Source organism: Lampris incognitus, chromosome 1 (assembly GCF_029633865.1).
Source record: "Lampris incognitus isolate fLamInc1 chromosome 1, fLamInc1.hap2, whole genome shotgun sequence".
NCBI classification, from domain to species: Eukaryota; Metazoa; Chordata; class Actinopteri; order Lampriformes; family Lampridae; genus Lampris; species Lampris incognitus.
This window is the reverse complement of record NC_079211.1, coordinates 22,729,965-22,790,912: the sequence shown is the minus strand read 5'-3', so window position 1 is coordinate 22,790,912 and position 60,948 is coordinate 22,729,965. Positions and strand designations below refer to the sequence as shown.

The 60,948-nt window shown below is 43.5% G+C and overlaps 2 protein-coding genes across 3 annotated transcripts in view; one reads left to right on the top strand and one right to left on the bottom strand.

The window, feature by feature from the left end:
* Positions 1-1,475: 1,475 nt before the first annotated feature.
* On the bottom strand, positions 1,476-38,206 carry nr3c1 (nuclear receptor subfamily 3, group C, member 1 (glucocorticoid receptor)). Of its 2 annotated transcripts, XM_056293849.1 has the most exons (10): positions 38,099-38,165; positions 37,927-37,995; positions 36,002-37,248; positions 18,653-18,819; positions 18,347-18,463; positions 11,145-11,426; positions 10,469-10,613; positions 8,267-8,397; positions 6,994-7,151; positions 1,476-5,518 (listed from the first exon to the last, which is right to left on the bottom strand). In XM_056293849.1, the coding sequence occupies exons 3-10, from the start codon at positions 37,237-37,239 to the stop codon at positions 5,366-5,368; spliced, it is 2,391 nt and encodes a 796-aa protein (XP_056149824.1). In that variant the 5' UTR covers positions 37,240-37,248; positions 37,927-37,995; positions 38,099-38,165; the 3' UTR covers positions 1,476-5,365. The 2 variants fall into 2 exon arrangements, with proteins under 2 accessions (XP_056149824.1, XP_056149818.1); XM_056293843.1 differs by having other exon boundaries at positions 37,927-38,206.
* A 13,685-nt stretch (positions 38,207-51,891) lies between these two features.
* Positions 51,892-60,948, top strand: part of LOC130122709 (BTB/POZ domain-containing protein KCTD16-like) — a 12,940-nt gene continuing 3,883 nt past the window's right edge. Inside the window, exon 1 of the mRNA XM_056291690.1 lies at positions 51,892-52,711. Within this exon, the coding sequence (XP_056147665.1) occupies positions 51,892-52,711 (820 nt within the window). The remainder of the gene's footprint in view (positions 52,712-60,948) is intronic.

Below are 60,948 nucleotides of genomic sequence, written 5' to 3'. Positions count from 1 at the left end.
CCTTTAAAAGTGATCATTGAAATCCTAAAACAAATCCTAAAAGTGTCTCTAAATGTGATTATACCACACTTATGGTCTTAGCATTGTGGTTATTGACTTCTGATTATAGCCTACTGTTCTAAACCAAATATCCATTAAATAAGTGGCTAGAAATCAGAAGATAACTTGAAAAATTACATCGTTTTAAGTCATTTCTATTTTGATTTTCTAATTTGATCAGTTTTGTGTGCTTAACAAGATTTCTAACCGAGCAATGACCCCTATCATTCATCAATGTGAATAACAGCAAATCCAATCAGAGGAGACGATCAAGCTAAGATTGAAAGAAAGTGGTTTGCTAACATCATTACCATATTCAAACACCTTTGGTAGATACCAATTTAAGATATAAAGTTCTCTATGAACTGCTGATGTCTTAAAGGGGTCCAAGTCTTAAAGGGGCCGAGCCCTTCTAGCAGCAATTAAGGGCTCATCGGGCCTCTCGAGTATTTTTGGCCTCCATTTTGAGTTCTGTTGTTGCTGGCATGCTTTTCCCGCCAGCTTCTCATTGAGGACAACAAACCAATCCTACAAACACTTTCTTTCCCCATTTAAATGTCACCACCACCAAAATTAGTGGTTACAACTTACAAGGCCCTCAGACTTTTCATACCGGAGGAGGATCCGATTTGATTTTTCCACGTCAAATAACCCTAGGCACAGTGCCTATTATTAAGAGTACTTCAAATTAATTTCAGACGATAATCTGACAAGCACAGCTATCACGTTTCATTATGTGGTATGGAGGCTATTTGTTTGACCCCGTCAAGATGCTTGGACAATAAAGGAAGATACATGTTACCTCCGGCTTGGTCGGGCATCCCTACACACACAATTGGCTGTGTCTGCAGGTGGGAAGCCGGATGTGGGTATGTGTCCTGGTCGCTGCACTAGTGCCTCCTCTGGTTGGTCAGGGGGAGGGGGAACTGGGGGAAATAATGTGATCCTCCCAAGCACTACGTCCCCCTGGTGAAACTCCTCACTGTCAGGTGAAAAGAACAGGCGACTCCACATGTAGCAGAGGAGACATGTGGTAGTCTGCAGCCCTCCCTGGACTGGCAGAGGGGGTGGAGCAGCGACCGGGACAGCTCGGAAAATAAGGTAATTGGCCAAGTAAAATTGGGGAGAAAAAGGGGGTTAAAATAAAATAACAAAAGATATAAGTGCACTTCTATTAAACATTACAAATGCACGGATTGAGAATGGGGGGGGGGGGAATCCCTGTCAGTCGACTTTGTCAGAGCCTTTGGCAAGGTAATAAGACAAACGCCAAAATGGAAAAGCGCATTTATTGGATGAACAAGTGCTTGCTGTGATCATTAGAAGTGGCTTACAATGAGCTTACTGTTTTTCATTGTTCAGACGAGAGTTAATGATAATATGGCATACATCAGTATACAGATCCATGTTTTGAGAAGTACCACACAACAAAGACAGACAGTTCAACATTTAATCGATGGAGGAAAAGATCAACAACAGTCACACTACAGAGGAGAAATAATACAGAGGATATAGAAAAAAAACAACTATTATTTTGAGACAAATGCACCACATTTTCTTTACAATGGATTATATGTACATAACTGAAATTATAAGCAAAACGCTTCAAAGAAAGCATATACCAGTGGAACACAATCCGCCCTTGATAATTCTCAAAAGTTGATGTCTGCATATGTTTTATACAAAATAGATTTTCAAACAATATTTGGGTAGTGCAATTTTTTTAAGATTCAAGCTGGTTGATTACTTTCACAAACAGTTTGTGTGTGAAAAGACTGATACCTATCCTATTCACAGTATTACACAATTTGACCAAAGCCATCGAGATAGAATACAAAATGTGTTATAAAACAAACTGTACACATTTGTCTTCCTAGGAGCTACGAGGTCTTCGCTGATCTAAGCTGAATTTGTCTGTACTTGCTTTGGTCACATTGTAGTTAAACATAACAGGCTTTTTTTTTATGTACAGTCTGTATGAATTGTTTACTGACTCGTGTATTTCCTGAAAATCTGGCCTGCAGAGATAGTTAAATGTGAATCTCCTCTATGTGAATAGCTTATATCTGCAAAGAAAATAATAATAATAATTAAAAAAAAAAACAAGGAAGCAAATATATGTCATGTCTATGTTATGCAATGAAATATTATGTATCTGTAACTCCTATTGCATATTCAGTTGTCCTCCTCAAAACATAAAAGGAGAAAGTGGCTGGATATATTTTTGAGCAAGGAGAGAGGCAAGTGTGCAGTTTCTTATACCTGTTAGAAATGAGCGACAGCAGCAGCAAAGGTTTGTAGACACACTGAATGTGAAAGTAACCCATGAGTAACCCTTTATGCAGTTTTTGAAGAACGGTCTCCAGAACTATTTTGTATTACCACCGAAAATAAAGGAGTGGATACGGCGAGTGAAAAAACACCTCAGACGACGTAGGCATGGCGGCGCATACCTGAAACTTGCCTGATTAAAAGTCAGGCGAGACTTTTTCCTGACTTAAAATACCATAAAACCACACAAGCACACAACGCTGGGAATCGAAACTTAAATGTTTTTGGTTTAGACGGGCCACCAGAGGAACATGGATAACTGCATACACATCAGTCACTTCGTTTAATCCCAACCAATGACAACCTGAGATAGGGGGGGGGGGTTCAAAATCACTAACGAGTAGCTTCATACTTGTTGGCTTAGTGTATAGACAGGTGTTTTCCCATCATTTAGAAGGTAGACCATGTGGTATTGCATGTTTAATGCACTAGGTAAGTACTACATACAGACAGTGTGGCTTTCCAAATTGCTTAGTTGATATATTCACCCAATTATTTAAATACAGATGGTGCTTCATACGTATTTCACATGTATTTCTGACAGCGTTTTCTTCAGAATAAACTATCTTCCCTTGAAAACTCACATTCATTTTGATACCTGGATTATTTTGTGCTTGAACACAAAAATGACAGGAGTACTAAAAAAATCAGTGACAGTCTAAGCAGAGAAACCCAACTAGTGCTAAAATTATTAAAATTAACACATCTTAAACTCCCATTTACTTTCATTACAACAAAGAGAAAGGGTTACTAATAGACCTATCATATTCTATATTTCTTAACAATGTGTGAATGTCTTGCATTAAAAATAAAACTCAATTATTAATCATTTTCTATCATAATTAAACCAATCAGGTGACTTACTGTCACATCAGGGATTTCATTTCTTGCATCAGACAAATTCAAAATATTTACTGCTGGGACACTTTTGATTTAAACACCACAATATTTTTGAAGTTATTGAAATAAGACAGAGAACACGAATTTGGCACTGAAGTAGTCCCCAAAGAACGGAGGATCCATTTTGCCTACCTCCCAAATCAGCAAAGCCAGACTTTCATTGTGAGACGTCTGAGGCGGGTCAGCTGCTAAGTGCTTTAAAACATTGGGGTCGAACTACCTGCTATACATACATACATACATACATACATACATACATACATACATACATACATACATACATGTGCAAACATACAAGAAACACACACTATAAGAGGAGCAGATGTTAAGACAAGATGCCTAACAAGGTGGCTAAGAGAAGTAGAGGGGACTATGGGGTTGAGGTTATCAGCAGCTGTGTGAAGTTTAAACCAGAGAAGTGTCTGCCAATGGCGACCCCAAAAGCCTCTGTATCGGTACGGTTCTCATCCATTTCATAAGGGTACATTTCAATCATGTCAAAAGGTAACAACACATAGGCTTTAAATAAGAGATCATCCAACCCACGTGCTTATGGAGAACATGTCTAGAGTCTAGCAGGGACCCCTACTGGCAGAACCATGACTGCATATTACGTTCCTTATTTTCTAAACAGACTTAATGGCTCCCTAAAAAAGAACTCAAAATTGAGTTTCCCATCGGGTTGAGCCAAGCGAGGACCACAAAAACCATTTCTACTGTTGTAAAAATGTAATCATCTTGAACAAAAAAATAGAATATGCCCTCTTCTGATTGGCTAACGCAGGTCTCTACCACATTCCAGTCCTTACACTACTGAGGGGGGAACTAAAAAAAGGCTAAAGTAAAGGGAGTGGCTTGTTTACTATTAAAAAATGATCTAACTTCCTTTTATACTCATACTTTTGAGACTTGTACAACCAACCCCCCACTGAACCTTTTATCAAGGCCTTTTTTCTTCTTCTTCCAAATCCTTCAGTAGGGATAGAGGGGCTACAACAGCATTTCAGAAATTAAATGTGCACAGGAGACCACGAGAAAGGAAGCAGATTTGAGAGTTTTCTTACCTTTTCATAAGGACCACTTTTTAGTGCACACTAAGGATGACTGAGCTGCCACTTCAAAAGATAAACACGGCCATTAAAAAAAGGAAACCTGCAACTGCATATAATAGAAAAGTACAATCACATATGACAAAGGTAGACCATGATGGGTTAAGAGAAACCAGCCTTGGACAGTTTAGGGTTGAATGGCTAAAAATCAGAGTTTGAGCTAAAAAAAGGCACGTATTTTTTTTCCCTTTTATAATAGACATGTGTAAACCTGGAAGAGGTTAGCTTGTGGGAGAAATCATCCTTTGAACGGTGCACATCTTCATTACAATCCAACAGAAATTACACATCACACCCAGAACTGTTGTAGCAATGGCAATTATGCTTTTGAAATGGCTGTTTGGAAAACAAGGATATTGTTTTGTGTGACTTAACTTTTAGTTAGGACCTCCTTGCTACTACAGAGGAGCACATGGTCTAGAAGCCTGTTTAATAGTATGTTATTTTACTTTGTTACCTTCCCAGGTAACAGCAACCTGGAAAACTGTATAAACTGTGACATAATTTGAAAATGTAGAAAATACTTTCATAGCCTGTACATAGATATTTGTTTTATCTACTATAGATATCACTCTGTATTTGAAGGTAAGAAACCTGAGACAACATGGATGGTTAAGCCTATTTCACTCAGTGATTATCTTTTCTCTTACAAAACAATTCCTACTTTGTTATATGCTAAATCTTAGACTGCTGAATAAAACAAAAACCTCTGTGCTCAGTCTCAGTCTCAATGCAAATGTCTTCTTGCTCGCTGCCCTTTCCCTCCAGACCCGTAAACCTCTTTAAAATTGCATACTCGCTCCCCAAAATAACACACTTCCCTCCTCTTCTCGGATTCTCTTCCTCTCTTTCTTCCGCTTTACCGTCTTTCCATCTCTGTCCATTTCTTCATTCTCACTCAGGGGGGAGGGGGAAAGAGGGAGTGGGAGTGGGAGGTGAAGTGACGTGGTGGGACTTTAAGGCATGGTGTCTTGACGGGGGCACAGTCATCTCTGGTGGAAGAGGAGTGGCTTGACGCTCCCGGCTTTGAATTTTGGTAACTGGTTGCTGATGATCTCTGCTAGCATCTCTGGGAACTCCACACTCAGAGACTTATTCACAAAGGTGTAGAAGCAGAAGTTGAGCAGTCCACCGACCATCTGAATGGGCAGACAGACAGACACAGATATACACAGAGGGTGACCTATGAGTGGACACAACTTCATATAATATAATCTGAACCTTGATGTGATAAAATAAATGTCCAAGACATGCCCTCCACTGTTAGAGCAAGATCATAGTTGATGCAACCTAATTAATGCACCTAAATGTCCCTCTAAGCTTTTGATGCTGTGTCTGTGTTTGTTTAGACAAACGCCTGTACATCACACCTTACATGGTGCATAAGTAAATTACAGTGTCTTAAGGTCAACACAGTGAATACTAATGCTTGTCAGTGCATCGATGCCGCCTACAACAAAAATCCATAACAGGATATGATAGAACATTCTGACTACTTTGGTACATTGATCTCATTGCACAGTGTAAACTGACAACCAAATAAAACCATGTCAACTGGGGGATATTTTTCTTTGACCCATTAGAATAAATGTTCAAACTATCTCCTAAAACTGATTATTCACAGTAACTACAGCAGTGGCTCCCAAATCTGGTCCTCAGTACACCCCCCCCCACCCCCAAGTACTGCTGTTTCTTTTAATTCTTTTTTTTGGGGGGGGGGATTCCCCCCCCTTTTCCTCCCAAATTGTACCCAGCCAATTACCCCACTCTTCCGAGCTGTCCCGGTTGTCGCCAGCTGCTTCTTTTCACCTGACAGTGAGGAGTTTCGCTAGGGGGACATAGCGTATGGGAGGATCACTCTATTCCCCCCAGTTCCCTTTCCTCCCCGAACAGGCACCCCAACCGACCAGAGGAGGCGCTAGTGCAGCGACAAGGACACACACCCACATCCAGCTTCCCACCCGTAGACACGGCCAATTGTGTCTGTAGGGATGCCCGATGAAACCAGATGTAACGTGGGGATTCGAACCGGCGATCCCCATGTTGATAGGCAATGGAACAGACCGCTACACTACCTGGATGCGCCGTTTCTTTTAATTTTGCCATGTGGTTAAATACTTTCACCTTCTGTGCCAGATCTAACCACTCTGATTGAACGGCTGGGGTAACTGGGTAGACACCAGTCAGATTCTACAAGCAAAACACTGCATGTGGATTTTGTATCTATGGTATGATGTCAATGTTTAGAATAGCAGCCACATATACTAATGTATTGTCTCTCTCCATTAGGGCTGCAATATCAGCTGTGTCACATCTTACCTAGGCTGTAATGAGTTCACTAACAAAAAAATGACATTTGACAACTTAATGAAAAGTTCAGCCATTTTCAACAAGAAGCACCCGAAACCAGCCACACAAAAAAGATAGTATGCTCTGCAAAAAAAAAAGAAAAAAAAAGAAAAGAAAAAAGCCTGGTACGGTGCCTTTTTAGTGCTTGTTTATAATTAAAACAATTAAAAAATGACACTGGAGATAAGAAAAAGGTGCCAAGTAGACATCCAATTATCTCATCGTGTTGGGATGCCTGTTCTGCTGCCTTGTTATATCTCTGTACCTCATGCATGGAGTCTAGGAGCTTAGTGAGTTGGTAGAAGCGCTGCCAGTTCTGGCTGGAGTTCTCCTCCCGCTTCACGATGGCCTTTCCTAGCTCCTTGATGTAGGACATCCTGATCTCATCAAACACTGCCTGGCTCTTCAAGCCATCCTTTGGCACTGCAGGAGGGAGAAATTCTGTATTATCATCTGGGATGGCGATGAGAATGACGTGTTGTGCTACTGAGGCATTGCGGACATGAAAAGGTCATTAGTATTCGACTAAGTTTTGAAAACCAATAATATCTAAACAAGTTACAGTAAGCCAGATACATAGTTATTTGCTTTGGTAACACTGTTGGAAAAACATCAAGATAAATTGGGTGGTGACAAATCAGGTAAATGTTACAGGGACAATAAGACCTTATATTTCATGTTAAAGAACACATCAGGATGAACAACAGGCAGGGCACTGTATATATTAATTTCTATTTATATGTTACTACCACTAAGTCAATTAAATCTATGTGGCATAGGTGAGGGTCCAGCAGTGCATTAGTGTGACGTACAGTGTACCATGTAATAGGAGGACTGATTAGGAAGGAAAGTAAGAGTATTGTAGAACATTGCCATAGTTTCTAAGGCCAAAGGACCATGGGCATACAACTTCCCTTGTTATGACCAAAAGAAGTTGTGCAGTCATCACTATGTCACAACAAATCAGTTAGTGTATGTGGACATTAATGAGTAGAGGATGGGCTGTGATCAGAGCTGGTGCAGGCCCCAGTTGCACACACAGCCTTGGAAAAGAAAAAGAGAGAAAGGAAAATCCAACGTTGATGCAGTGCTGGTGCCTAATCAAGAACCACGTCCATGCATTTACTCCGAAAAAAGACTGGTACCGGTGCCAAAAAGCTGGCATTGGCATGGCTCCCCAAAATTACTGGTTCAAAAGTTGGAACCACTGACGTCAGTGGCTATGAAAGGGGCTACCGCAAGAAATTTGCCACGATTTTGATAAAACATGAGCGAAAGCGGCAGCAGTGAGAGGCTTCTCGAAAGCAGTGAAATAAAAATAAATGTTTAAAAATCAAGCTAAGCAGATACATTCTGTCTGCCATGATTTTTTTCCTACGGAAATTATCTCAACTTCCGCTACGTAATGTTTGGTTCTCAAACCTGTCAAAATGCAGGCCAGTTCTTAAAAGGTACTAAGGCAGAATTCACTCCGAATCGGCACCGTCCTGGAGGAAAAGAGATATCATTTGGGTTCTCTGTGAGGGTGAGACACTGACCTGTGCTGAGAAGCAGCAGAACTTTCATACACAGGTACTCGTCGTGCGACACCTGCAGCCTGACGAACTCATTGGAGATCTTCAGCATTTGCTCACACTGGTCAGCCATGTAGGGAAGCTTCATCCGGGCCCTGGGGAAAACAAAGGGCATTCTCTTTATCACCAAAGACGCAGGGTTCCTTCACAGTTTTATTTCTTTTACATTTTAAGATCAAACCAGGGTAGATCAGGGGTCTGGAGCATCTGAAGTTCATTTGTAAACAAATTAGCTGACATGGCAACTAGTCCCAACTGGTTGATAGAACGACCGGGATTTCACTCCTACCTAAAACGACCATGGGCGGTCAAATTGACAGCCGGTTTTTAAACTCTATATTCTGTCAAGATAAATACCCAATTGAGATATTAATGCATTGCATATGTTAGTATGTCTGTTATGAAATGACTGACACCAAAATTAACATTTTAACAACTACAATACTATTGTTAAACAATTGAAACTTGAGCAGACAGACATGGTCAAACTTGAATAGCAAAATTGAAAAAGTGAAAATATTACCTGGAAAAACAAAACGGAAAACACATATTGTTAATCTAATACACCTTTCCCACAGGCCAAAAAACCCACTAACATCCGGCTTTTTTGGCCAGTGGGAAAGGTTATAATCGGCATTCAGTCCCGGGTCAAATGACTCTGCAATAGACACGAGTTTTTATCGGCTCCGATCGGCATTGATGGGAACAGGACCCGAGTAGACCCGCTAATTTTCGCTCTTTTTCCGGCACGATGCTATGACGCGCGTTGAAGTTCTGGACGTGGGTGCGTAAATAAACAGGTAACATGCAACGGCGATTTTGTTCTTCATATCGTGCAAGACGCAACACTGGCAAGACAGCAAGGTCAGAGAGCTTCTCCTGATTCGAGGGGAAGAGGAAATAAGAAGATAGGTTTCTGGCACCGTGAGAGACGCTGCGATACACAGCAATATATCGAAAATTCTGAGTGAAAGAGGCATTGTACGCAACCCAAGGCAAGTTATAAACAAATTAAAGGCGCTGAAGAAAAAATTATTTCTGCCTTTACTTTTGTCTCTCCTGTTTACTTCCCAATCACACTGAAAATCTTTTCCAGCGCACGTTCATCACGTCGAACGTGACACACCAGAAAAACAAAAAACAGAAAGGCGTACTCGGCTACTGGCAGTGGGAAAGGTGTCAATCGGCAATTTTTAGCGGGTTCACCCGCGTTTAAAAAACCCGGGTATATCCGCTAATTTACGTGGAACAGGGGCTTAATAAACGTAACAAGGCCTATAAAATGTGAAATGTAAAAAAAGAACAGAAAATAAATAATAAAACAGTCCCAAACAACGACTAGAACTTAAAAACTGCTAGAATGACCATGGGCGATCATTTTGACGGCCCACGGTTTTTAAACTCTTATTTTCTGTCAAGAAAAATACCCAACTGAGATATTAATGCATTGCATATGTTAGTAGTCTGTTAAGAAACGACTGACCAAAATTAACATTTTAACAACTTTAATGCTAATTTTAAACAATTAAAATGGCCAATGTCCAACGCCTGTAAATACCGCAACGCCTCGGTGGTAGTCATGGTGCGTCTGTAACCAGACATGTTGGAAATAATCAAAAATCAAGTCTAGACTATTACTCTGCATTTGAGAATGCAAGTGTGTTTCTAGGACAGAGCAATGAACTTCGCGAAGGAAATGACGTGACCAAAACACGTCATAGATAGTGACATGATGCGCACGATCACGCGCAAATTATGTGCGGTCATTTTGACTGCTCATGGTCGTTTTAGGTAGATCTTATAACTTTTTTTACGCAATTGATCTAAAACTAATTTTAATGTAAATATATGCAATTTTAGGAGCATCCAGGAAGTGGCAGGTCTAAACCCCCCCCCCCCCCCCCGACAAAGTTATTAAACTGTGAAAAACCCAAAACGGTCAAAATGATCGGCTTGGTCATTCTAGTTTAAGTGCAGCATTCCAGCATATCCCATTTAGAACAGCAGGTATGGTTGTCATCTTTACAAATGTTTAATAAAAACCTCATATATATCGATAAAACCTGGCAAACTCATTTAGAGTTTCAATTTAACCACATATGTGCAGCTTGACTTCTGCAAAATGTGGGGCAAATATATGGTCCTAGAGAGAGATAGGGGACATACTCATTGATGACTAGGTCCGGTGCAAAGCAGAGCATGTTGCCACTGCACTGCTGGTACGACCTCCAGCCTAGGCCAAACGACATGAGGAAGAGCCAGGAACACTGCAGCAGGGTCATTTGGTCATCCAGATGCAGGTTCCTAAAGCCTGTGGGGAGGACATGACAATACTGCATACTCTGGCCTCTGTTGTACGAGGAACTTAAGACACCAACGAAAAATATCTCATATAGAAGGCTGTCTTCAAGTGATACAGCTCAGCTTTTCCTTTCCTGTAATTTCATGAAGCAGCGACGCCTGGAGAGTCTTTTTAGTTTTGGTACCACATCTGACCCTAATTGGTCACAGCTGTTATTCATGTGCAGGTTCCAGCACGGCAATCCTGTACTTTTGGGTTCTTTATTATAGTAAAAACATTTTGCTAAAATATATGACTGCATGTCTTTGTGTTTTAGAGGGCACTTAGGCTAAATTATGCTATATCAGTTCCTCTTTTCTTGAGAGTGGTTGTTTTTGCTGTGGTGATGTGCAGCTGCTGAATGAATAAAGAGGAACCACTGATATAGCTGTAAAAGGAAAAGAGCTTATCTGATTCAAATGTGAGTAAGCAAAGTCCAGATACTCTTACTGGGGAAAAATTACATCTGAGAGGGGAAGAAAAAAAAAACTAGCACCCTACCTGGCAGAGCCTTGGCCCATTTGACGGCAGAGATGACCTGCCGGCCGCCCAGCCTGTTCAGGGTGGTCATGAGGCGGGTGGAGGTATCGGGGAGGGTGCTGTCATAGCCAGCATAGATGGTGTCCGGCTCTATGGCCTTCAGCAGGGACAGCATGGTGGGGACAAGCTGGGGCATAGACTTGGGTAACAGGGAGCGTGCCTCAGCTGGTGGTGGCGAGGTAAGCTCCGTCTGGTTGCTCTGCTGGATGCCCTTTAGGCGGTTCATCTTCTTGGTTTTACGTGCTGCAGTGGGGGGGGGGGTTGTGAGGTCAGCATCACACATTTTACATTGAGCACATTTTACACACCCATTAAAAGGCATTTATGCAGTGGCTTGGATTTTAATAGGTATAAACAGTACAAAGTCAGAGCATTATTCCAACTCTAGGACTTCCTCACTTGGATTTGATTTAGGGCTGGGCAATATGGCCTATAAATAATATTGCGACATGTTTAGGCTATATCGCGATACATGATATATATCTCGATATCTTGAAATCTCCTGTAACCATTTCATAAATGCTCGATTTAACCATTTGATGCATACAATCACACCAGTATAATGATTCTAGTAGTCTCTGCAACATACACTCACTGGCCACTTTATTGGGTACACCTTGCTAGTACCGGGTTGGACCCCCTTTTGCCTTCAGAACTGCCTTAATCCTTCGTGGCATAGATTCAACAAGGTACTGGAAACATTCCTCAGAGAGTTTGGTCCATATTGACATGATAGCATCACGCAGTTGCTGCAGATTTGTCGGCTACACATCCATGATGCGAATCTCCCGGTCCACCACATCCCAAAGGTGCTCTATTGGATTGAGATCTGGTGACTGTGGAGGCCATTTGAGTACAGTGAACTCATTGTCATGTTCAAGAAACCAGTCTGAGATGATTCGAGCTTTATGACATGGCGCGTTATCCTGCTGGAAGTAGCCATCAGAAGATGGGAACACTGTGGTCATAAAGGGATGGACATGGTCAGCAACAATACTCAGGTAGGCTGTGGCGTTGACACGATGCTCAATTGGTACTAAGGGGCCCAAAGTGTGCCAAGAAAATATCCCCCACACCATTACACCACCACCACCAGCCTGAACCATTGATACAAGGCAGGATGGATCCATGCTTTCATGTTGTTGACGCCAAATTCTGACCCTACCATCCGAATGTCGCAGCAGAAATCGAGACTCATCAGACCAGGCAACGTTTTTCCAATCTTCTATTGTCCAATTTTGGTGAACCTGTGCGAATTGTAGCCTCAGTTTCCTGTTCTTAGCTGACAGGAGTGGCACCCGGTGTGGTCTTCTGCTGCTGTAGCCCATCTGCCTCAAGGTTCGACGTGTTGTGCATTCAGAGATGCTCTTCTGCATACCTCGGTTGTAATGAGTGGTTATTTGAGTTACTGTTGCCTTTCTATCAGCTCGAACCAGTCTGGCCATTCTCCTCTGACGTCTGGCATCAACAAGGCATTTTCGCCCACAGAACTGCCACTCACTGGATATTTTCTCTTTTTCTGACCATTCTCTGTAAACCCTAGAGATGGTTGTGCGTGAAAATCCCAGTAGATCAGCAGTTTCTGAAATACTCAGACCAGCCCGTCTGGCACCAACAAACATGCCACGTTCAAAGTCACTTAAATCACCTTTCGCGCCCATTCTGACGCTCGGTTTGAACTGCAGCAGATCGTCTTGACCATGTCTACATGCCTAAATGCATCGAGTTGCTGCCATGTGATTGGCTGATTAGAAATTTGCGTTAACGAGCAGTTGGACAGGTGTGCCTAATAAAGTGGCCGGTGAGTGTATGTCTGCATTAAAACACTGTTTATATTCATTAGAGGTTTCTATTGGAATAATTTTTAACTTGCATGCAAAAAAGGAGAAATCACAACCAAGTTAAATTTAACAAAGCAGTATTTATTCAAACCAGGCAATTGCACACATAGGCTTTTAACGGCTGTTATCCATCCATCCATCCATCCATCCATCCATCCATCCATCCATCCATCCATCCGTTATCCAAACCGCTCATCCTGCTCTCAGGGTTGCGGAGATGCTGGAGCCTATCCCAGCAGTCATTGAGCGGCAGGCCATCACAGGGCCTAGACTCAAGTCAAGGGGATTTAATCTAAAACAAGTGCAGACTGCATAGATGCAGGACAACTATGTCAGCCTACGCTAATATCTATCATTCATATGTATCTTTGACTAAAGCAGCAAATTTCCATATCGCAATGCAGCACATGTAGGCTAATCATAATCAAGTGGGGAGAGTTTTAATCGGAGGCAATCTTCTTGGGTAAAGTATTTAGAGAAAGTAATAGAAAGAGCAAAGCATTGCATCTCCGTGGAAGGAGCTGACTGGCGAACGTTGCGGCAGGCAGAGAGGAGAGAGAGAGCCATGCCCTTACAAAATTGAGTGGGATAATCAGACAAGCAGCCCCATTCTTTCACAGCTTAATTCAGGGTGAAATTTAGAATATTGGGATAGTGCTTCTAGGTGGAAACTGAATGCATTGCTCATAGATCAATTAACTCATGTGAGCAAGGGAGGAATTGTGACCTAAATTTGCAGTTTCACAAAAAATAAAAATAAAATAAATAAACAACGAAAATAAACAATGAAATAAATGAAAATAAATAATGGCATGGAGGTGTGGACATGTGGAGTTTCAGGCATTCTTCGTTTTGAAGTGGGTGGCAATTCAAATGGTGAAACAAATTTGTGGTACTGCTACTACCTTTTGTGGCAATGGTTTTGCTCCATATTTTGCAGATAACCATTGTTTGTTCAACATCTTCCTTGTGATACCCAAACCACTGTTTCTTTTCAGAACCAATTCGCCAACCTCCATCTTATATTACTGTTTCCTAACTCAACATGTTAATGATGTGCGGATCGGCTCTGACATCATCCGAAGCTGCATGTATGCGTTTATCACCCATCCGCCACCCACCCGAACGAATTATTTTCACCGCTTTAGAGACCCACACTCGATCACACAAACAGGGCTTTTCAACTGTTGCATGGCATACCCAGCACTCGACTAAACCTAACCCATACGAAACTTTTCTGCCCCCCCCCTTTTTTTTGTTTTTAATTCTCCTTTTTTAGTTTTCTCCAGGATCTTTTTTTGTCTCCATTGTTGCTTAAGACAAATAGATGCCGCAATTGGCTTCTAATTCGTGCCTGACAAAAGACGAAGCTTAAAATGTTTACATTTTAGTGAATGGTATTAATATTTTCTTCATTAATGATGTATTATTTCACCTATCTGCAACCCATCCACTATTAATCAGAATGCTAATTTTTATGACTGCCCGCGGGTATAACTGCGATCCATGTATCACAACACACAAACTCGCTTTGGCGCTTCACTTCTTTCGCTCTCTCCAGGCTCTTTCCAGACCTGCAAACTCTACTACTACTACTACTTTTGGCTCTAGAGTAGTGAAAAAGGTGACGAGATACAAAACTAAAATCAGGTAGAGGGGTCCACGGGTATTCTCACCCAGAAGAAAATTTGTGATTTTAATACGCAAATTAAGCCTTTAAGTATTTTGAGATTAGAATATGAGAAACATATCGTTTTGATAAACAGAAGTTTTATTGAATTTTGGTTATTTTTAACCACATCCAACTACAAGTGAGAGAGGGAAACAAGAGGGAGACCATATATCATGCTTTTCTTTCTTTATATTTTTCCTGGGCTTGCACGTGATTGCCGCCATGGGCTATGCATGGCAAGTTGTGGTCGGTCACTCACTCACTCACTCACTCACTCACTCACTCACTCATGGTGCCCCCTTTCTCATTGAACACTCCCTTGCTGCACCTACACCTGCAGTCGGGCGGACTGGCCATCTGGACGTTCTGGAAAAGTCCAGAACGACCATCCATCCAATGGCCGTCGGCCTGGCTCCATGGTTCATCGACCAGACAGAGTTAAGAGTCAGATAGTGACAGTCGACAGCAGAGGGGCGTTAATGCAATCATTTATTTGCCAAGCATAAAAAACCACTGAAACGCAAAACTAAGAGTGCTTTGTTGTTTCAGTGGTCATGGGAAGCAGAAAACAAAAGGAGAAAGATGGGTGGGAAAAGCTGAAAAAGAAAAAAAGCCAAGTCACTGCAGACTGAAGCTGTAAATGTAAAAAGCTAACAGAACTGTTTGACTGCAGCGCTACTGCCAGCAGCAGTAACATAATCATCGAACAAGAGTGTTGAGGGCCAGGTGGCAGTTGAAGCTGAGCAACATCCGCAGGCTGCACATGATGATTCGGGACAGACACCAGAGGCAGAGGGACAGACCACAGAGGCAGAGGGACAGACCGCAGAGGAACTTTCATATGGGCAAGTGGTACTGGTAAGCAGCCAAGCAGGGATACACAATTACGTTTATTCAGGCTGCTGTTGCGTTGCCCCCTTTCTCACTATAGTTATATCAATAGAATAGTTGATGGTATAGTTGACATACTATAGCTGATACACTATATCATATACCATAGTATATCAGCTAGCTCTGCAGGATTAGCCTACATTAACCGCATGATGCCACTCCCAATTCAAAGTATCCCTGGTTTACTAAAATGAATGAAGACACGAGGCAAAATAATCCATCCATCCATCCGTTATCTGAATTGCTTATCCTGCTCTCAGGGTTGTGGGGATGCTGGAGCCTATTCCAGCAGTCATTGGGCATGAGGTGGGGGGGACACCCTGGACAGGCTGCCAGGCCATCACAGCCCCCCCCCCCCACACACACACACACACACACACATACCTAGGGACAATTTAGTATGGCCGATTCACCTGACTTACATGTCTTTGGAATATGGGCGGAAACCCACGCAGACACGGGGAGAACATGCAAACTCTGCACAGAGGACGATCCGGGATGACCCACCAAGGATGGACTACCCCGGGGCTTAAACCCAGGACCTTCTTGTTGTGAGGTGACTGCACTAACCACTGCGCCACCATGCTGCTCTTCAAAATAATAATTTTTGTAAAATGAGTGTCATTTGAGTTATCCATATAAAGTCATATAAAAAAAATGTAATTACATTAAAGCAAATTTTAAATTGATATAAATCTGCATGGAATATGGAATACATTATATGAAGTGCTGCTACAGGCAGTTAGACATCTTAACTGTGTCTAAAGTAACTTACATTTATCAATTTAGCAGATGCTTTTATCCAAAGCAATGTACAAATGTGGTAGATACAATCAAGTATACAACTTATCCATTCAAACATTCGTTTACTGAGGTTGAGGATAATTTCAGCTCAAAAGATGAGTTTTGTAGTTCGACTAGAATAATAGATGTTGCCATTTTGTAATCTGTTATTTATATATCAAGGTAATCTCGCTGCACTCACTGCAAAGCACTGTCAAATGTGAGGGCATGGTTCAATTCAACTGCCTACAGTCTGGTCAAGAAATACATCATAGGAGGTAAATACTTATAGTAGAATATATTAGAGCTTACAATAATAAACACAGCCTCCAATCATCATCAGAAGTATTGTTATGTTACTTGCTATTGTGAATGTGATACCTTGACTGGTATAGTAGTGTGAGATAGCATCATTACAACCCCTGCTAGGGGCTGTGTGCGCACGTGCTGGTTGTGGTAAGCCTATTTGGGAAAAAGTCCAGGGCTGTTTTTTAGTCCCAGTCTGTCCCTGCATGTAGTACTGGTGCGCCGTGGGTCTGGATGGTTTCATGCTTGTTTAAGCCTCTTCGCCTGTACAAGCATTTCACATGCACGTTTACAGTGCTTTGCAAAGGAAGGTGGCTTTAAACGTTCAACATTACTTACATTGCACTATTCTGTTAGGCAGTGGCTACTACGCCGTTACCGGGACTTTATTTGCTCAGGCTGCAGGTAATCAAACTTGACTCACTGCAAACTCCCTCATGCCATGGACAATCATTCTCACGTGATTCACTTTAGCCTGAGCAAATAAAGTGCCGCGCTGTAGCCTCCAAACATAGGTCCAAACATGACAAGGGTAACAATGCACGTTAATGTTCACTACGAAAATAAAAGCTTACTTCAAGGTTTGGTAGACATTTGCCAAGGTCGATGGTAAAGGGTGTCTTCAAGCAGACGTCACATAGCAGACGAGATCAAAGTTCCGATTGGCCCATAGAAATGTTACAGATACTACTAAAACTACACTATTGATTGGACAATCCAATAAGGTTGATGCTAGCCTGGATTGGCGGCAAGGACAATCTCCAATCTCATGGCCAGATCTACACAATTCACATGAATGACCTGGTTGACCCTAAAATGGCGATTGCGACGAGTTTGAAGGTATGTCTTTCCCTGTTCCCTCCAGACGCAAAAACACACGCCTGACCACACATGCCAGACACACACCACACGCCAAAATTACGTGACAACTTGTACTTGATGTTCGTGATATAGTCATTTACAAAATCCCACGTAGAACAAGCCGCAATACATTAAGTATATTCAATACATCGCCTACCCCTAATTTGATTATACGAGCTTATTCATCACTTTCAGGTCTGACTTCAAGCTAAAGAGAAGACCTTTTAACCCTTCGATGAGACAGTGTGAAGCTTGACAGTACCTCTCTAGTGCTTTAGAAATCTAGCATTCATACTAGAAGTAATTTGTGCTTTTGCTATCAGGACCTGAACAACTGACCTGAGGATCTTAAACTAGCAGAGAGAGTAACATGTTTTAAGTTACTTCTTGAAAAAAAAAGTTTACAAGCTGATATCTTCTTGTTTCACTTGATTTAATTATTTTCTGAGTATGTTATTTGTCCTTATTTGATTTGAAGAACTTTGTGAACTGTGTTCAATTAAATGCTGTTTTCAGCCTCAATTGTACAGCTAGCTGCCTAGAAAGTTTTTGAGATACAATATATTGTCAGTGAATCAAGGTTATAATTGAAGTTTGTCATAATATCCCCATCAATAACCAATTCTAATTAATTTCAACTCAGTATGCTTCAGCTAGTCGATCCTACTGTGGATTGCACCAATCGAAATATATTTTGAATTGAGTAGGATTTCAGCTTTCGAGACATGCAGAGAACAGCAAGGGAGAGACCTGCCGGGAAAATAAAAAATAAACATCAAATGGGTTTCAGTCCCTCAGTTTGTGCATACCTTCCAGGTTCATCCCTGCCATCAGACACTTGCGGAAGCGGCAGGCGGGACAGTTCTTCCGTCTGATCTTGTCTATGATGCAGTCATTTCTCCCAGCGCACAGGTAATTATGTTGCCCTGAGACACAGATGTGGATAATTAGTCTCGTGATTAGTTTGAGGGATGTAAGGGCTAATGTCAAATCAGCTCATGTTACCATCATGCTTTGCTTCAGAATGAAAAGCAAAATTTAACTAACAATGAATGGTTACCATCAACACATCAGTGATATCCGTGAGAGTGTATTGACCTCTCGTTGGTATTTACCTTCAACTGCCCTCTTGAAGAAGACCTTGCAACTACCGCAGGTGAGCACGCCATAGTGGCAACCCGAGGCCTCATCAGAGCATACCAGGCAGATTTTATGAGTGGTCCCACTGGTCTTTCCCTGGCCTGAGGATGAGGCAGCGCCTCCTTCCTGTCTGGAGGTAGAGCTGCGAGGTTGAAGACAAGAGAAGAGGCAGAGAAATGTCATGGAAATGTGGTCTGACTCTGGAAAAAATTAGCACACAGGTAAGACACTAGACAGCTTAACAATATGGAGCAGTTCTAATAGCAGCTCAAATAGATTGTGGAATTGTTGCTTTCACACAAGCACTGCTGCAAGGGATCTTAAAGTAATAGCCTGGAGGTTTGAGAAAGGAGGCTACCAGTTACAACTTCCACACATGCAGGGAGAATGTGAAGAAAATAATCAGTGCTCTCTGCTCCCTCAGTTATCATCAAAATACCCTCCAGCCATGTCACACAGGTATGAACGCATGTCTTCATGTAAGCATGAAATGTTGTGGAACAGTGTATGTCTGTTCAGTCAAATTTCCCTGGATGAATTAAGGTTTAATGAGCATCTAACATACAGGCGTGTGTGTAGTGAATAATTCGCCCCAGCAGTTTTATGACTGTGTAAATCTAAATCCTTGCTTAATTTAGTCCTTTTCCTGAAAACCTGAATTTAGTTTACACATTTACTACTTAGTGCAAACTACTGCCACATGTAAAATATACTTCACCCAAAGCCAATGTTTCCTTAATTTAGCCTCAGTTTCAAATATCTAAAGAACAGTACAGTCCCAACATGTCATATTCAAACCCATTTAGAGTCTAAACTACTTGAAGATCTGTGGCCAAACCATCATACAAGTGGGTGTTATGAACCAATACTATTCTTTTGATTTAACTGCAAGCATTCCCAGACACAGTTTGAGCTGCACTACCTCTACCCCACCACTAGAGGGTACCTGGCTTTGCTGCATTCATGCACCAGAGGTCCCAACCCCCTTGCTGAGCGTCCACAACAACAACAACAACAACAACAACAACAACAACGCCCACAATGAGAGGATATAGAGTCTGAGCAGCATAACCAACGTTTCTGTCCCTCCATGTGTCCGTCTGTCTGCCACCACAAGGAAAACAGACAGCTTCATTTGACAAGAGCCTTTCTGAAACCCCACTATCATCCAAACACTAATGCTGTTATGCAGATTGAGCTGAGGTAGCCAAGTTCACACCTACACACAGATGAGCCAAAATATTATGACCACTCACAGGTGAACTGAATATTATTTATCATCTCCAAACAAGGGCACATGTCAAGGTCTGGGTAGATTAGATGGTAAGCAAACGATCAGTTCTCATAGTCAAGATATTAGACGCAGGAGAAATAGGCAGGAGTAAAGACCTGAGTGACACTGACCAGGGCTAAATTGTTATGGCCAGACGACTGGGTCAGAGCATCTCTGAAACAGCAAGACTTGTTGGGTGCTCCTGGTCAGCAGTGGCGAGTACCTACTGACAATGGTCCCAGGAAGGACAAACCACAAACCGGCAACAAAGTGTTGGGCACCCAAGGCTCATCGATGCGCAAAGGCAACAAACACTAACAAGTCTGGTCCTAACCAACAGAAGAGCTACTGTGGCACAAGTCACAGAAAATTTTAATGATGATTACGGGAGGAATGTATCACAACATTGCACCCTGTTGTGTATGGGGCTGTGTAGCCGCAAACCGGTGAGAATGCCCACGGTGACCCCTGTCCACCATCAAACGCACCTACAGTGGGCATGCGAGTGTCAGAACTGGACCTTGGAGCAGAAGATCGTCTGGTGCGATGAGTCCCGTTTTCTTTTAGATCATGTGAATGGCCATGTAAAGTGCACCGTTTACCTGGGGAAGGGATGGCACCAGGACGCACTGTGGGAAGACAACAACCTGGTGGAGGGAGTGTAATGCTCTGGGCAATGTTCTGCTGGGAAACCCTGGGTTCGGCCATTCATGTGGACGTTAATTTGACACGTGCCACCCACCTAAACATCATTGCAGACCATGTACACCCCTTCATGGCAATGGTATTCCGAGTAGTGGCCTCTTTCAGCAGAATAATGCACCTTACCACACTGCACACATTGTTTGGGAAATGGTTTGAGTAACATGATTTGTAACATGATTTGAGTAAAGTGTTCAAGGTGTTGCCCTGGCCTACAAATTCTCCAGATCTCAATCTGATTTGAGCACCTGTGGGATGTTGTGATCGATAAGTCTGATCCACAGCTCCAGCTCGCAGCTTAAAGGACTTGAAGTATCTGCTAATGTTTTGCTGCCAGATACCACAGGACATCTTCAGAGGTCTTGCAGAGTCCATAACTCGGCAGGTCGGTGCTGTTTGGATGGCATACGGAGACCAAAAACAGATTAGGCAGGTCGTCATAATGTTTTGGCTCATCAGTGTATAAGATCATGCTATTAGCATGAACAGGCCAGGCCCTGACATTCAGTGGGAGTAGCTGGCTGCATAGATGTAAGTGAAATATCAAAGTAATGACTCCTGTAGCGCTCAAGAGCAGGATAAAACCTCATCAGGCAGCTCCGTGGAGTCTGTCTGCCACAACATGGCTGAGAGCTTTCTGAAAACCAGTGAGATGAACTATGTGACACTGCTGTCAATAAAGACGTTAAGTCCATGGTAAATATCACTGGTTTTCTGGACGTTTATTATTTTAGTCTTTGGATGCTTAGAGCTGCTGCCTGCCATGGAGCATCAGAATCAAACCAAGGAGTGTTTCCAGCAGGGCTGGGCGATATGGACAAAAATCAAAATATCCCGATAATATTGTGACGATATTGTGGGGATGACTATTGGTGCTTTCATAAAACATTTAAATGATGAGATTTTTGATAAATAATCATCAGTAATGCCTATATAATACCTAAATGAGTAAAGGCAAATAATAGAATAGCCACAACAGTCTGGTAAGTTCAGAAAATTGCATCCCTTTACTGTAATGCAGCCTTTAAAACCAGTAAAAGACAACAATTACCATATTACCAAAATCCCAGACAATATCTAGTCTGATATTACAATATCGATATAATATCAATATATTGCCCAGCCCTAGTTTCCAGCCTCACTACAAGTGGCTTGATGGGTTGAAAACACTGCAAAGCTGATCTGAAAACATATTGCCTCTTGTCATACCCCAGAAAAAATGGTCTTGGGCAGGCACCAGCCCTGCCATAGTGTCCTTAAGCAAATCCCTGTTTCCCACACATAGACTTTACTTGGGTAGGCGGGCTGCCCAGTTATATTAAAGGAAGCCAAAGTATATTTGGCGACCCATTTTAGCATTTTCTTTATTCTTGTTTTTTTTTTTAATTGATCCGACGGAACGACGTCATCAACGATCGATTAACTATTGGACAATCTCCCCTTGCTCCGGCCCCCCTATACCTGTTTGCTCTGCTATCGTGAGAAGGGTCTACTGACAATCTCACCCATGCTCTACAGAGAAACACAGAGAGAGAGAGACATTCTCTGGTATTATGTTTATAAGACACAGACACGGTGAATATTTTACAAGCGCAGACCAGGTAAAGCAACTCCTTTTCTCCTTATTGTGTAATTTTTTTTTTTTGTACATGGTGATGCTGGTCGTGTGGCTTGGGTTCTGCGCTGTTCCAGTGGCGTCTGGACACCGCTTGGCATCCTGTTCATCATATTCTTCATAAATTTCATAATTCCATTATAATTCTGTTACCCTCTTTCAGTGTTGTATTCTGTAAATTGTGTACACACATCCATTGCACGTTGATCGTCTTGGGAGAGAGATCCCTCCTCTGTTGCTCTCCCTGAGGTTTCTTCCTATTTTTTCACCCTGTTAAAGGGTTTTTTTTTTTTTTTTAGGGAGTTCTTCCTTATCCGATGCGAGGGTCTAAGGACAGGATGTTGTGTTGCTGTAAAGTCCCTTGAGGAAAATTTGTAATCTGTGATATTGGGCTATACAAATAAAACTGACTTGACTTGACTTAATTGTTCTCTGACTTTGATAGTAGCTTCGAATTCTATGAAAGAAAGCGGCAACTATGCTGTGCTGGTAGCTACAAAAATCAAGAATGTATTCAGCACACGTAACTTGACCATTCCACAACATACAGCAAAGTTGTCCTGGCTAAATTTAAGAAAGATTATAATTTGTTTTCTCTTCAGGCTATGGAGGTTAGAAAGACACAGACTAACTTTAGTTAACATTAGACTACTATTTTCTTTATGCATTTACTCAAGAGGGTAAATGAATTTTATCTTTCTTTCAACACTAACTATCTTTTGCATCTAATTTCTGTATACTTAATTTAAAGCCAAGCGTCTGTTTTTCAGGTCAAAACTGACCTGAGAAACAGACTTGAAAAGGGAGCACCTGGCTGCATGTCTGCGAATACTGATAAATGGACCAGCAACAGAGGCGTTCCCATGTGCACAGGCATTGCCGCTCTTTGGAAAAACCTAGAGATTAAGTGCTCTGACAAACAGTGCCATCTTTGTAAACACTAAAGAGTGTTTTTTTTTTAACTTTGTCTTATTCTTCCCATATGGTTAGATGGAGAGAAGGGTCGGGGGGGGGGATCTGTGAAATACATTATGTGAAATTAATAGAACTATTCAATAAATCAAAATATTGCGTTAAAGGTCACACATATCTGTTGTTTGTCACATGTAGTAGACAATTTTTGTGCCGGCAGGTAATGCTGGCCCTTTCCACCGGCTACCACCACAAGTATATTTCAGACCTGGGGGAAACACTGTAAGAACACCAACTACTGAAAACTAAATCTGATATTAAACAGGTATACCATTTGCCCACAAAAACAACTGAATTGTATGGCTCAACTACTTATTTCATTACCCCTTTTTAGCAGGAAAAAGAATAATGGAGCAGTCGTCAAATAGCAAAGAAAAACAGGATTTGAACAGACAAATGGATTATGGGTGATTGAAAAATTAAATTATCATTATCTGGCAATTACAATAATTCACTACCAGGTATTATGATAAGAAAATTAAACATACATCAAGGTTAAATATGTATTATGACTAGGGGTGTAACGGTACACATATTCGTACCAAAAATTTTCGGTACGGGTCTTTCAGTTCGGCACGCATGTGTACTAAATTAATAGTGTTGTTTTAACCACTGCATGTGCAAAACTTTCGTGTGTGCGGAATTTAATTTAAAACTCCCGAGTTTCCCCCTAGCAACTTACGCAAAGGGCCGTATGTTGTACGTTCAGCCACCCCACTATGCATGCGCCACACACGCGCATGCCACAGCATTATCTGGTAATTTAGCACAGCGCAGCCTCGTAGTTATGCGAACGCAGATAAACCAGAGCTTGAAGATCTAGTACAGTCCAAGCACAGTTACCTTTCTAAATGATTTACCTTAATGGTTATTTATTTTATTATATTTTTCATGCAACTACCGCCGTGGATTATGTCTCACAAATTGTGGTCACTCACTCAGCAATTCAAACTGTGGTCACTCATTATCCAAAGGAGTTGAATCAAGTGCAACTGGACTTGGTATATATCCGTGAAGACATTTCGCCTCTCATCCAAGCGGCTTCCTCAGTTCGTGCCTTTCTGACTAGACCAAGCTAGTCTGACTGGCTGGTGATGAGACTCAGCATTTATCCTCTAGGAGTCGTTGTCAGAGCTATTGATATGCGTGGCTCTTTGTGATCAGATGTTTACCAACGCCCGTCGCTAAAAGAGTCATAGATATGCGTGGCTCTTTTGTGTACCGATGTTATGGCCACGCCCGTCGTTAGGTTAGTGACCACAAAGGCACGAACTGAGGAAGCCTCTTGGATGAGAGGCGAAACGTCTTCACGGAAATATACCAAGTCCAGTTGCACTTGATTCAACTCCTTTGGATAACCATGACCTGGATGAATGAGAACATTCACAGACGTGGTCACTCATTCACTCATGGATGACCAGAGAGATGTTTAGTCGGGAAGTTTAGTAGGATGCACTTGCAACCCGCACTGTGGGTCTGGATGGTTTCATGCACGTTTATTTAATTTGAGAGAATATTTATGTTGCGCGGTCCTAATGTGAGCTGAAAGCTGCTAATGTGAATACAAGCATAGTACAGTTCAAGTACAATTAACCTTCTAAATGCTGCACCTTAATAGATGTTTATTTAATTTTTTTTTATTTCAGAGAACATTTTATACACTTTGTTGTAAGAATACAATGTCAAATAAAGTGGCTTTCGTATTTTTTTTATTTAAGAAAGACAAAGACATACCCTAGTTTGATCAGTAAACCACTGTTTAATAAAAAAAAAGAAAAAAAGGTCATTTTGTGTTTTGTTTCTTTTCCCCCTACTGTACCGTAAGCATACCGAACCTTGACTTCAAAACCGCGGTACGTACCGAACCATGATTTTTGTGTACTGTTACACCCCTAATTATGATATGACCACTGCGAGATAAAATTACAAACAAACCTCACAAATCACTATCACAAATATCATACCCAGCTAGCAAAGCATTATTACACTTACCCATTCTTCCTTGACAATCTCAAACAACCCAACCTAAACTTTTGTGATAAGTGTGCATGCGTGTGTGTGGTGCATGCATGTGTGTGGTGCATGTGTGGTGCATGTATGTCAAAGAGAAGGCGAGCGAGAAGGATTCTGAATGTCTTAACTTTGTGTGTGTGTGTGTGGGTGTGTGCATGTACGTGAAAGAAGGCGAGTAAGAAGGATTCTGAATGTATTCACTTTGGAGAAACTGTCTGCGCTTGCCTCCTTCTTTTCAGACTGAAGGGTCAGCCTGCAAGGATTAAAGTGTCTTGCATAAAGACACTTCAGCTGAGCAAATGCTTTCCTTGAACCTACATGATAAGTAGTTTCCTTAAAGATCCCACACTGACAATGGATTACAGCTCCACAAAGCACTGAACTGTGTGTGGCGTAACAGTGTCGTTCACTGCCACCGGGAATGTGTAAAAAACCCAAAACCTCATGAACCACGAGGGGGGGGGGGGGCAAAACTATTGGGTGACAGAACAATGATACTGTCTTTCAATATGGCGTGTGCATGACGTGCCATGTGCAGCTGCATGACTTGGGTATTCTTCATTAACGAGCAACTGACTAAGCTTAAGTGAGATGGAATTTTGGATAAGACATTCAAGCATCTGCTCAACCTGTGGTGTTGAAAATGCCTGCCATGTGGAATGCAATAGAGCTGTGAACGAATGCCAAAAATAGGCCTCGAACGAATAACGAATATTACACACTGAGGTTCGAATGGCATTCGAATACCTTGAATTTGCATATCACCCCCAAAAATCAATACAGAGAGAGTAAGTCTATTGTAGCCCGTGTTTTTATTAACAGCATATTTATGACAACATACAACTCCAGCACATTGTCCGCACATATTAGTCCAAAAACTGTTGTTGAGCACCCCTAAACATAAAATAAATCTGACTAGGAAAAGGCCAGATGATGTTAACTAGGGCCTACTCTAAGTAACATACAAGTAAAATAAATCTGACTAGGAAAAGGCCAGATGGTGTTAACGAATTTACCGTAAGTAACATAGGCATAGTAAATTATCCATGACCCACGGGGCTTAAAAAAATAAAATCAAGAGTCCTACTCACTGTAGTAGTATAAGAAGTTGTGCTAATAGTGGTTTGCGAGAAAAACCAAAGCGTCCACGTGTTCAGACTCGAGAGCGCTTCTTTTTTTGGTGACTATGTTTCCCGCATCAGAAAAGACACGCTCAGAGCGCACGGATGTCCCTGGCACGGCGAGGTATCTCTGAGCCATCTTCCCGAGGTGTGGATATATTCTCTCTTCGATTTTCCCATTAACAGCCCAAAACCCAAAGAATTTCCATACGTAACTTCTCAGATGTTGTGGAGTATGAATGACTCTCGCAGGAGATGTGCTAGTGCTAGTGCTAGCGCTTGGGTCACAGCCAACGTTCTTCTCGGATTCCGCCATTTCCTGTGTTCTATGAGCCCGCCCGCTCGGCGTGGGAACTGACAAGAGCTTTTTAATTTCCGGTTTTACTACGGATGTAGGCTATGCTTATTTTCATAAAATACGTTTCACGAAACCATCATTTATTTCCATTTAAACGTGTGTGCATTAATAATAATAATATTAATAAGGGGGAAAAAATATATTAAAAAAATATATTACAAAAAATCGAATTTCATATTTTCATATTCAAATTCGAATATTATTACCATAATTCGAATGTACATTCGAATTTCAAATGCTATCTGACAGGCCTAGAATGCAATTGATGGTACCCTGCTCAACACATAAATAACAACAACCTGGGTTAAGGGGTTATAAATATATTTTATATACGAGGGTTGTGCTGTCACTGTGACTTAATCAGCCCGCCATCTGTTTGATCACGTGAGTTTGATGACAGAGGGTATTTACATCCTCTAGCAGTTGAAGATTTACTGGGTTTCCCTAACACACAACTAAGTCGACCAAAGGACACACACACACACACACACACACACACACACACACACACACACACACACACACACACACACACACACACACACACACACAAAAGTCCTTCAAGCCCCCAGGCAAAGGCGTGGTCATCAGTAGCATGGGTGGGGTAGGTTGATGTCACCCAAGTGTGATGTCACAAAGTCAGAGGGGAAAACCAGCTTGCCCTCCATTGGTCCACTGGGATGAAGGCTACAAAGTGTGAGCGTAACGGCTTTACTAAGAAAGGGCTTTAGGCTACTGGGCTAAATCCAATTACTGCGGTATTAGGCTTGTTATACCATTCTACTCTCAACAAATTGCACCTGGAGAGACTGTTATGCCCCAACATGCGATTGTGCACATAAGTGTAACCTACTTTTCACAACTACTGTCAATTTTTTTTCCTTTAAGATTTAAAATATGCTTTATTAATCCCCATAGGGAAATTCACGCTCTGCATTTTAACCCATCCCAACACACACTGTAGCTAGGAACAGTGGACAGCCGTGCAGCGCCCGGGGACCAACTCCAGTTCTTCTTGCTATGCCTTGGTCAGGGGCACAGACAGGAGTATTAACCTATGCATGTCTTTTGATGGTGGGAGGAAACCAGAGCACCCGGAGGAAACCTACGTAGACACGAGGAGAACATGCAAACTCCACACAAAAAGGACCTGGGGCAGCCTGGGGTTCGAACCGGGGACCCTCTGGCTGTGAGGCAACAGTGCTAACCACTGGGCCACCATGGTTATGCAGCTTGTATTGGGAAGGTCTCCTTGACATCCCCCAAAACCAATTTGAGAATCAGCTGATGGCCTACGGCTCAATCCTACCATCATCTTGTTGTGAGACTAGAGCTGTTGAGACTAGCCAGTTTTACTATAACCATAATTAAAAATGTCGCCATTTCCTAACTGCAAGAATTTTACAAGCAACAATATCTAGCTGTGATATTCATTCAGCCTTGTGTTCATCTCTTGCGAGTGAGACCCATGTTTGTGTGTGTGGTGTTCCTGGCTGGCTAATTCAACAGCAAACACGAGCTAAAACTAGCTATGCTAACAGTATACAAGATAGAGCTTGCCATTTGAGCAGTTCACATTGGAGCGGTCCTCTGTGAGAGTTAACAGTACTTTTGTTTTCAAGTGGATATGGCATTACTTCTTAAGATAATTTTCCCCCCCTATGAATGGTACTTGCCACCAGTTCATCCATTGGCATTGGCTTTAAAGTAAATGCACTTTTTACTGACATCGATTGGTGACGAATCCAACATTTCCAAGTGAGGAGCAGAACAGACTATCTCTCTGTGTTTTTTTTCTGTATATTTCTATTTGACCACCATAAACAATTTCTTTTTTTTCGGGGGGGGGGGGGATTCCCCTACCCTTTTCTCCCAATTGTATCCGGCCAATCACCCCACTCTTCCGTGCCGTCCCGGTTGCTGCCCCACCCCTTCTGCCAATCCGGGGAGGGCTGCAGACTACCATGTGCCTCCTCCGATACATGTGGAGTCACCAGCCACTTCTTTTCACCTGACAGTAAGGAGTTTCGCCAGGGGGCCGTAGCACATGGGAGGATCACGCTATCCCTCCCAGCCCCCCCCTGCCAACAGGTGCCCTGACTGACCAGAGGAGGCGCTAATGCAGCGACCAGGACACATACCCACATCCAGCTTCCCACCCACAGACACGACCAATTGTGTCTGCAGGGACGCCCGACCAAGCCGGAGGTAACATGGGATTCGAACTGCCGATCCCTGTGCTGGTAGGCAATGGAATAGACCGCTATGCTACCCGGACGCCCCCTCATAAACCATTTCTAATCACCAGTAGCCAAACATTACACTATGAAAATTAACTGGATAGTTGATGCCAAAAAAAAAGTCCTGCAGCTTGAGATAATTTCATTCAGAAGGAATACATATTTTCAAAACGTAGACATTGTATTTTGGTTTCAAGAGGCAGCTACAATGAATTCACCATATTATGGCAATATGTATTCAATTTAAAATGGGTTGAATGTTTTATTTACAGGACCAAAATAATGTTGTAAAAATATGATAAACATTAAATTATAACATGCTTATGTGTCTGATACTGTAAGATCCCTATGTGAGACATGTCAAAAATCAGGTTTTGTGGATGGTTTTAGGCAGATCAATTACAGCTGCGTGACAAAGTGGTGAGACTTAATTTTTTTTTTAACCAGATGTTGAGCTAAGCGCCTACTGCCTAACGGAAGTTCTCATATTACTTCAGAGTTTACTAGAAGTCAAAGTATGGTTAGAGCGCAGTGACAGACTCACAGAATCTAACATTCAACAGTGAGAGAAAATGATGTGATTTGGTTAGGTTTTTAAAACTGATCAATCAGGCTTTAAATGATGTATGCTTCCTCATGCACTGACGATGCTGTCCCTGGCTAAGTGTCTGTACAGACAATTCCTGATCTCCTTTTAGCCGTGAAAGTCAGCAGTCCTAGGCAGATCCTTGAACCCTATTCTCTGGCCTCTTCATCAGCTCAGATGAGCAAAATGTGGTGCAATATCACAAGACTACCCAGCAGTTTCATTTTAAAATTGTTACATGATGTTTGTGCATTTATGTTGTAGTGTTGTTATTCTGTTACGTATACTGACAGAGCCACAAAACCTGAGTCAAATTCCATGTATGTGCAAACATACATGGCCAATAAACATGTCTGATTCTGATTTATTAATTTGTCAGTCTACTTAAGGTACTTTTGACCTAGTCAATGTGCCTGATAGCGACCGCAGATACAAATCAGTCTTGTTAGGGCTCTGTCCCAAATATGATGGGTGTGGCAGTGCTAGGACTCCTTAACATCCTCCGATATCAAATGGAGGTAGTGGGCACACCGATAAGGCTGGCTGGCCAGCTGGGTGGTAGAGGAGTAAAATGTCAGGAACCCTGACAGAATGAGTTATGGCAGTAATTGTCAGTGTTTGTGATCTGGAGTTTAGTATCACATGGCTGTGCTCATCACACGGTACGACATAGCTTAACTTCTCTCTTGCTCTCTCTCTCTCTCTCTCTCTCTGCACGTGCGTGCATGTATGTGTGTGTGTGTGTGTGTGTGTGTGTGTGTGTGTGTGTGTGTGTGTGTGTGAAAGAACAGAGGGTCAGCAGAAGGAAGTGCTCCTTCCCTGAGGTAAGAGCCACTAAAATAGTGAGAGGAACTGGCCCACTCAGTCTGACTCAGACTTACACAGTGAACAACTCAGAGGGAGAACAGGGAGCAGAGGGGCTGGGTTTGTTTGACTAAGACTCTGGCTAGTTTCATCTTGAAACCACTGCAAGAGATCCTGCCTCTATCCAGCCCTCATAATAATCAGGTTTTCATATCAGTGTAGACCAAGTTCTCATGTGATTACACCTCTAATTAGTTCTTTATAGGCCACTATGCCTTTGTATGGGACTTTCATTTGATGTAAGCAGTGCTTACTTAATGGACGCCACCACAACAACAAAAAACAATTCAATGCGACACATTCTTTTGACCCTAGAAGCAGTTTTTGAGGATGAAATTCCTGTGGCCATCACTGACATGATTTGTGGCTTAACAAATAGAAACCTTCACATGTGGCAGGTTTAACTGATCCCTCACATTGCAGTAACACAGACGTGTCACCACTGTCAGTTCTGTTGATCCACAAATACAGAAATTATCTGTCAGGAGCAGTCTTTTCATATTCCCTCCTCTCTCACACTTCACTGACAAACTCATTTTATTTACAGGTGAGGGAGGCTTTGTAGCCAGGAGCAGCACAAAAAAGTACTTGGCTGCAAACATCAGTGGGGAAGCCTTAATCTATCACTTGTCATAACAGAAGAAAAATAACCAAGAATCTGAGGTTCTACGTTAGTTTCCATAACAAGTGGAGTTTGTGACTGTGTGCAGGTATAAGTTAGCCTCCTGGGTGACTTTGAGCCCCACTGCTACTGTATGTTTGCCATGCATTTAAGCTGGACTGCATACCACAGCATGTGGGAGCCACCCACTCCAAAAAAGTTTGAATTTGCTGACTCGACAGCTGTACAGTGGAGAACATATGTATGTATGTATGTATGTATGTATGTATGTATGTATTTATTTATTTATTTATTTATTTACAGCTTAGAGACATAAATAGATGAACAGAGCACACACAGGCTTAACTCTATCCGCTTACCTACAAAGTGGGGGGATTTCTATAACCCTATGCAGTGCCAAAAAGTCATCAATATATAAATGCACAAAAAAGCACATAAATGTGGTTAAGGGGGTACAAGGTAATATCGTGACAACGACTGGAATGGCAAGCATTTGATCTGGTGCGTTTGCTCGGCGCCAGCTGTGGGGAGGCAGAGGGGGAAAGTAGGTCAGGAGAGTGCGAGCTTCATGGCAGCGCTTTTGTGGTCTGCTTGCCTGCCTGACTGCCACAGTGTACAAGACACACCCACATGCATGCACACACGCACGCACACACATGCACACCCACACATGCATCCATACTGCATAATGCAGCCCCAATGCACATTTCACACACGTACACACACAAGTGGCATTGTAAAAGGTGATTTACAGTGGCTCATAGCTTCTGCTGACACTCAAGGTTTCTGCCCTTGGCTGCAGGAAGCAAAAACAGAGGCCCGAAGGGAGACAGGAGGGAGAGGAGAGAGGATGACGGGGCGGGGGCGGGGGGGTAGAGCTGAAAGAGTGCCAAGCAAGACCTTGTGCGCTGAATGGGGACCCTGTTCTGATGCTCCAAACTCTTTGCTGAGACGAAGACCTAGGGCCATTCATGCAGCTAAATAAGAAGTGAAAACACTGCTGGTACACTGCTGATAGCAGTGATAAACAGACAACGATCTAACAGTTCACAAGCACCACTTCAAAAATCTTTTAACAGATGCTCTGGTTTCCTAAACCACACCAGGCTCCAGCATTACCTTCTGCCCCCACTGGACCTGGACCTGTGGGTCAGGGCTCCAGTTACCTCCAGCATATTCCCATCTGGGCTCCAGCAAAAAAAAATGTGAAAATAGGGTGAGTCACTTATCACACCCTTTTTTTTCAAGCTTTTCACAGAGATTTCAGCACCTCTCAATTGTGACACTAAGGCTGACACCCAGTCCTCATATCTGGCTTAACACTAAGGTCAATAAAGTGGTCTGATTAAGCTCATAGTGGGGTCAAAGTAACTACTTAGTTTCACCAGTTAGTGATACTGCCTTGGCAATAATTGAGGAAGTCAGCAGACTGTCACAAATACTTCACACAAAGGAATCGCAGCCACATCGCTTCCACATCAGAGGATGGCAGCGAGGAACTCTGCCAACACATTTACTTAGATGTTTTCTGTTCAGTTAACTACTTTTTTACTTTATCACATTCATGAAGCATCTCCTTGAGTTCCCTAGTTTGTTCATCTAAAAGTGGCTCATACTACAATATTGGTATACAAACAATTCACGAAAGAAGAAAAATACAATTTTACAAAATAACACTGCATTAACCCCCCCCCCCTAAAAATATGTGAAAGTCTATTTATGACTGAAAAACAGGCCCTGGGCTTCTCAGCAATCCTCCCAGCAATGACAGAAATAATTATATGACATCAATGCCTTTATCAAATCAGCCAATGGAAAATACTGAAAGTCAGCCATCATATTCATCTATATTAAGGACTTCACTGAAAGGCAGAATGAATAAACAAAATAATTTTTAAACACGAATGAAATGAAGGCCCTCGTGGTCTCCTGAAAACTGAAATAATATAGGCCTATCTCTTAAAATAACATACATGCAATCAAAAAAGAAAAACCTTACACCACAGCGTACAAATCTTTGCTTTGTCACAATCTGTGCTTTCAACGGCTATTTTCAGCAAGCCAATTTTATTGCCCTAAAAATACCATGCTACTTCATTCCACGCATGATCTGGCTAGGGTCCTTTTAACACAAAATCCTACCCAACCACATTTCACATCAGAAAACTTAAGTCTGTGTGGATGATATAGTCAAAAATTTATTTTGTTTCAGCAGGCAAGCCCGACACATTTTGAGGAACAAGAGCAGGATTGCACAGGATATGTGACTAAGCTGCTGCCATCTGACACGCAAACTGACCTCCACTATGGCTCAGGTCTAACAAACACCGGAGGAAGAAATTCCACTGACAACAAATGTCTCGTAAAGCTCATCCTTTCACCGATTCCCAATGCTCAGTGATTTAACTCATTCAACTGAACCCTACATCAAACAGGTCATTCCACATTATGAAAAAAAAAAGAAAAGAAAAAAGTAATAGACAATGAGGGCGTTGACTAAATAACCACAAGCAACCAAGCACGTCATTATCAAACTGAAGCGTTCCCTGTTGTGTGAAAACCAGTTAGCTGTGAGGGACTGTCGAGTCAGACTTTAAATGTGATGTAAATGTGATGCACCAAGTCTCTGACTGGAGGCGAAATGGAAAAACATGCCACTGGGTGAGTGGAGAGGCTCGCTTTTATTATTAGAGCCAGTGTGTACAACCAATGATTGAAGATTCGAGGAGTATTGTTTGCCAAACCCTGGGGCTACAGCAGGTATTCAGTGCCAAGCCTGGCCCAGTCCTCTCAGCCTGTGCCTCAGCAACCAGCAGCCGGGAGCCGCCAGCAGCAGTGTGGTTGCGTGAGAAGCCGGAGGAGCTGACAACTTGGTGCCAACCCCCTAACAGCCCGATAGCCCGGCACCTAGCTAACTCTTAAGCCACTAAATGTCACACAGGTTGAAGCGGACAAACACCATATAAAACAAGCTCCAACTTCCACTCAACATGGATGAATGCTCACAAGCACAATGCTTAGACACATAAGCCGATCGTCAAACACACGGGGGCACATGTAAATCTTAACTCAAATTCACACACATAAGCCTGTACTGAAACAAACACACACACACACACACACACACACACCTCTTAAGAAAACAGAGGATGATTAATGCCATGTGTGGAATGAAGATGAGGCATATCTTGTGTCCTGTTCCATCTGTTGCTGGTCATTGGCCATTAGGACTGCTGTCAGATAATCATAAGGCTCCAGCCATCAAGTCTCATGACAGTAACCACTTGGCCATATTATTAAGCTTCAACCATGAGATCTGCTCAGTTCAAAAACAAAAATAATTTGTCTGTGTGTAATTCTCTGCTCTCTATCGCACACAGACACTAACAAAACTAAACCTGTACTATGGTTGGCTTTTCTGCATGCCATACCTCGACTTAGCAGCTAAAACCTCATCACTCCCTTTCAGATACTGTGAATCAGACAGGCGTGATTGTGCCAATGTCAATACACATACAGGCAAACAAGGGAGATTTAAGACAGGTCACGTCACTGCTGGTAATGTATTTCTGTTGAGCTACTACCAGCCTGGCCAATAAAATCCCATGGGCAACAGAGAAATAGCTGGACAAAAGAGACACTTTGGGCCCCATGACCTCTACCACCGTGATTGTGGGACACAGTGTGAAACTCCACGTGTTTTAGCTGACAACGTGTTTGCTGTAAAATAACATTATTATTATTATTACTATTATCATTATCATTATTATAAAAATAATCAATGTAGGGAAAAATCTCAACCTGTGTGAACAAGTAACCTACTTTTCTCTTTTAATCCCCTTGCACTGAATAATAGGCCCAACCATTCCATGAGGGCCACAAGCCATTCATCCTGATTGTTGAATGAGCCATCTTCCCTGCTCCTGGGGGACAGGCCCACTATGAGTGAAGCCTGATCATTCAGACATAGTGCATCTCTCAAGTTCCTTTTTGGCATCATGCAACTTAAGGAAGCTATACATGGATATTATATCCATAGGAAATGCCTAAATGGCCTCACAAAGCCTCCATAGAATGAATACTTTTTTACTGGGCCTGAATGGTGTTACATACAGTTAGTTGGTAGGATAATACATCTGAAAGAAAAAACCCAAGGTTTGAAAGAATGACCCTGCAGAACACAATAAACCAAAGCATGACTTAGCAAGAAAGCCTTGATGGCTCAGAAGGATAAAATGCCATGCAATTTAATCTGCCATCAAGTTAAAGGGGAAAAAAATTATGCTCAATTTGCATAGTTTGTGAGAAAACCATTCGACAGTTAAATGACTTGGATGAAAGTGGAAATCCCCTGTCTTTTGTGCAGCACCTCATCTCTCTAGAATTCAAGGCATATTACTGCTGCCCTACCATGTACAGAAAAGTGCTGTGCAATGTGGCCAATTCTCTGGAAACATTAGCAAAAAGTGCTGCGTGACAGAATTTGTTGGCCAAGAGCACACAACCAAGTTTCTTTCCAATACTGTGAAGGCAACAGGCTCTGCTCTGCTGCAAAGATAAGGAATGACAATAATGATGGGAATTCAAACAAGTTACACCAAAAAAAAAAAGCTCTCTCTGCACAAGAATCAAAGTTACTTGTTGCATATCGACACCTGAAGAGAGGCTTGAAAGCACGTATATTAGAAATTAAACCAGGAATCCAAGTAAATATGCCAATTAGAGAAAATTAATCATTTTGCTGTGAGAAGGAATGACTGAATAAAAAACAAGATAATCGTTGCTTGAGCTCAACAGAATCTTGCTCATTTAAACATCATCATCCAATTTCCTCTGTGCAGAGTTCGTTACTGGTAGTTCTCCACCTACTGCAAGGTCTAAGTAACTGTGATGCAGGCTTCAACCTAGTGGCTGGGCCAGATCAGACCACACGGTGGATTAATGAGTACATTCCTTACCTGGCAAAGCTGGCAGGGAAGGTGGGAGAGCTGGAGAACGTCTCACTGGCCCTCTGCATTCCCGAGTTGTCCCCCATGCCCGGGCCTCTGTCCCAGGTCTCACCGATGGTTGTCAGTGGGGGGTACAGGTTGAACACTGGCTTCTGATCCTTCTGCTGTTGAGCCTCGCTGCTGCTGTTGGGGGTGGAGGTGCTGGAGCTGACTCCAAAGCGGTAGCTCTGTCCGCCTGAGGTGCTGACCCCACAAATAGAGATGGGGCTTGGGCTGGGTAAGTCTGCAGAGGATGTGCTGCTCATTTGGCAGTAGCTACGACCTGCAGACGTCTTCTCCTGTTTGATCACTCCTGGTGTGCAGAGCTGAATGAAACCAGCATCTTTCTCTTTCTTCACCACCGCAGACAAAGTGGCTGGGGGAGCAATCGTGACAGTGGTGGAAGTGCTGGAGTTGGATTCATCTCGACTTGTCAGGCTGCTGCCATTGAGAGTGGCAGAGCCAGCACCACCACTGTTGGTGTTCCCCCCCATCATTAGCTTGGCATCCTTCTCCGAGGTAACGTCAGCAAGCAGAGAATCGTCTGTCAGTGTGGACAGGAAGGCATCGTCCCCGACATAAAAATCTGAGGGAGAGCCGGTGAGCTCAAAGTCCTGCAGTAGGTCAAGGGTGTTGTCATTGAACAGCCTCTGGTTTATGTCCACATCTTTCCCAATGTGCCCGAAGGCATCGTGATCTAGGTCCATGGGGTCCTGGTCTACCTTATCCATGGATAAGTCCTCTGTTTTCATTGGGAAAAGATTGGGGTCTGTCCCCCCAATAAGAGAGTCCATGGAGGAGTGGGTAAGGTCAGCAATACTGGCCTCCAGCCGGGAGAAATTCTCCCCCAAGGTGTAGTGCCCAAGAGAGGTAGGCGTCTGTGTCTGAGTCAGAAGCAACTGCTGAGGCCTCTGGTCCTTCGTCACCCCCTTGGGCTCTGAATCTTCAAGTAGGAGACCTATGGAGGCAGTGACAGAGGCTGAGGTGAGCTCCTCTGGAAGGGGGCTGTCGCTGAGGCCGTTGGGAACGTCTCCTGGCTGCATCAATGGGCTGGACGGAAGTACAACTGAGGTGGCAGAGGTGATGGACATGGCACTGTGAGGACCTACTCTTAATGGGGCTCCCTCCGCCGGGCTTTCAGTGTAGACCAGTGTACTTAAATGGTCATCTCTGTTGTGTCTTAATTTCTTCCCTCCTCCTTTATCCATCGTTTGACCCTTCAGAAACACCAGATTAGTCAAACATAAATAACATTAACCGATTGGGATGGCAAGGTTTACAACAATGAGAGAGACATATTCCCACAAAAATTAATTTGGGGTCATTCACTGAGCTGGAATTAGTTGCCACGTCTACTTAACATTTTTATAATTTGCGAGTATGCCAACTGCATTTAACAAGATGGTCGGAGACTGAGTAAGTTACCACGAACGCCCCCCCCCCCATTGTCGAAAGCGGGCCCTTGCTAGTTAACCAATCGTAGCTAACCCAAGCTAGTAAACGACGCTATTTAGCCTAGCAATTCCTGTTTTATGACTGTAAACATTAGAATGTAAGACCTATAGACACAATCACGAAACATTTAAAACAATTAAAATCATGGAAATCTTAAAAGTATATATGTGAACGGAGCGGGAAAGTTAACGCTAATGTGAACTATACTTAACCTAAGTCTTGCTAGCGTTAGCATGATGATAGCCGTTAGCCCCCTTGCTAGAGACGCGTCTGCTGTACGTCTTAACGCTCCTTTAGCCAGTCGTGCGCCTCATACACGCTAGCCAGCTAGCTTTACCGCTAAAATAAAAGCCAATACGGGATTCCCCGCGATCGCGTACAGACGTTGCTACAACATGTGCCTTATTCAAACGAGGCTGAATAAAAAAGCTTGTATTTACCCTTCAAATGTTTGATCGTTGGTTGGTGTCCACGGAACGCCTGACAACATTGTGTTGGGCTGCAAGTGGCTGTGGAGAACATAAAAAACCCTGAATGTTTACTCCATGTTTACATGTCATATCTTACATGGTCTAGCCAGGAGGGAAAATAGCACATGAAGCGGGGCTGCACCTGTTTTTCTGAAACGTGCGATCTCACTTCCTAAGACGTCCAAAAACACGGACAAAGTACTCAAAACACAGTCCGGCTGTGGCGACTCGCAGCTGGCCATGAAGTAAGCAAGCGCTAACCTCTAGGAAAAACATACAAAATGGAGATCTCGGCAAGCACATCCCCGTGGCTGACCTGTTTACAACATGCAGCGCCTTCTGTTGGTAATATTGCGTTACTGCGGGTTTTGCGGCGCCAGTGCGTATCCTCGCAAACTCCTTGACATACAAATACATTTTAGATTTTCTTTTATCTCCCCCTAAATGTTCGTGGATTCATTGTGTATGTGTATACAGCGTTATAAACGTCACCGCAGAGCAGTTGCCGAGGTTTTTATCGAGGTTAATATTGGTAACGGTGACCATTGTGTAGTCATCCATGATGCAATGGCCTTTGTTTATTGTCTGTTGGTTGATGAATGCCAACGATCTGAGATGTTAAACTTGAAAAGGACGCTTTGATGGTTTATTGGAGGTAGTATTTAGCAGTAAGAAATGGGAACAAAGACATTTTGTTGCATTTGGATTATTATTTATTATTAAGTTTCCTGCATTGCATTCGAATTTGCTGACCAATGTTATTCCCTCTTGCTCAGGTCATTTCCCCTTTGCACGTATTAATGAATCGTTTTATGTTCTTATCTGTGCAATATTTTCTTATCACGGGTGCAATTCCACACGTGAATATTGTAGAGCACCACCACCATATACGGAAATTCCTCTTCGATTTTGAACTATTTTTAGAAACTTACCGTCCACATTACCCCTTATTTAGCTGCAATTTATTGTTTATCTCTGTACACCTTTTATTCACTGTTTGAACCAGTCTCTTAATGCTAAACTTATCGCACGAAAATAATTTCCTAATATGTGTACACGAACTGAAAGAATTGGAACATGAAAGAGTTGGACTGATGCTTTTAACTAATGTGCTGCATAATGTTGAATGATTCAATATAGGACTGCAAAAATACCACAAACAAAGAATACATCTACAGAGATTGTCTTAAAGACTTGGTGATGCAAAGATACAATTAAATTAAATTCATTTCAATTAAATTCAATTTATTGTCATTAAAACAACGTGCAGGCACATGTTAAAAATAATAGGCTAGTCATCACAGTAAGCGTGAAAATAAAATTGCAAAGCTAAAATAAAATGTCTTCGCTATTTTAAATATCTTTACAATACATTACACGTGTACTGAAAACACTTCACTGGCTGCCAGTACAGTATAGGATTTATTTCAAAGTATTATTGCTTGTTTACAGGGGCCCAAATAGTATGGCTCCTATATATATTTCCAACCTGCTCACTGACTATAACCCAATCAGATCTCTCAGATCATCAAGTATGTGTCCCCTGAATGTACCTAGAATGAAATCTAAATTAGGGGAAGGTGCATTTAGTCACCATGGTGCTGTTGTCTGCAACAGACTGCCTGATGACTTGAGCTCTGCTGCAACTGCATCTTCTTTGAAAAGTAGTCTTAAAACATTGCTTTTCTCTCAGGCTTTTGGTAGTTTGTGTGTGTGTGTGTGTGTGTGTGTGTGTGTGTGTGTGTGTGTGCACATGTGTGTGTGTGCACATGTGTGTGTGTGTGTGTGTGTGTGTGCACATGTGTGTGTGCACGTGTGTGTGTCTTTGTGTGCACTTGTGGTCCATGTGAGTGTTGTAGTGGGAATAGGACAGGGGTTATAGAAAACTATATTTTATGTATGTGTGTGTGCGTCGTATGGGTGGCTGAAATGTTATCTTATTAATGTGGAGTATATTATATGTGTGTTTTCTATCTCATTTGTCTGTTTTCAGTTTTTTTTTACTGTAAAGTACATTGAGTTTGCCTGTGTATGAAATGTGTTATACAAATTAAATTGCTTTAACTTGATTTTGATGCAAAAATGTGAAACTTCCTTTGCCATTAACTTCAAATTGTATATAAAACAAGAATTGTTACATTTGCACAAGTTTTGTGAAAAAACAAATAAAAGTTGCACAGTTTTGTTCCTGGTCCTAACTTTGTCCAGTATTGTAGTACCCTACACACACTCTGTCTGTCTGTCTGTCTGTCTCTCTCTGTACTGGACTATGTAGCTGGCTCAGGCATGTTCACCAGTGTGGTGTCGTTTCAAGACATGGAGACTGGACTCTGATTCATAGAACTTTGCTGAAGGTTTAAGGCATCAGGCACATAGGCACAACTGCTTATAGTCTCTTAACCCTATCCATTGGTTTGGTCATCTACACTCATAAGAGGTAAGGTTTACTTGGTTTTAAGTCCTTTTTGTGACCATCTGAAGAGACTATCTGCTATGTAGTGTCAGAGATTTCCAGACCCTGCCTGGCCTGGGGTTGCTATGGTGATTAATTGGCTCATTAACGGGTGCACTGCCAGAGCCTTTTCTACAGCCGCCCCCTAATTCACCTTGTGAATTAGCTCCAAAGTAAGGGCTCAATATCTCTGTAGTGGTCCTAGTGGGTTGTCATCTGGAATTGCTGGAAGTTCAATAAGCTTGGCTACTGGGTTTTCATTAGTCTTGCTGTCCACTTGTACAACCACTGAACTCTGCATGGTCCTTACCACCTCTGTCCAGCCACAGAGCTCTAAGGAGTCTTTGATTCACCACCATCACCGCTACACCCACTTTGAGGTTCCTTTTGTCCTGATGCTATTTCTGCCTTGTCTGCCCACGGTGAGGGTAAATAGTGTCATAGAAAGAAGGTCCAGAATTGATCTGCCCAGACCTTACGTTGAAGCCAATGGTGCCAGTCCAGGCACTCGGATTCGGGATTATACCACCTGAAGAAGTGAAGGGTCTGGCCACCCCATGATCAAATAGTTGTGCATGACAGGATCTATGTCTGCAAGCTCAAGGGCTTGGAATTCAGTATTATCTCAACCTCCACCAGGACTGTCTTCAAGACCTCTTCCATTAGAGTTTGGGAACCAATGGTCACATAGAGAGCAGCCCTGACTGTTTTGATCTCCCATTCCCAGGTTCCCCCAACATAGGGGGCATTAGGGGGATTGAATCTAAAGTGTATGTATCACTTGGCTAACAGTTAGGTTGATCACACATATTCTTCTATGCCTCTCTGAGCTCTGACTCTCCTCCACCAAAGTTGGTTTGTGGTTAGACAACAGCTCAAATGGAGTCCCACAGTGAGTTGTGAATTGCCTTAGTGCCATGAGGAATGAGTCTGAGTCTAAGCTCTGCAAGGTGTCTGTATCATGTCTATAAACTCCACAGTAGACTGGTTAAGTTATACACACTTCAATTGCCTCAAGCACCCCTCGTGCTACGTTACCACTGAGGTCGCCACTTGTGTACGTCATAAGTACTCGCCTGTAATTTAAAGTGACCACACCATAACTCTAAATCCCCCCTCTTCTAGATATAACACAAGATACATTACAGCAACACAAACAACCACTATGTTGCATAACTTGAGTGGCACAGATCCCTGAACACAACAGCATGAGTGGGGTACAGCACATAACAGGAACCTGACAAACTCACCCGCTAGAAAAAGATGAGATGGCATGTGTAACTAATAAGGTACAGAGTAACTAACAAGGAAACTCACTAATCATCACTGGAAGAACAATATTTCTCAGAGTGCACACATTAGTTTTATCAGTCACTGGGGCTAAGCGGTGATGTAATCCCGATAACGCTGGTTGGGGTGGCTGACTCTTCCTGAGCGAGTCGTCACAGGTGGTCTACCACCTGAATCCCTCGAGGTGATTTCTGAGCGATTCACCACAGTTTGTCTACCACCTGAATTCCTTGAGGTGATTTCTGGTGTGGCAATGGACGGTGTGAGTGGTGCGGTGTCAGCATGGACAGCTTCTCTATGCTGCTGAAGTGGGAATTTGTGGCAGGTCGTCCTCAGAGATGGCCGGTGGGGGTTCATCAGCTCGGAGAAGGTGTCACCGATTCCTGATGTAGTTGGTTTCTTGGGATGTTATTATGTAGCTGTTAGGCTGAGGGGCTGGGCCCTCTATTCTTGCTAACCTGTCAAAACCACGTGCAGTCTGCATCCTGACGGTTTGACCTGGACTTAATGCAGGGAGGCGCCGGGCATTACGGTCATGATATACTTTCCCCCTCACCCTCTTTTTTTGTGATAGTGGCTTTCACATAGTGTGGACAGTCAGCTGCAGCATGGCTTTGGTCACTGGTATGAATGTTCTGGTCCGCCTGGACAGAAGGCGCTGAGCAGGAGAGAAGAGTCCATCACGGGGAATGTTGCGAGCGTGGAGGAGAGCAGCTTGGATGTCCATGCCATTACGGTAGCACTTTTCCACGAGGTGCTTAGCGAATCGTACAGCACGCTCAGCAAGGCCATTTGATTGTGGGAAATGAGGACTACTCCACATGTGTCTGAAGTCCCATGTCTGTGCAAAGTCTGAGAAGTCCTTACTAGTGAATTGAGTCCCATTGTCAGTCATGAGGGTATGAGGAACACCATGTGTTACGAAGTGTCACTTCAGCTTTGCAATGACTGTGGTGCTTTTCATATCAGGGAGGTAGTCCAGCCTCAACCACCCTGAGTAAGAGTCCACCACCACTAAATGCATTTTGGCATGCCATTCGAATATATCTGCCACAGTGAATGACCATGGAAGTTCTGGGATTTCATGAAGGTGCAGTGGTTCCTTTGTGTGGTGAGGTGTGACAGCATTGCAGGCCGCACAGCGAGACACCTCCCTCTCAATGTCTGTGTACATTGAGGGCCAGTACACAGTCTCCTGAGCTCTGCGTTTGGTGACGTCGATATCAGGATGGCCTTGGTGCAACTGGCCAAGATAGAACTTTTGCAGTGCAGCGGGTATTATTAGCCTTTGTCCACAGAGCATAAGTCCATCTTCGACAGTCAACTCTTCCTTCATTGAAAAGAAGGGACGCAGAGTGTGGGGTAATTCTGTTGAGGTGTTAGGCCAGCCGTGCAGGATAATGTCAGAGAGCTGTTGACACATTACATCCCTCTCCACAGCATTTCTCAGTTCATCTGTGTGATGTGAGGAGAGCACTTGGACTGTCATGACGTCCAAAGGTCATCAGTAAGTGCAGGCTCAGTCATCGGTAGGTGTGCACATGATAAAGCATCAGCAACAAAAAGTTCCTTACCGCATTTATAAATCACATCCAGGTTGTAGCAATATAATTTCAACATCATGCCCTGCAGGTGAGGTGACGCGGTGTGAAGCGATGTCCTCAGAATTGTTATTAAAGGCTGGTGGTCGGTTTCAACTGTGACAGGACGTCCATAGATGAAATCATGTAACTTCTTGATTGCAAAGATGAGAGCCAACTTTTCTTTTTCAATCTGCGCATACCTTGACTCAGTGGGTGTGAGGGCACGTGATGCGAATGCCACAGGCCTCCCTTGCTGGAGACACACCGCGCCCAGACCATGTTGTGATGCATCAGCTGATATAACCACTGGCTTCAATATGTCAAAGAACTGTAGAACTGGTGGGTTTGTCACTGCTTGTTTCAGCTTGTTGAATGCCGCATCATGGACTTCATACCAAGTCCACTCCACATCTTGGTGTATCAGTTGTCTCAGGGGACCAGTAATCTCACTGTATTGAGGGATAAACTTTGACAGATAGTTTTTCATACCTAAGAACTGCTGCAGGGCTTTTTTGTCCTGCGGTTTTGCCATGTCGCAAACTGATTTAATTTTTTCAGGGTCTGGCTTGACACCATCAGCGGTTAGCAGGTGGCCAACATAGTGGATACAGCGGACTCTGAATTTGCATTTGTTGGGGTTGAGCTTCAAGTTGATGGCCCGAATTCTGTTCAATACCCGTCTCAGACGATCATCATGTTCTTGCATTGTACGTCCCCAGACTAAAATATCATCTTCTATAATCTCACAGGGTTGTCCAGCGAACAGTTGCTCCATCACATTTTGAAACACCTCGATGCCTGTGCAGATGCCATATGGCATTCTCAGGAACATATAGCGGCCATAGGGTGACATGAAAGTTGTAAGCGTTGAGGAAGCTTCATCAAGAGGGATCTGCCAAAAACTGCATTTGGCATCCAGAATGCTGAAAACTTTAGCATCAGGCATGTCTGCAATGATTTGTTCGATAGATTTCAGGGGGTGACATGGTCTGAGAAGGGCCTTGTTCAGGTGCACTGGGTCAATGCAAATTCTCACAGTTCCATCTTTTTTCTTGGCTGCAACTATTGCGGACACCCATTCTGTGGCTTAATTTTCTGGCACTATGACACCAAGTGCAGTCATTCGATCAAGCTCTGACTTAACCTTTTCTTTCATGGCTATTGGAACCTTGTGAGGGGTACACACTGTAGAAGCAATAGTGTCGTCTAGCCTCATGTGATATATGACTGGCAATTTACCTTGAGTGTTGCTATCAAACAGGTCTTTGTATTCCCATACCTCTGGTGCTTCTTGTTGTAGGATGTGGATGTCAGGTCCAAAGTGTATGAGTTCCATGGCAACACCGTCTTGTAGTCCTAGCAATGGTCTCACATCCCTATTGACCACATGAAATTTGAACTGCCCCTGCAGAGAGTGTAGTATTGCTGTGCCCTCTGTGTTAATTGTCTCACCCCCATAAGCCACAAGATTGACTCTTTCATCTGCAATCACAGGAAGTGTGCAGTCAACTGCATGCAACATGCGTTTGGACATCACATTGCATTTGGCACCAGTGTCCACTTACCTTCAGTTGCCCCTTTCCACTATTCAGTTTCAGCATTGTGAAGATTCCTTCTTTCTGAGTGGGTGAATCAACTGAGTCACAATAAAAAGTGTCATCCAAAGCACTGTCTGGTTGTGTGGTCAGTTCGTTCACTCTATCTGGCTGTCTTTTTCTGTATTGACTGGGAGCTTTGGTGCCAACTATGGAAGTAGTCATTGTGGTGTCTACTGGATTTTCACTCACACATACCCTCTGGTTCACATCATGGAAAACAGCAAGATGTTTGGTCTTGCACAGAGGGCAGGGTTTCTTAAGGTCACAAGCCGCAGCTAGATGGTTACAGCCACACCGCCAGCATCTCTATTTGTCTTTATCCAGTCCGTGATCTGCTCCTTTGTTAGTTTGGAGAATTCCTGACATTAGCTGAGGCGATGTTCCATCTTCTCACAGTATGCACAATGTCGTTTGCCTTTCACACCCTTGATGGTTGGTAAATGGAGGGGTTAGGGCTTGCATCATAACCAGGGTTAGTTTTGAGGTCCCCTGGATCAGTGCCGTGGCCTCAGGTCCCCGTTTGCTTCTGATCTTCCTCTCATTGTTGGGCTCCTTTGTGTAGTCAAAATCCAGGCATCTACCCTCTAACCTCAGCCAGTCAGGAAGGTCGATCAGGTTGAACTTGAGCTTATGCGGGTTCCTGTGGTATTGATGTTGATGAAACTGCTCTTGTTTCTCTTTGGAAAATTGGTTCAAGAGGCGTTGACAGTAGACCCGCAGTGGAGATATTCCTTACCTTCCTAACTTACAGACCTTAACATCCCAACTAGTGACTGGACTCTTGTGGCGAAGTTATTTAAGGCTTTGTCATCCCTAACAGGGGGAAGATGCTGCAGTTCCTCTAGCTCCCATAGAGCATACTGGTATGGATGGGCATACCTCTCACTGAGAGGTTCTAAGGCATAGATGAAAGGTATCTTGGACTCTGTATGGGCCAGAATTAGTCAATGAACCATTGGGACCGTGATGTGTTTCAGCAAGATAGCATACTTGTAATGTTCAGGTTGGCTGGGTTGTAGGAGAGTACTAGGTGCAAGACGGAGTTCCACATGTTGAGCCCTGTCCACGTTAGCAAAGTCTGGGAAGGTTGGGCTCTCTACTTGGAATTGTGATGGTATCAGCATCATAGGGGGATATTGTGCAACGGCACTTGGGTAAACTTGAGGAGGATAACCAGGGTTAGGCAGATGACATGTCCTAGGCTGCATTGGGAAAGACAGACCATGTGGTTGCTGAGGGGGGCTTAGGTCAGGCTTGACTGAATTGAACTGATGACTCAGAGAACTAGGGTTATCAGGGAACCTCCTTTGGAGGGTCACTGGAGGTTGTTGGGGGTTATGAGGTTCCGGCTTGATGACAGCTGGCCGAATAGAGGGTTCTGAGGTGAATAAGGGAGATAATAGCAAAGTATCATCCTCCTCCTCAAGGGGTGGAGGCAGCATGGGCTTGGTGGGCTTTAATGGTGCTTAATTGTTCAGACAGTGACTGGTAGATCTCGCCTCTCTTCGGCTTTCCTGGTGTCGGGCTTGGCGTGGAGGACTGAACTGTTCTAGAAGACCCCTTGTAGGAGGTGATTCTGTGACTGCTGTCATGACACCTGTCTACTGACTGCGCAGAGGAGCGAACAGTGGACCACCTGGAGCTCCGAGCTGAAGACCGAGGTGAGTGAGATAGGAGTACTTGTTCTAAAACCTCAGTCTGGCATCTGGCTGTCTTACGCTGTTGCCTAGCAGTCTCACTTTGCTGGCGACCTGTCCCCAGAATCTGTTGTAGCATCATTTACCTTAGTGCTAACCACTATGGGTCGAGGGCTGTCCACCCTGCTGATAGGTCCATATTTCTCCCTTTCCTCCTCTTCATGCCCATGTACCTGTGACTGCCTCGGCAGCCGGTAGTCCGCTTGATACTCATCTAGGTGAATAGGTGGATGACGAAGGCGAATCAATCGTCAAGGCTCCCCTGAAGCCACGACTATCTGGCTTGAAGGACCACAAATTGTGCAGGAATATGTAGCTTTCTCAGGAGTGTTCACCAATATGGGGCGGCAGGTCAGGACACAGAGACTGGACTTTGATTCATATAACTTTACTGAAGGTCTTAAGGCATCAGGTAAAGAGGCACAATTGCTTATCATCTCAAAACCCTATTCATCGGGTTCTATGTGGTATTTGGTCATCTACGCACACAAGATTTACTCGTTTTAAGTCCTTATAGTGACAATCTGAAGAGACAGCCTCCGGGATTTCCAGAACCTGTCTGGCCTAGGGTTGCTATGGCAATTAACTGGCTCATTAAAGGGCGCACTGCCAGAGTCATTTCTTCTCTCTCTCTCTCTCTCTCTCTCTCTCTCTCTCTCTCTCTCTCTCTCTCTCTCTCTCTCTCTCTCTCTCTCTCTCTCTCTCTCTCTCTCTCTCTCTCTCTCTCTCTCTCTCTCTCTCTCTCTCTCTCTCTCTCTGTCTTTTACAACGGGTTCTGACTGTTCTCTTGCAGCAAATCCTTTCTTTTAGCATGTAGTAGGTCTAACCTATGCATTTCCCCCCATATCAGTTTAAGTAGATCATAGAGGTTTCGGTTGTCACTTAATCATTTAAAATAATACCAAACACTTATGGTCAGACAAATCAATTGTTGAGGAATAACAGCCACCAGTGATTCCGAGAGCTCTCCCTGAGAATGGGAAAGACAAGCCTACCTTGCAGTTCAATTCAAAATTACCCGCTTATCAAATATAGATACAGTTGTTATTATTGTGAATATTATTAATAATTGAGATGAAGATAAGATATATTGGTCATTCTTTTAGCCTAATTACTTTCAAATTTTTATTGCAACAAAATACAAACGTTACCAGCGAACAGTACATTAGTGAAAAGGGTTCAATCTTATCTAATAGCTCACACTATTTTTTTTCAATGTTGGAATTGATAAAGGTAGCATAATGTTACGAGTTTGCTTTTGAAATGAGCAGTTGTCGGTCATCTATCCTTCACTTTGTACAGACATCAAAATTTATTCAAAAAAATATATTTATGTGCATTGTCGACTATCCACGTCTCCAATTACTGTACTGCCCCCTATGGGCTACAAGGTGCATTCCAACAAACCCATTGAAATGGCAATATTTCTAACATTAAATTGATTATATTATATTATAGCATTATATTATATTTATATAGGATTAGCTCGGTCACATTTTCAAACCAGGTTCACTCTAATCTATAACTTTTTGGATCATGGTAGCAGTAATCACTGTGAAGCATGTACAGTGATAGATTAAAAAGAAGCATGTGCACTTTGAGAGAATAAATGTTTATTGTCTTCTGAAATAATGATTCCTACAACACTGAAGCAATGAAGGATCTTATAAAAAAAATAAGCAAAAATGAAGTAAGCAATTTACTTTATTTTTGGCTTAATGTCATTTTAAACTGATAAATTCATTTCATTTCCCCCAGAAATGCACAAATGCCTCTCTTTCATCTGGAGATATGAGTGGTCGAAATCTGCCAGGGAAAATTTAGGTCAGCATACTGCTTTGCATGGGGATAATAACCCTGTCAAGTAAAGTATTTAGTTTGAGTCGGTATTCTTTGCTTCCACAAGCGCCCTTCACTGCATTTCATCCCTTTCCATAAAGACAGTAAATTCACGTTTGCCTTGTTATCCTTAAACACACCATGGGCATGATGCTGATAAATGCTTACTGATAACGTCCTTTGCACATTATTGATATTTTTGAATTAGGATCATAGAAAAGATTCTCTCTAAATGCCCTTTAAAAAATTGTATTAGGTACAGTAGGTCTGTGTCTTCCTTGCAACACACCCACTTGAATTAAATGTTGAGCTAATGCTTCAGTGTCTTTGCATTTTGATTATATCAACAAGCCACATGTGCTTAATATGAAGTGCTTGCATAACTCAGAGTGGTTCATATGAAGGCACATATAGAGTTTCTTACTTAACACACAACAGGGACCCATATTGTCTTACATTATTCATGCTGAAGTTGCATGAAATTCAACCCTTTTCCAAAAGACTGAACCCAACCTGGGAACATTACGTGAACAGGAAATAAAGAGCTTGGGCAAAGAGCACCAGAGACATTGGATCTAATGGCAGAATGATTAAGATGAACAAAAAATAGGTCTCATAAACAGACATGGGGATTCATCCACAAGCAGGAGAGAGGTGACAAATACTAGACTGTAATGTTCTCTTTTCCAACAAACCAGGTGAACTCACATCCATCTATTTGAAGTTTATATATATATAAACAATATATACGTACATATAAGCACATTGAAAAGTAAGGCCGTAGAATCCATAAAACATGATTTGTATAAATTAGACTGCAAAATCCCATTTCACGGAAAAAGGAGAAAGGACTGGTGGCATGCATAGCTCTAAATCCCTGCTGTTTGAATCCCACTCGGTCCCCTGTGGCTGCTTAGCAACCTCTCTCCAGCACACTACTGCGAATTAACAGGGGAAAGCGTGACCACAGCCTCCTCAAAACCAAGAGTCAAGGGTGCTCTCCCATTAACAACGCCTTCTCTCAGTGCCACGAGAATAAAAACTCAGGCTGATTTCCCCCATGCCACAAAATCTACAAACATGTGGACAAGAAAACAAAAAGAGCAAAAAAAAATAAATCTAAAACACACTGCAGGCTGCCCACTAGCACAGGTATACCTGTGCTAGTGGGCAACATGGTGGTCCAGTGGTTAGCACTGTTGCCTTACAGCAAGAAGGTCCTGGGTTCCAACCCCAGGCCATCTCAGGTCCTTTCAGTATGGGGTTTGCATGTTCTTCCTGTTTCTACGTGGGTTTCCTCTGGGTGCACTGGTTTCCTCCCACCATCAAAAAGACATGCATGTTAGGGTCTGTGTCCCTGACTCAGACCCTGAGCAAGGCAATGGAAAGACGAATCGGAGATGGTCCCCAGGCGCTGCAGCTGCCCACTGTTCCTATATGGGTTAAATGGGTTAAATGGGTTAAATGCAGAAAACAAATTTCATTGTAACCTGTACAATGGCAAAACAAAGCGGCTTTCTTCTTTCTTCTTCTTATGTTTGTGACAAGATGTGATGGGACTGCAGTGCATACACTGTCAGTTCAATATGTAGAATATAAAAATGTGAAAATAAGTGGCCCTGTGATGGCCTGGCAGCCTGTCCAGGGTGTCTCCCCGCCTGCTGCCCAATGACTGCTGGGATAGGCTCCAGCTTCCCCGCGACCCTGAGAGCAGGATAAGCGGTTTGGATGATGGATGGATGGATGGATGGATGGATGGATGGATAAGAAGTGGTGAAATTGGTTCCCTTTTCCATCAAATGATGGATAATGCAGTGATAAAGAGTGCCAGAAATAGTTTTTTTTGGCTCCCTGTCTGAAAAACTAGACCAAAGAAAGAAAGAAAGAAAGAACATTTGCTATCAGTCCCCTATGTAACCAATATTGGAACAACTCAGTTCAAAATAACCTCACATAAAGACATCTTGCTTAGGCTACACAAATTATTTCATGCCTTCTAATAGATGACTTTGTTCCAGTGCAGAATACATGAAGGGATCTGTGACTGAATGAATGAGCATGCCCTGAGCAAATGTAGGCCTTTGACCTCTGCAGCCTTACAACCTCACTCCAAAGTATGCAGCACCATAGTAGGTTTTCTCAAAGCAAAGATTTAGTCAAGCACACGCACCCATGTTCCCGACTGTGTCATTTTACTTCTCGCTATAATCTGCTGCACACCTAAAAGTCAACTAATATGACAGACGCCGAAAGCTCCTTTACAAAGGAATGGTAGGTAGTCTCATATGCAAGAGTTGTGTTATCAAAATGGACCTTACTGATGAGCTACAAAACGGTTCTGCTATTTGAATGCGTTGAGATATCGTCTCCGTTTTGCAGGTACATCATCCAAACAGTCCCAAAAGCTGCCAGTTCACATTATTAAGGGCCAGGAGAGTGATGCTGGTTATGTGGGCAAACCCTTCAAACATGGTAAAAGAAAAAAGCTTTGGACGCCAGTTTGATTTTTGAAACACAACTCATAAAGCAAGTCCTGCTGTAGGAGGGGGGTTGACATCTATGGCGTTATAGTTGAAAATAAACCAGCATGCACCGATATGCATTGATCTGTTCTGCAGGGTGCACCTTCTCCTTTAGATCACGGTGGCAAGGAATATGACACGAGCAGCCTACACTGAAGGTTAACACACCAATAGGCCTTTTTTTATACGTCGATCGTTTGCAAATGTCATTTTCCTTTAAGATGATGTAAGACGTTACTCATGGGACGAGTTTTTTCTCTCTCTCCCTCTCTCGCGCTCGCACAGCTTGGAGCAGCATCTTCTTCTTCTTCTTAAACCTTCTGCGGCGCGTTGTGCCGCACCAACCGTTACCGCACTCAGCGGTTTGGAGAGATGGACGCGCGCAGGGGTTCCCCTTCAATTCCATTTCCCACACGTCTCGGGGCAGGGGCAATGCCATTCCAACACCCCATCTGCAAACCGCCAAGCTTGTGAGAACGTCGGGTTTTCTTTCGCTCTCTCTCTCTCTTTTTTGGTCAAATTATCTTGGACTTATCACTGCACGAGGAGCTGGATGCAAAACGCCGAACCCTTTTCTCGGAAGAAAATAACTTGTGGAAAACCTTTTTTTTTTCTTAACTTTTTTTGATGCCGAACAAAATCCCCGTGTGAGGTGAGGATGTTTCTGTGAAGTCACTAATGACCCGTTGCAGCGGATGTCCCTAACATGATAGTTACGATGATCGATTCTGTCCAAAGAGCAAGCACGGCTGGCTGGCACGTCATCCACACATGGAGTTGAGGGATAATAGGCACACTTTTGGAATTTCTTCCACTGAGACCGAAGGTGGGGATGACAGCTCGAACCAGCGCCGTTCTGTGGACGTGAGCGCACGAAAGAACATGTTCGTTACCCTGAACTTCTAGAAAACCCGCGCTCGGCGATCCAGACCGACACCATTTGAAGAACCGAAGATGGCACTGAGCGAAAACTGCAAGACGCAACCTTCAAAGGAGCAAGGGTCAGTTCAAAACCCCCCGTCGGACGTGATTGAACTCAATGTGGGTGGACAGGTGTACTACACTCGTCATGCCACCTTGACCAGCATCCCAAATTCCCTCCTCGGTAAGCTGTTCTCCAGTAAGAAAGGATCCTCGAACGACCTGTCCCGGGACCTCAGAGGACGCTATTTCATCGACAGAGATGGCTTTCTATTTCGGTACGTATTGGATTACCTGAGAGACAAGCAAGTCGTCCTTCCTGACCACTTCCCCGAGAGAGGACGTCTGAAAAGGGAGGCGGAATATTTCCAGCTGCCAGAATTAGTCAAACTTCTGTCATCCGACGAATCGAAACTATGCGACGACTTCTACTTCAGTGATTTCGACGATGCGTCGCAGGGTAGTGACCAGAGGTTTTACCCCTCTTATTCGCTGGACCGGAGGTACGGCTATATCACGGTCGGTGTCAAAGGCACTTGCGCCCCGGGGGGCAGAGAGGGGCAATCGGACGCCAAAGCCAAGAAAGTGCCAAGGATCTTTATTAGCGGCAGGATCGGATTGGCCAAAGACATCTTTGGGGACGCCCTGAACGAGAGCCGTGATTCAGACAGACCACCGGACCGGTACACCTGCAGGTTCTACCTCAGGTTCCGACACCTGGAAAGAGCCTTCGACATGCTGTCGGAAAGCGGCTTCCACATAGCAGCCTGCAACTCATCTCTTACTGCATCCTCCGTCGGCCATTACGCGGACGACAGGGTCTGGTCCAACTACACACAGTACGTCTTTTATCGTAAGTGAAGTTTTTTTTGTTTTGTTTAAGTAGATTAATTAATCTCTACAATGATGGGACGGCGCGGCTTCCACCACTAGAAGGCGTGGTTGAGTTACTCCTTACCCTTGACTAAGAAGCGCACGCACCCCCTTATCGTCCCTCACAATCGCTGACTTCGTAACCTCTTCAGAGGCAAATTTCCCCTCAGGTCTGGGGTGGGGGGGGTGGGGGTGGGGCGGTCTGAATCACTGTGCTGCTGTGGTTATGCAAACTTTCGCCAATGCACATATATTATGCGTAAACAAGGATTGCTGCCTGGGTCTGAAAGCCTAAGGGGGCATATGTTATGAATAATATAGTACCACTGGGCACCAAAACGTCACATTCAGTGCTGTTATATTCACTCAATCAGGTGCTCTATTTAAGGAAATGTGAGGAGAGACAAAGACTGGCCCATCAGCAAATGCCTTCATTTAACCACTGATTTAGCTCAGTCTTCCCCTTGAATGAGGGAGGAACTGGACCATATGGCCAATTAAAAGCAGTTTGTTCATTATTCCAAGTGGCTCACTTTGGAAGCCTGGGGAAAAAAAACATCCAGTTGTGGGTCAAGGTTGGGGGTGGTGTGGGGTGAGCAGAGGAAGACAAACCATATGGTTTGCTAATGACGGGCCCTTAGTGCCGTTAATGTAATTGCAACAGAGAGGTGTGATTTGACCCCAGACACATTGAGTCAGATAGGATTTTACTGCGTCATTTGGCTTTTTGGAGCACAGCGTAGGGTGTCCGTGGTCCGTCCCCCCCGACCTCATCAGTAGACGCTGCCTTATGACTGATGCATTGGAGAGGAAGAGAGGCTGGAGGGCAGAGGTGGAGGTGGGGGTGTAGAGGTCCAAGTGGTAATGGGAAAAATATAAGGAGTTCAGGAAGAGCAGCATCTGCTGGAAAGAGAGAGCAAGTGAGCAAGAGAGAGAGAAAGAGAGAGAGAGAGAGAGAGAGAGAGAGAGAGAGAGAGAGAGAGAGAGAGAGAGAGAGAGAGAGAGAGAGAGAGAGAGAGAGAGAGAGAGAGAGAGAGAGAGAGAGAGAGAGAGAGAGAGAGAAGTAAGAAGAGCAAGCAAGGGAGAGTGATAAGCACAGGGGCTTTAAAGGGAAGTTTAAAGGTTGTAAGTCAACAGAAAAGTGAGCAGATGGGAGGAATTACAGGCTGAGCAGAAGAGATGAGGAAGTAAAAGTTGCATGAGATCTGGCACGGATGAAGAGAAGTCAGGCAGAAAAGAGGTGGGGGTGAGAAAGAGCAGAAATAGATAAAGTTAAGTAATGGGATAGAGAGTGTTCAGTGGGTTTGAGTAGGAGAGGGAAGTGTGGGAGAGACGACAGAGAGATGTGAATAAAAGAGCGCAGACAGGATGGGGATGAAAGGAAGGCATCATAGAGTTAGGAGACAGAGGGCTCGTCAAGATGATGGATAGACACATCAAACACAGACAGACATGAGAGCCCCTGTGCCACAGCCGCAGCACAGTGGCCCACATCCACCGGTAAAACTAAGACTGTAACCTGATTCCAAATGTGGGACACAGCCTGGCCTATGGCAGCGAAACTTCAACCAAGAATACATGAAGACAAGTGCACCTTTAGGGGTGCTCAAAACTGATGTATTCTATTGCATTCTATTTAATATATTTCCAAACAGGAACGTTCAATGATGTTTGACATGCCTTCCCAATCTTTGAGTTGCAACAAGTGTAAATAAGGAAATACTAGCCGGGCCGTGTTTATAATTTGAAAAAAGAAGAGGTTTCCTTCAAGGCTGCTCAGCTGTCTACTGTCATTCATGTGACTTGTCTTGTTAAATGCATCGGTTGTTTTCTGCAGGCTCCACTGACTCCCTTCAGCATGTGGACTACAGCTGCCAAAAGAGAGCTCACAGTTCAGCAGATGCTCACAATTCAATGCTTGGCAGTAGTGACTGATAATGTCTCATCCGTAATAACAGCCTGGGCACTGGCTCCTATGTGAAGTGAAGACATTACATTGTTAATTATTATCATCCAGTCCTGCCAAATAGGATGATTTCCCTTGATTTTATCCAACACTTGCAGCTGAGCACAACCCAACTGGTACTTTAAGCTACTGGGCCAATGTGTTAAAGCATTCAACTTGGATTAGTGGCTTTGCACCCGATGGCAGTGATGAAAAATTTGCATTTTGCTAGATAAGATCCAGGTCAACCTTTGAATAAACAACGATGAGAAAAAAAACCACATAAGAACACATCACCAACATACACAGGAATGAATGGGATAGAAAACATTAGTTTGTATGGTTAGAGGCTGGGGAATGAGCTTGGGTCTGCAAGAATAAACCTTTAGCCAAGATGCTGGTCTTAGGTAATACTGTATGCATGGTGTTCATTTCTGCAGAGATGAGTTTATGAGGTAATTTTTCGAGTTAAAGCGTAGGTTGTCTGTTATGATAAAGACATTTAAGTTGTTGATTGGTACTGACAACATTATTACCCCAGTGACAAATGACTCTAACCTTGTATTTGCATTTGGGACCAGACTTACTATTGCTAATTATCTCTGGGGAAAAGGGAGAATGTCCCCTAATTAAAAAAAAGCAATCAGAGCGATCTAAACGTTATTTTGTCTCCACAGAATCCCTGGAGAATAAGTTATCGTCAAAGACAAAGATGGTCCCATTTTAAATAGTGTTCGGGAATCAAAATTGATGATTTACAACAACACCTTTTCGCCAAGTGCTATTTGAAATCATATTTGCAAAAGGAGAGCAGAAAATGAAAGCAGAAAACTTTCCCCCAGTCAGTGAATTATAATGGTGGGGGGGATCAAACGTACAAATTACATATTATTGCATTTCTATGATGACATAACCTCATAACACATGTAGGCAATCATGGCAGAAAACATCATCATTCTACAGCAGGATTGGTAACGGCAGAGACAAATTCATTGTCCCTTCCCAAGAGGAGTTGTGCAATGGTGTCTGTCAAATTGAGAGGCGTATATAAATGGAGAATGATTACACTTGCCAGGTGTGCTCTGCTAATATAAATGTGCAGTCTTCATTTGCCGTGTGAACGAGATGATTTGTGACCATAATGGGCCCTGAACAATGGCCACTAGATGACGGGGAGCAAGGGAGGAAAGCAATCAATTGCTTGGGTGTAATGGAGGCTGAGATTGGGCTGTCCCGGTGCTCCCAAAGAGCCTAGTTGGAGCTTGGATGGATTGGCAATGCTTACAAGAGATGGATGGTCCTTCTATGAATAACTCACATAAGTCCACAGAGCACCTGGGCTGGAAAAGTCTCAGAAGCAAGGTACAAGCATTTGCTTGTGCCATTTTTCTCGCTATAGTAACTGGACCCTGTGCAGTACATCAGGTCAAGTAGCCATGCTGGCTCATCTCGAGGAGTAATATTGAGTCTACTGCAAAGCTATGGATGCAAAGTGGAAAGTTTTTAATTTGAAATGCAATCAATCATCTTTAGTTTGAGCGTTGTGCCCTGAAGGACTCATTTTGAAAAGAAAAAAAGCAAGATACGTTTTGATGGTATTTCAGCTATTACTTTAACACAGTCAGTAGTCATCGTGTATTACATGGTCCTGCCATTTTGGTATATTAATATCTCTCTATGAGGGCACAGGTGCAAAAAATTGTACTAACGCAAATCTACTCCCACTATGATCTCTCAAGAGGTACAAGTCCATTTGATAGCACAACTTCTCACATGTGCTGTGTAGTTTGGAGCCAGGATAGCCATTGTGTTGGTATGCAGGAAGAATGGTGTGAATATATAGGAGTAACAAAGGATGGACTCTTGCAATGCCATGAATGAAGTAAAGCGTAAAGCCAGCAAGCAAAAATCAATTGACCCTGAATTTCATCTGTGCCAATTAGCAGCTGCAATGGCTGACATTTTGGCTCCTGGCCATATTTTACTCTCTGTCTGACCTCTACCTCAGCTTTATCAGCTCTGTTTTATAAGGCAATGATTATTTGCATCATTGATCACGACCAAAGCTTCTGACTGATGTCTCAGTAAGACCGTAATTGTATTGGCACGTCTGTTCCTGAGGGTGCGAGGCTGGTAATGTAAAGAACGAGTGACAATTTGACGTTTATGGTCTGTGTTGTGACTCAGAGGGTGTAGTCCTTTTACTTAAGAATTGAACTGATGTAATTAGTTCAGTACCCATGAGATGAAAAGAGGAGTCAGCAATTGTGCATGGAAGTTTACTCTTAATTTCCTCAGTTAGTTGTTGCCTCATGTTTTCAGTCTTTTATTTGCACTTGACTTGGTAGAGGGTCAAGGATCCCCCCCCAACACCATACAACCTCTTACCTCCAGCCTCTCGAGGCATAATTTACGTGATGAGAAGAGTTCTCCAAATCCTGAAGACACTCTCTCTCCACTCTCTCTCTGCTTGCCTCATCTCGCTCCATTATCACTCATTCATGAGGGAAGGAGTGCGATGGCGAGGGTCGAGGTTGGGTTGGGGCCAGGCCTGCGGGGAGAAGCTGACATAGACGCTCCAATCTGTCTGCCTTGCTTGCTCATCTGGGAGGGGAAGGCACTTATATGAGTCGATCAGTCAGCTGATGAAATTGTTACTTTGTTCACAGAAGGCAGATCATTTGTATCGGAACAGTAATGACTCTATGAGACAGACAGAAAGAGAGAGATAAAGAGAGAGTGAGAGAGAGAGAGAGAGAGAGAGAGAGAGAGAGAGAGAGAGAGAGAGAGAGAGAGAGAGAGAGAGAGAGAGAGAGAGAGAGAGAGAGAGAGAGAGAGAGAGAGAGAGAGAGAGAGAGACTCTGTATCTTCGGATTGGTTGGAGTGTGTGTTGGCTAAAATTTGGTGGGATTCTAGTCACCCCCCCCAACTCATCACTCACAACCTCACTACTCTCCGTCAGGTTTTTCTCATTAGTGATACCATCTATGGTCACCTCAGAGGAGGGGGCTATGTGTGTGTGGAGGTAATATGAATCTAAATTTTCATATTCATGCAGCTGTTAGATGTATAATTATACTGAGCAGGATGATGAGAGGAGCCATAGATCTAGGTGGGTTGTAATCTGGAATGATACATTTTGGAGCAAGTGATAGGCCTTTCTGAGCATGCCAGGTTTCCCCTTTTCCTGCAAGTATAGCGGTTGCCTCTGCAAGACGAGCCTTTCCCCCCTGCAAGGACAAGCTGGCCTAATTTGGGGGGTTAACAAGCACACAAACAAGGCTCATCCTGAGGACTTGGCTGGGTAAAAATCATTTGAGTAAACTGAGGGGATCTTGAGAATATAGAGCTGATGTGTTACCCTGACACACCACGAAGTTCCTCTAAACAAACAATTAAGGCTGTTGCTCTGCACACTGTTAGAAAATGATTTGTTTATTTTATGACCCAAGTTTTAATGGGGAGGTGGGAGCGATGCCAGAAAATGAGATTGTCTTAAAATTGAACCATGCATAGTATAGTTACTGCCTTAGAAAATGAATCAGCTTTTTAACATAGATTATTCACAATGCTCAGTAAGACACGCTTTTGATGTGAGTACAAAAAAAAGAAGCAGATAAAAATCTGATTTCAGGCAAGAAAATCAACGAACATGCACGTTTCAGATCTCGAAAAGTACAGAGGGCTTTGACAGACTTGGAGAGCAGTGCACCGAAAAGTTGCTTTGTGCTCAGAACCTCTCTTCAGCTGGCACAGGTTACCAGGGATATTGACAAGTTTAAAGTTACTGGAAGTAAATTTGAAGAGTTGAGCAACTTTGACACAACCCCCCCCCCCAAAAAAAATCCGCCCCCCAAACCGGGTTCATGCTCGAGTATGAGTTTAGCCATTGTAACTGGCAGAATCAACATTGTCAATCTGTGCATGTAATAACGTCTGTAGCGAATTCAGGGGGCAGCCGGGAACCGCCGCAGCCAGGACGCGATCACGGGTCTCCCGCACCACGGGCGACTACGTTAACCAGTCGGCTAAAGGTTCCGACCCATTAGCCAACCGGCTAGCGAGTCTACTCATCCATGATCATTACACTACCTCGCTCCTTCGGGAAGCGCGTCCCCGCACTTTAGCATATCAGCTCCCTCGCGCCTCTGGGCTCACGCGCTTCCGATGGCCTCACCATCCCACTTCTGACACCAACGTAGCCGGAAACCGCCGCCGCAGCTGGGAAGTGGACCCAGGTCGCCCGCACCACGGGTGTCTGCGCTAACTAGTCAACTAGGGTCCGACCCGTTAGCCAAGGGCTAGCGAGTCTAGTCATCCGTCGTTACACTGCCCACCTCCTTCGGGAAGCGCGTCCCTGCGTTTAAGCATATCAGCTCCCTCACGCCTCTGGGCGCACACGCTTCCGATGGCCTCACGGTCTCACCAACCCACTTCTGATACCAATGCAGCAAATTCAGGAGCAGCTGGGAACCGCTGCAGCCGGGACGTGAACCCGGGTCGCCTGCGCTAACCAGTCAACTAAAGGGTCCGACCCGTTAGCCAATCGGTTAGCGAGTCTACTCATTCATGATCGTTACAATACTTTTTTTGGGGGGGGGGGCGTCCGGGTAACGTAGCAGTCTATTCCGTTGTCTACCAACACGGGGGTCGCCGGTTTGAATCCCCGTGTTACCTCTGGCTTGGTCGGGCCTCCCTACAGATGGGGTGGGAAGCCGGATGTGGGTATGTGTCCTGATCGCTTCACTAGCGCCTCCTCTGGTCGGTCGGGGCACCTATTCAGGGGGGAAGGGGAACTGGGGGGGGGGGTAGCATGATCCTCCCACGCGCTATGTCCCCCCCGGCGAAACTCCTCATTGTCAGGTGAAAAGAGGCTGCTGGCAACTCCACATGTATCGGAGGAGGCATGCGGTAGTCTGCAGCCCTCGTCGGATCAGCAGAGGGGGTGGAGCACCGACCGGGACGGATCGGAAGAGTGGAGTAATTGGCCGGGTACAATTGGGGAGAAAACGGGGGTGGAAAAAAATAATAAAAATAACATAAAAATAAAAAATACTTTTTCTCAGTGGATCTCTTAGTTACACATACATTGTTGTTAAGCACTCTTACTTACAGGTGAAGTCTTTATAACGATCCCTATCGCCAAAGTACCGGGCTGCCCTGCGTGTAGACACGACGTGATTGCCATTGAGGTGGGGACGCCCCTACGCAAGCAGTGATGGGTTGTTTCATTCAGACCAAGTGGATTTTTACGAGCCAGAATACAACCCCCTGGAGCAGCCACGGAGACCGGATCTTTTTCACAGTACATTTACTTGATGGATATCTCTCAGTTTATTATGAGGATTTCACCAAAGTGGTATTAGAAGAAAGTAACCTACAGCTCCTTTAACTTCTCGATCCATAACATCTTCAGTCTGGAGATGTAATGGCTTGTTTGACATCTGACACGGCTGGTCGCCTGAAACCCACCACAGCTTAACGAGTTTGCTCAGCATGGAAGCTGCTGTGTTGACTGGGCCTATCCTCTCTCTTTACACGAGCGCAAGATTGCTGTAATATTAAAGAAATATTTCCATCCATCCATTTGAAACAAAGACCCCCATCATTACTAGTGAAATCTCTGATGAGTCAGTCCAGAATCTGAGGAAAAGCAAAACACTGCTGTCCGGCAATAAACCCAGTGACATTTACATGCTTGTGTGTGTGTGTGTGTGTGTGTGTGTGTGCGCGCGCGCGCGTGTGCGTGTGAGTGTGTGTGTGAGAGAGAAACAAGACTGCCTTTAATGTTCATGTCCTACTTCGCTGCCATTTACTGGGAGCAAAATCTCGGCGCACTTGGACCTCTGTAAAATTTCCGCAGCTTTCAGTCATGAATGTAAGATTCCTACTCTTATGAGAGGTTGCAAAGAGTTTTAGCACACCTCGATGATACGCCAGTCTCTGTATTCTTCCCTAGTGCAGAACTCTCACTCTCACTCTCACTCTCACTCTCTCTCTCTCTCTCTCTCTCTCTCTCTCTCTCTCTCTCTCTCTCTCTCTCTCTCTCTCTCTCTCTCTCTCTCTCTCTCCTCTCTCTCTCTCTCTCTCTCTCTCTCTCTCTCTGTGATTTATGCACTCATAGACACATCCGCTCCATCCTCTGAGTCCAGCCTGAAGTGCGGCCCCAGTCTTTTAATGGAGTAGGAATATGATCTCTCAGGCCAGCAGTATAGATTCCAGAAAAAAAAACCAAAAAAAAACCACACACACACATCGCAATCAATGGCTTC

Coding starts and splice junctions, on each gene's coding strand:
- nr3c1 (XM_056293843.1), bottom strand. CDS start 37,239: ATGGATAAAGGAGGAGGGAAGAAATTAAGACACAACAGAGATGACCAT. Junction 10,614..11,144: donor ATGGGCCAAGGCTCTGCCAG/GTAGGGTGCTAG, acceptor TCCTCCCCACAG/GCTTTAGGAACCTGCATCTG. Junction 8,398..10,468: donor CCGGACCTAGTCATCAATGA/GTATGTCCCCTA, acceptor TGTTTTCCCCAG/GGCCCGGATGAAGCTTCCCT.